At 37.3% G+C, this 68,812-nt stretch overlaps 11 protein-coding genes across 14 annotated transcripts; 6 read left to right on the top strand and 5 right to left on the bottom strand.

Moving 5' to 3' along the window:
• The first annotated feature begins 2,689 nt into the window (after window positions 1-2,689).
• On the top strand, window positions 2,690-7,382 carry LOC141432357 (very long chain fatty acid elongase 7-like). 2 transcript variants are annotated; one of them, XM_074093898.1, is made up of 4 exons: window positions 2,690-2,758; window positions 4,295-4,400; window positions 6,030-6,166; window positions 6,710-7,382. In XM_074093898.1, the coding sequence occupies exons 2-4, from the start codon at window positions 4,361-4,363 to the stop codon at window positions 6,878-6,880; spliced, it is 348 nt and encodes a 115-aa protein (XP_073949999.1). In that variant the 5' UTR covers window positions 2,690-2,758; window positions 4,295-4,360; the 3' UTR covers window positions 6,881-7,382. The 2 variants fall into 2 exon arrangements, with proteins under 2 accessions (XP_073949999.1, XP_073949998.1); XM_074093897.1 differs by lacking the exon at window positions 2,690-2,758 and having other exon boundaries at window positions 4,118-4,400.
• Window positions 7,383-8,615: 1,233 nt separating this feature from the next.
• Window positions 8,616-16,386, bottom strand: LOC141432735 (HSPB1-associated protein 1 homolog). Its single transcript, XM_074094478.1, is given in 7 exon segments — window positions 8,616-9,295; window positions 9,298-9,490; window positions 11,692-11,802; window positions 12,268-12,392; window positions 14,535-14,659; window positions 15,200-15,336; window positions 15,432-16,386. Coding segments are annotated over 7 exon segments (1,218 nt in total). The 5' UTR covers window positions 15,759-16,386; the 3' UTR covers window positions 8,616-9,095.
• Window positions 16,387-18,269: 1,883 nt separating this feature from the next.
• LOC141432738 (single-strand selective monofunctional uracil DNA glycosylase-like) lies at window positions 18,270-30,252 on the top strand. The gene is made up of 5 exons (XM_074094481.1): window positions 18,270-18,549; window positions 18,639-18,758; window positions 19,607-19,750; window positions 19,819-19,974; window positions 28,455-30,252. Exons 1-5 carry the CDS (start codon window positions 18,277-18,279, stop codon window positions 28,605-28,607), a joined length of 846 nt encoding a protein of 281 aa, XP_073950582.1. The 5' UTR covers window positions 18,270-18,276; the 3' UTR covers window positions 28,608-30,252.
• A 101-nt stretch (window positions 30,253-30,353) lies between these two features.
• LOC141432737 (tRNA-specific adenosine deaminase 2) lies at window positions 30,354-31,671 on the top strand. Its single transcript, XM_074094480.1, has one exon. The coding sequence runs from the start codon at window positions 30,852-30,854 to the stop codon at window positions 31,335-31,337; it is 486 nt and encodes a 161-aa protein (XP_073950581.1). The 5' UTR covers window positions 30,354-30,851; the 3' UTR covers window positions 31,338-31,671.
• A 194-nt stretch (window positions 31,672-31,865) lies between these two features.
• Window positions 31,866-34,148, bottom strand: Hexim (Hexamethylene bisacetamide inducible). The gene has a single exon (XM_074094479.1). The coding sequence runs from the start codon at window positions 33,745-33,747 to the stop codon at window positions 32,737-32,739; it is 1,011 nt and encodes a 336-aa protein (XP_073950580.1). The 5' UTR covers window positions 33,748-34,148; the 3' UTR covers window positions 31,866-32,736.
• A 799-nt stretch (window positions 34,149-34,947) lies between these two features.
• On the top strand, window positions 34,948-36,377 carry Trs33 (trafficking protein particle complex subunit Trs33). The gene is made up of 3 exons (XM_074094474.1): window positions 34,948-35,292; window positions 35,390-35,653; window positions 36,219-36,377. The coding sequence occupies exons 1-3, from the start codon at window positions 35,203-35,205 to the stop codon at window positions 36,342-36,344; spliced, it is 480 nt and encodes a 159-aa protein (XP_073950575.1). The 5' UTR covers window positions 34,948-35,202; the 3' UTR covers window positions 36,345-36,377.
• On the bottom strand, window positions 36,373-38,276 carry LOC141432734 (cytochrome c oxidase subunit 7A1, mitochondrial-like). 2 transcript variants are annotated; one of them, XM_074094477.1, is made up of 3 exons: window positions 37,151-37,186; window positions 36,692-36,790; window positions 36,373-36,605 (listed from the first exon to the last, which is right to left on the bottom strand). In XM_074094477.1, exons 1-3 carry the CDS (start codon window positions 37,169-37,171, stop codon window positions 36,447-36,449), a joined length of 279 nt encoding a protein of 92 aa, XP_073950578.1. In that variant the 5' UTR covers window positions 37,172-37,186; the 3' UTR covers window positions 36,373-36,446. The 2 variants fall into 2 exon arrangements, with proteins under 2 accessions (XP_073950578.1, XP_073950576.1); XM_074094475.1 differs by lacking the exon at window positions 37,151-37,186 and adding an exon at window positions 38,127-38,276 and having other exon boundaries at window positions 36,381-36,605.
• Window positions 38,277-38,461: 185 nt separating this feature from the next.
• PolA2 (DNA polymerase alpha subunit B) lies at window positions 38,462-49,075 on the top strand. Its single transcript, XM_074094471.1, has 12 exons — window positions 38,462-38,628; window positions 38,775-39,003; window positions 39,163-39,208; window positions 42,721-42,794; window positions 43,612-43,782; window positions 44,257-44,380; window positions 44,463-44,587; window positions 44,955-45,103; window positions 45,212-45,446; window positions 46,150-46,353; window positions 48,029-48,209; window positions 48,912-49,075. The coding sequence occupies exons 1-12, from the start codon at window positions 38,553-38,555 to the stop codon at window positions 49,041-49,043; spliced, it is 1,746 nt and encodes a 581-aa protein (XP_073950572.1). The 5' UTR covers window positions 38,462-38,552; the 3' UTR covers window positions 49,044-49,075.
• Window positions 49,072-57,776, bottom strand: Marc (Mitochondrial amidoxime reducing component). 2 transcript variants are annotated; one of them, XM_074094473.1, is made up of 8 exons: window positions 57,679-57,776; window positions 53,485-53,704; window positions 53,254-53,398; window positions 52,646-52,740; window positions 51,541-51,652; window positions 50,468-50,676; window positions 50,151-50,225; window positions 49,072-49,886 (listed from the first exon to the last, which is right to left on the bottom strand). In XM_074094473.1, exons 1-8 carry the CDS (start codon window positions 57,689-57,691, stop codon window positions 49,757-49,759), a joined length of 999 nt encoding a protein of 332 aa, XP_073950574.1. In that variant the 5' UTR covers window positions 57,692-57,776; the 3' UTR covers window positions 49,072-49,756. The 2 variants fall into 2 exon arrangements, with proteins under 2 accessions (XP_073950574.1, XP_073950573.1); XM_074094472.1 differs by lacking the exon at window positions 57,679-57,776 and adding an exon at window positions 57,020-57,185.
• Window positions 57,777-62,240: 4,464 nt separating this feature from the next.
• On the top strand, window positions 62,241-63,181 carry LOC141432728 (signal recognition particle 14 kDa protein-like). Its single transcript, XM_074094467.1, has 3 exons — window positions 62,241-62,431; window positions 62,525-62,597; window positions 62,673-63,181. The coding sequence occupies exons 1-3, from the start codon at window positions 62,408-62,410 to the stop codon at window positions 62,897-62,899; spliced, it is 324 nt and encodes a 107-aa protein (XP_073950568.1). The 5' UTR covers window positions 62,241-62,407; the 3' UTR covers window positions 62,900-63,181.
• Window positions 63,182-63,229: 48 nt separating this feature from the next.
• LOC141432727 (zinc finger FYVE domain-containing protein 26 homolog) lies at window positions 63,230-68,758 on the bottom strand. The gene is made up of 4 exons (XM_074094466.1): window positions 68,672-68,758; window positions 66,936-67,070; window positions 65,982-66,108; window positions 63,230-65,201 (listed from the first exon to the last, which is right to left on the bottom strand). The coding sequence occupies exons 2-4, from the start codon at window positions 67,040-67,042 to the stop codon at window positions 65,034-65,036; spliced, it is 402 nt and encodes a 133-aa protein (XP_073950567.1). The 5' UTR covers window positions 67,043-67,070; window positions 68,672-68,758; the 3' UTR covers window positions 63,230-65,033.
• Window positions 68,759-68,812: the final 54 nt, after the last annotated feature.

Genomic DNA, 68,812 nt, shown 5'->3' with positions numbered 1-68,812 from the left:
GAACATTTTCAGGCATTCCATCGATCATCTTTACTAGAGGAGCTGCAGCTTTTCCGTAGAGTTGGTCGTACTCAGGATTCTCATTCACACTTTTTCCTTGATACATTTCGAAGTCCACTAAGTAACCGCTCGGCGTATTCAAGCACCAAACCTTGAAGCCAAACCTTATTGGTTTACCGCGTATGTACTGTTTGCAACCATGTCTTCCAAAATACTCCACCATTGATTCATCATAGTTCAAAGTACCTGATGGCACATAGTTCTCGCAAAAAGAACGCCGAAGGATGTCAATTAGTGGTTTCAATTTCCACATTTTATCGGTGGTACTCATTTCAGTATTATCCGCCAGATGTAAAAACCGCATTATGGTTTTGAAGCGGTCACGTCTCATAGAGTAATAAATCATTTCATTTCGCATGTCATATCCCTGGTCCCAGTAATGATTCTTTGAAGGCACTGAGTTATATCCAGAAATGATCAAAATCGCAATAAAAGCTTTCATCTCCTCAGTTGTTATATTTGGGTTGGGACAATTGAGAAAGGCTGCGTATTTTGTAGACTGGTCAACTAACAATGCCATCACTTCCTCTCCCCAAAACAACTCAAAAAGTTCAAGTGGAGATTTATCGCGAAATGTAGAGTAATCTCCATCAGGAAAAGAAGGTAACTGTTTTTTAGAATCATGTTTGACCCAGGATCGAGTAATTTTTTTCTGTTTTTTTTGCGGCGGCTCGTCTATGGAACTGTCGGAATTATCGTCGGATGAAGGTGAACTTACTCTCTGATTGCTATTGCCACGTCCACGTCCTCGGCCTCGCCCCCGTCCTCGGCCCCGTCCACGACTACGTGATCTAACAGTACCTCTAGAAACGCTGTTGCTGCGTCCTCTTAGTTCCTTGTCTTCTCCATCTTCTTGGCTAGATACGGTATTCTTATTGCGGCATGACCGACGCGGTCGCGAGGACTGACGCAATACAACTTCGCATGGGGCGTTGAGTTGTCTGCCGCTCAAATTATTTATTAAAGCACCAGCATCTTCTTCGCCTGAATCTTCATCGGAAGCGATGGCGGGATCTGGAGGTTCAATATAAATTTTTTCAGCCTCAATGTCCTCATTATCCTCTAAAATTGCCAATGCCTCGTGTACACTGCACCTAAAATATGACAAAACTTTATAAAAAACGATAAAATATGATTATTAAATAATACTTCATTTTGATCTTTCGATAAAATGTCAAATCACTATCGTGTATTACTAAAAATAATAAAACTACTTAACAGATAAAAAACGAAAGGTTGATGAAAAAATCGCATGGGAATCGCCTAGCGATCCCGTACGGTACCAGTAACTTTAACACGCGGTAGTTATAATATTTATACCTACCGGCACTAGTTAAATAAATTAAACTAAAGCAATGTTACTAAATTAAACGATTTTGCAATAACATTCGTTATTTATCTGTTAGTAAACCAAATATTGTAACTTACTTGAACGGCGTAAACATTTTTCCGCGAAATTTGCGATGCACCTACTTTGACCTTCAATCACACGCAACTGATGTAAATAAGTACTGTTTTAGGTTAACAATCGGCAGCGTTATGTCTCCTAGATCAACTTTCGCCAATAAAAGCCCGTCTTACGCGTCGCAATTTGGCCAATCACGCGAAAATAAAAGTCGTAAATAAATGGTACCATATGGTACCGCTAGTCTATAATGGGTTAATGCTCGGTGTGAAAAGTTGTATGAGCCACTCGGGAACAAAATTATTTTTCATNTTAAACTTGGAAGATTCCGTATAAATACGAAATCCTTAGAAAATTATTACTTATTTTTTTCGTAATGGCTACGGAACCCTATTTGGGCGTGTCCGGCACGCTCTTGGCCGGTTTTAACTTTATTTTATTTTAGTACTAACTTGCCCCGCATCGCCCTCGTGTTTTATCGGATATCGCGCGCTGTTCCCTCGGGAACTGTGGATTTTTCCGGGATAAAAAGTAACCTAGTCACTCTCTGGTCCATAAACTATCTGTATGCCAAAATTACGACGATCCGTCGTCCGTTTCGACGTGAAAGACGGACAAACATACAAACACACACACTTTCGCATTTATCATATTAGTATGGATTTGTTGTTATAGCGGCCACAGTAATACAAAATCTATGAAAATTTCAAACGTCTGCTATTACGGCTCAAGAGATAGAGCCCTGGGTGACAGACGGACGCACAGACAGACAGACCTCGGAGTCTCAGTAATAGGGTTCCGTTGGCACGAAGCTTTCTCAATTATCAAAGGGTCGGCACGCATCCTTAACTCAGCTTATGTTAGGATGTCCATGGGCGCGGGGATTGCTTTTTATCAGGTGACCCGCTACTCGTTTGCCCTTATCATATAAAAAATAAAAGTGTGTTCCAATAAATGAATATGAGTGAAAGTCACGAAACTTTAAACATTATTACTTTTGTTTCTCTAGATTCTAGAACAAACTACTCGATCTATAGAATTCTCTAGGTGGCTTTTCTGAATTTTACAATTTCGGCGGAAAAAAAACCTGATAAATAAAATTATAACAAACATTACATTATGTAGTATGACTTTCAATTGGTTTCTTTGTGATTGGCAGAGCCTAACACTGGGTTGGTTCAGCCACTATCGGCTGTTCTGCCAGCCCGTGGACGAGGGCCTCACGGCGTCGAGTACGCCTGGCACGTGTGCTATGGATACTTCTACATCAAAATAATTGATCTGCTGGACACGGTACGGTCTGATATTTTAGATCTGTAAACAAATAGTTTTAGGGTTCCATAGTCAACTAGGAATCCTTATAGTTTCTTTCGCCATGTCTGTTCGTCTGTCTGTCTGTCCTTCCGCGGCTAAGCTCGGAGACCGTTGGTACTAGAAAGCTGTAATTTGGCTTGAATATACATATCATTCACGCCGGCAAAGTGGTTAAATAAAGAAAAACAAAAAAAAAATTTTTTGGTGCCTCCCGTACGTAAAGCGGGGGTGTTTTTTTTCTCGACTGATCCTATAGTGTGGGGTATCGTTGGTTAGGTATTTTAAAACCATTGGGAGGTTGCCCCGACTATTTTTCTATTCAGTTTGCGAAATATTCAACTTTATAGTGCTAAAATCTAAAGAATTAAAAAGTGCTAAAAAATTAAAAAAAAAAAAACAGAATGATAGTAACTATATCAAATTTACAAGGAAATGAGAACGGCTAAGATTGCTTGAGAATTATTAGTAATTTTACTCTTAAAAAGCAGCCTATGGTATAAAATATACCTAAACTTGGAAGATTCCGTATAAAATACGAAATCCTTAGAAAAATATTACTTGATTTTTTCGTAATGGCTACGGAACCCTATTTTGGGCGTGCCCGACACGCTCTTGGCCGGTTTTTTTTCTTGAAGAAATACCACAACATCGAAACTCAAATTAGCGTTTTTCTCATTTCGTCGTGTTTTCCACTGTTCTTGTAATCAGGTTCTTAAAAAAACATCGAATGACATGTAGGTAAAATAATTACTGTTGGTACCTATCTTACACTGCGACGGCCCCGGGGCTAACAAGTTACAAGTGATCGATCGAGAGCCGCAATTTCCGCGCTGAGCCCGCATGGAAACTACGGTCTAAGCCCTCTCATTTTGAGAGGAGGCCTGTGCCCAGCAGTGGAACGTATACAGGCTGGGATGATGATGATGACCTATCCTGGTAGCGTATTTGTATTTTAAACTCCGGTGTTTGCACGATCAGCGGATACGGATGCATTTGCATGTTAATGCAAATCCTACCATTCTATTTAAATCGAAACGCACTTTGTAATGAAATTATTATTGACACTAAAGGTGGGGCCACATGCAGTCGCTCGTCGCAAGTTTCCAACGTCAAATCTGGTCACGTGACATTTAGCGATAAAACTGAAAATATTGAGCTTTATCGCTGGAAAAGAAAAAAAAAACTTCTTCAATTTCGGCAAAAACATTGTTATTTATTTTTTTCATTCACTCCAATTTATTTTATTTGTACTACTGCTATGACTGCTACTAAATGAGATTAAGAAATCAGCTTCCGACCAAGACCATTTCTGCAAAAAGCCATCTCGTCGCTGCTGTTTGACGCGGCCACGCTACTTTTTTGAGTCGCGGGAAATTCAAAATCAAATTCAAAATGGGGTCACGTTACCAAATTTATCGCTGCAAACGAGCGACTAGCAACTGCATGTGGGGGCACCCTAAATACCCTAATGAATATAGAAGAATAAAGGTAGGTAAATCGAATTTTGCTGTCCAGGTGTTCTTCCTGTTGAGAAAGAAACAAAACCAAGTAACTTTTCTTCACGTCTACCATCATTTTGGAATGATAGCAGTTGCGTGGGGCATCGTCAAATGGGTTCCAGGTAAGACGCTATGGCAACAGCACAGTATAACAAGTTTCCCTACAGTAATCCGTCGAAGACGTCTAGACAGAGCAATCGTGCGGGGCGTGAGTGGTGAGACGCGGGTGGGAGGAGCCTTCTAGGGCTATCGTGTTTTTTTAACATTTAAATTTATAATAAAATTCATTATTGTGCATACGACATGTACTGTGAGTGCGTGCAAATCTTCATCGCGCATGAATAAGGAACTAAGATTTCATATATTTATATAATAATATTTATTTATTTTTTACATATTTAAATTAAATAACAGGAACTTTAAGTGCGTTAAGTCTAGAAACCGAAAGTATTTGTCGGTTACTAATCTATGAAAGTATATTTTGTAGAAGAAAAAAAGTTTTAAATTTCAAAAATAGTATATTTTGATACTTCTTACCCCTAGTAAGTATGCCACACCTAATTCATTTTGTTTTATATAATTTCGCAATACCAATATGTACCGATTAGTAAAAGACATTTTAAATTTGTGACAACCCTTCCTTACTTGCCTAAATACCTATACGGGTGCGGTATCGCTCCACTTCAAAGGCGTTGGCCTACTGTAGGGAAAACTTGTTATACTGTGACAACAATCGTCAGAGAAAATTACCAAAGATAACGTAATCGAAATGCCGTCAGTTCCTCTATTTAACCCTTAGTTAGGGGCTGTTTCACCATCCATTGATTAGTGTTAACTGGCGGTTAGGTGTGATGCCGTCTCTATTTGTTTTGTTCGAATACACGGAGACGGCATCACATTTAACCGTCGGTTAACGCTAATCAATGGATGGTGAAATAACAGCCCCTTAATAAGGTAGAGGCTATTTAGCGACCACTTGCATTGAGTTGCGAGTAGTAGGTTAGGGTTAGGTTGGAACTGCGGCTACAACAGCGCGCGAGCCGAGCGAGCGGAGCGAGCGTGCCGCGGCAGCGGCCGGCGAAGCGCCAGAAATGCCAGAATCCTACTGCTTCCAATAAGGGTTAGGCTAAATAATAACTGTGACTTAATTGCAAGTAATGTTTACTAAAAAATTATTCTGCTTTATCATTATGAAAACTAAATACTATGAGATATTTCTTTCTGTGTACTATTTATTCGGACATATTTAAATATTATTCTCATCGATATTATGCCATGTTAATATTCTGCTTTCCAAAATTATGAGAAATAGAGATAGTACTTATAGCGAAAAAATATATGCAAAAAGTAATTCGGTGATATGATGATTCTGCTCAAAGCTGTTATGTGAAACGAAATTATGACATTCGATTTTCCGCAACATATTAGTGAACCGTGTATAAGACACGTGCTACTAGCATGTGTGTATAAGACACGTGCTACTATTAACGAGCATGTGTAAGGCGGCCTTTAAATTTGAGTTTAATTGTACGTAAAGTCCGTTGTCGTTAGTACTCTTTTTATACTCGGCTGGGTTCGAAAGGTATAGTTTTTATCCCGGATAATTACATAGTTCCCGCGGGGTAGCGATAAACGAATTTTACGTGGATGGAGTCGCGGGCAACAGCTACTTGGCCATATAAATAGTTCTTTCCAGTCAAATAGAACTAATGGGATACACTAACTTTATACGCTTCGATGTTATTTGTCAGGCGGCCACATGACCATGCTAGTGACCATCAACTCGTTCGTCCACATGGTCATGTACACTTACTACCTGCTGACGTCGTGGGACGACTCCTTCAAGTACTCGCTGTGGTGGAAGAAATATGTCACTCAAATACAGATTGTAAGTTTACTACATTACCTGCAAGTTTTTAACCAAAAAGAGGGGTGTTACGAGTATGACCGCTATGTGTGTGTGTGTGTGTGTGTGTGTGTGTGTGTGTGTGTGTGTGTGTGTGTTTGTCTGTCTGTCTGTCTGTGGCACCGTAGCTCTTAAACGGGTGGACCGATTTGAATGCAGTTTATTTTTATTTTAAAGCAGATTTTCTAGCGATGGTTCTTAGACATGTTTTATCAAAATCAGTTCAGCCGTTTTTGAGATATTGAACTTTGAAGCGCCAAAGTCGGGGGTATTCCAACTTTTTGTTGGTAAGGTTATTACCTAAAGCGGACAAGCGATCCAGTTTAGCAATAGATTGCAACCAGAGATTTCAATCTGTGTGTGAGATTTCAATCAAGTGGCGGATTGAACATCATCATCATCATCCCAGCCTTTATACGTCCCACTGCTGGGCACAGGCCTCCTCTCAGAACAAGAGGGCTTGAACATACTTGTATTGTAATACAATAGAATTAAAATAATAGCAATAACGAGTCGATATAACAGTTACAGTTCTCATACCTGATGATCCACTTCGGCGCGCTGCTGGTGAAGCGCGAGTGCCGTTTCCCGCCGCAGCCCGCCTACATCATGTTCCCGCAAAATCTCTTCATGGTGCTCATGTTCGGGGACTTTTACTACAGGACTTACTTGAAGACTTCAGACAAGTCTGCTTAGACCGGATAACATATTTAACTCGCATAAAATTAGATTTATCAAAACTTTACTGTATATACTTACTTGTTTCTCTACTGTGAACTAAAAATACTACCTTAGATATTAAGTTTCTCATGTAAGTGACAATTTGTTTTCAATGAGAAATAAAAATTCTATAAACCGAATAATAGAAGGGTCACGTCTCTCGAATCATTTTAACTTATGCTGTCTGTATTTGTAATGTCATAAAACAACTGAATTAAACCGCTGGAAGTAAAAAAATCGATTTCCAATATTTGACCAACACAATTCTAACACCAAATTCAGGGAATACTAATATGTTCCGCTAAAAATACTATGTTTCAGGTAGGGCCTTTAGCAGGAGCCAATAATTAAAATATAGATCAACTCATTAAACTGAACGACATTAGTTCAGCGACTTTTAAAAATAACGCTCGTTCCCTTAAAACCATAATCGCAAAATACCAAATTGCCGACATACCTGCTCATCAAAATGTAAGATTCCCAGAATACCAGATTTTCTTTATGTTATGTTCGATTTTGTATCAGTTTTATAAAATACTATGTTCTCAATACATGTTCCCTAATAGACCAATAATATCAAATTTCGATAATCACAAGAATCTCAAAACACTGAAATACTTGACAAACCAGATTCGCAAAACACAATTTTCTCGAAATAACTTAATCTCACCAGATTTCCGATATACCAGATTTCAGAATACCCGATCTCCAAAATATCAAATATCAAACAAGTACGGTCAGGTATCCACGCGAACCGAAATTAGCTGAGTGTAAAAAAAACACCTGAAGTCATTTAATGGTTTCTTCTTAGCTCGCTGCGGACACTACACATTGGACTTGCTATTAAGCTAAGTAATTTGTTTTTTTTTAAACCTGGGGCTACCTCAATGACGCTGACTCGCGATTTTCTAACATTTTCTTCAAAATCTTTACAACGGAACACTGCGAAAAAAGCCTTGGGTCATTTTGTGGAGAATGCTATACTCGTATACTGGATATATTGCATATTTTTGTAAACTAAAAAGTAAATAATTTCGGAGGACACGCATAAAACCTCTGATTTGCAATTTTATTGAAAATCGCGAGTCAAGGTCATTGTGATAGGGTTAACTTATTTTATTTTTTTATTGAAACACTGTATTTGCCAACTGCTAATGGTAAAATAAAATACAATAAAAAAATATTTTTACAATCGGTTTTATTGTCTATCCGTACTTACGTAATCAACTAAAGTAAAAATCTGGTGTTTTAAGAATAAGGGTATTCGAAAATCAAGTATAATCAGCATCTTCTGAGTTGGGAATAAATGGCAGTCTGGTATTTAGATTATCTGGTAGATTAACAAAACTAGGTGTTTCAAGTACGTCGTATTTTGCGAGCCTGGTGTTTTCAAAATCTGGTATTATGGGAATTCGGTTTTAAATGGAACATAGTGTATTGAGAACACGTTGTTTTGGCAATCCGGTATAAAAAGAAACACAGTGACAAGAAAATCTGGTATTTTGGGTATTTAGTATTTCAGAAATCGGGTAAATTGGCAGTCTTGTATTTTGCAATTCTGGTATTTAGGGAACGAGCGAAAAATAATGGAGTTTAGATTTTCCCTTTAGCATACAAATTAAATAGCATTCTCAATGTATGCCATCCTCAGTAAAGCCTAAAATGCTGCTAAACAGCTTCATGTCAAATTAGTCTGAAATAAAAGAAAGTCTCTGTTTGTTAAGTTTATTTTATCTTTGACTACATATTACAAAATGTGGTTTGCCTTTTCTTTTACAAACATTTTACTCACGTGTAAACTAACAGATATAGCACCATTTAACTATAGGGGTAAAAAAGGCAATACTAAGAATGGGCAACATATAACTAAATATCACATAAACAGTACTTATTTACTGAGACAGTACTTTGTTTTTTTTTTTATTCTCGTGCACCTTTGGGCGAAAATTATGCGTCTTTCGTACGCTTAACGAATTTTAACAAGAAAGTCATCGCTCCTTACGAGGAGCGCTAGCGACGCACAAATACCGTTCAACAAAATAAATAATTTACCTAATTTATTCAGTCAACACGTAGTTTTCGAATTATCACAACTTGTCTTAGTTTTAATTTTAAATCTTAGTATTCCAACTTTACAAGACTCAAATTCTTGTAACAAGCGCTAATTACTGTTTGAATAACTGATTTTAGCTCAACTCAGTCGGGCAAAGAGATTCTGCTTCACAAGCTCAATGACATGACTGTCACTGAACGCGTCAATGACCGCTTTAGTCAAACAGAGGCTTCCGGCACCATCTATCTCATCCTCATCAAACGATACACCCGTGCTGGCAAACTCTTTGACATTCTTCTTTAATATACTAATGAGCTCCTCGTTCGTTATAATTGGGGTACTTCTAGCTCCTGTGGATGGTTTTTGAGGATGGTATTGAAGTCGAAGTCTTCGACATCGCGCGCAGTAGTGTCTTCCTCGCAGGTCCTTTGCCGTTTAGCTCGTCGCAGCTTGCGTCTGCTGTCTAAATAAGACTTGGTAACAGCTTCCAGTTGCAAGAATAGTACTGCTAGAGGCGTGTCTGACAAGTCATCCTGAAAGAGAATAAAATATTTTAATACAGAAGCCTCGCAAACCGCTTATAGAATATCATGCAATAATAAGTCAGTTCAGGTTCTTAGTCAATTATTGGAAAAAAAAAAACTTTTAGCAACATTTCTGGAGCAAAAGGCACTATAATATATTATTCGAACTGTTAAAACTGTCACGTATTTCTCATGTTACTATCAAATACAGAAGTAAAATAACATAGCAATGTTTTCATAGTGTGGCATTATGCCCCATTTTTTAATAAGATGTAATAACTCTAGTATTAGTAATAACATTATTTAGAGTGTGCTGCGACTGCTGCGCACCATAAAATTGTTAGTGTGATGTTTTCCTTATGTTCCTTAGTCACATGATTATGCTGTAATAAGGCTCTTAAATCGCCTGACCTTGATCTAAAAATATCAGCCACTTCAACAATTTCATGGAACATATGACTCATCCCTATGACATGCTGGCAATGTTGATGCAACCCATTAAATGCACAACCACGTATCATGCTACACTGGAATAAGATAACTTTGGTACAGCTAGTTAACTGATTGATAATTTGAAAATTAAAGTTAAAATTAGGAAACTCGTGCCTCGCGCAGTACGATTGGTTCATAAACTTGTGAGCAAAAATTTTATCAAAAATATCTGAACACGACTCTATTGTTTACAACGTAGAATTTGCTCAAATTTTTGGTCACAAGTTTATGACTTTACCTGGGCGTTTTCAAAAAAAAGTGTACCTTTCATTATTTTTGAAATTTTGCAAAAAGGTATCGTCTTGGGTCGTCCCATTCGTTTTTAGTCAAGTTCTTAACTCGTCTCATTCTGATTTCGTCATCCATTCTTCATTCGTCACTTTCGGTGGTAGTCTTTGTCGTCTTTGGTCATATTCGTTGTTTGTCTTTTTCTTATTACGGGCCATTCTGCTATTAGTCTTCATATTTTTTGGTCATGATCGGTGTTAGTATATCTCTTTTTTAGTCTCATTCGTTATTCGTCCTATCGTCTTTGGTCTTATTCTAAGTTCGTGTTTTTCTTATTTGGCCTCTTTAAAAATTGATATCAGTCTTTATTGGACACATTCATGTTAAGTGGCCAGTAACGTAATAGTGGAGGTTGTATAGTTGTGCTTTAGTTGAAGCGGGAATTGAGACGAAAACCGAACAAGACGAATTATGAATGGACCTAAAACGAAAGTGACTTACTGCTAATAGGACCAACAACGAACGTGTCGAAAAAAAATGTGACGAGTAACGAATGAGACTACAAAATAAAAAGACTAACACCGAACATGTCAAAAGAAGAAGAGACGAACATCGAATGAACCTGAATAAGAACAAGACAAACAACAACTATGACCAAAGACGACAATGACTAAGAGCGAAAGTGACGAATGGAGAATGGATGATGAAAGCAGAATGAGACGAATTAAGAACTTGACAAAAAACTAATGGGACGACCCTAGACGATACCGCAAAAAATATGGTTTTTCCTACTTAGAATCAACAGCACAATCGATTCCGATAGTTTAAAAAAATTACCCCAAAAAAATGAGTTTTGCGACGTTTTTTCATACATTTAGTATGGTCGTGACAATATTTTTCCCAAAAATTCAAATGGAGGAAAGGGTACACTTTAAAAAAAAAACGCTCACCTATTGGATTATAGTATGTAAAGTCAAGTGCAAAAATATGGACTTATCTAACCCTTCAAAAATATAAATTAATAATAAATTAATAAATTATTCCGGCGGAATAAGACGTGGTAACATAATTTTGAGTAGTTCAAATCGATACATATTTTTGCACTTGACTACGCGGTCAATATTTAACGTCTTGGTCGACTATCATTTCACTCATTATCTGGCATAGCCTACATTACTGTGTGTGATGCAGCTCCCTTAATTTTTGAGCTAATCGAAGACTGGCAGACAGATGGATATGAAATATTTACAAGGACTATTTTTTGTCTTTACTGTTTTTGAGTAAAATTAAAAAAAAAGCTGTAAGAAGTAATTTAGGTTAACTCTTAGATTGTACATGCAACCTTTTCACAAAAAATAGCGTAAAGAGTTAAGTGACCATGTCACACTGAATAGGTACGAGTATGTTTCTGCAGTCTTTTCTTAAAGTTACTTACTTAATTATTAATAAATTGGTGTTCAAAATTAGTTGATAGTTAGTTTAACCATTACCTCATTAGGATTGACAAGAAGTTTTGCTGTCTCTTGCGGCAGATCCTTGCATACTTGCGCCACCATTATTTTCGTAAGTGCTTCAGATACCCGGGTAGAGTTGTCTTTCTCCTACAGAAACAAAATGTGCAGTGTTGTATTTTAAGCCTAAGAGACAGCCAGCGCAACGTTTTTTTGCGAACAAGTAGAATGCACAACGCTAGTGCTGCGTAAGCCCAGCGTTCGGCAGCCGGCCAGCGCTTGCGTCGCGTCGCGCAGATGCTGGCACAACGACGACGCTCGAAAGACACTAGTGTACGGGGTCTCTAATTCAGCATTATATATTAATAAATACCATGGAGACCGCGAGATTCTGTAGAGTTCAACCCTCAATAGAAATTGATCTAGATGACATGTAATTTTTATATATGGATTTCTGCTCAAACATGTAGTGAAATTTACATGTACAGCAATGTTTAATGAGGCGTAATTTTAACGGCCGCACTTGGACGTTAGCAGAAATCCATCTATGCTATTTTTTTGTTCTAAAACGTGAGATATGACTGCACATAGAAATGTGGCTTGGTTCTCACTTACATGTGGCATCCAAACATTTAGAGATATATTCAAGGGGTCGACATTTAGCACGTGATGCCACCAGCCGCGCGGAACCAGCAGAGCGTCTCCGGCGCGCAGTTCCACCTGCCGCGCCCCCGTCAAGCCTGCAATATTCCCAACATTAGTTTTATTTTTATGTATGGAAAAGGCACAGGCCAGGGCACATCTGGCATTAAACAACTACTATAAGTACTATATTTTAGCGCAGGTAGACCTGACCTTGAGGCCCATCACAGTGATTGTAAATAACAATTATATCAATGTATGAAATAAATAATATTCATTCTGAACATGTCGAGCGAGACAATAAAGTCTCAAAGTGACACCCCTCATCACTCACCCCACCCCATACCACGAAACAGTACTACGAAGAAACGATATAAAAGTGTATGGAGAGTGATTAGCATCCTTTTTTAGGGTTCCGGAGCCAAAATAGCAAAACGGAACCCCTATAGTTTCGCCATGTCTGTCTGTCTGTCTGTCCGTCCGTCCGCGGCTTTGCTGAGGGACTATCAACGTTAGAAAGCTGTAATTTTCCACGGATATACATATATTTACCTATGTAAATTATGCCGAAAAAATGGAACAATAAAAAATAAAAATATTTTTTTTTGGTTCCTCCCATAGACGTAAAGTGGGGTATTTTTTTTCTCATCCAACCCTATAGTGTGGCGTATCGTTGAATAGGTCTTTTAAAACCATTAGGTGTTTACTAAGACGATTTTTCAATTCAGTGATATGTTTGCGAAATATTCAACTTTAAAGTGCAAATTTTCATTAAAATCGAGCGTCCCCCTCCCCCCTCTAAAATCTAAACCGGTGGGTGGAAAAATTTGAAAAAATTCAGGATGGTAGTAAGTATATCAAACTTTCAAGGAAAACTATAACGGCTAAGTTTGCTTGAGAATTATTAGTAGTTTCAGAGTAAATAGCAGCCTAAGGTATAAAATATACCTAAACTTGGAAGATTCCGTATAAAATACGAAATCCTTAGAAAAATATTACTTAATTTTTTCGTAATGGCTACGGAACCCTATTTCGGGCGTGTCCGACACGCTCTTGGCCGGTTTTTTGATGCTAACATAAATACGAGTAACATAGCGTCACTACTTAAAAAAAACTCGTACCTCAAAATAGATAATTTTATGAACATTACGTCAAGGTTCAATTTTGATGATATATTGATTTTAGATAAGAGATTTTTTCAAAGTAGTCAAGATAGGTAGAAAGAAAAGTAAAAGGCCTCTACTCTACTTGTACTATTACTTATTCTGTGCCTCTACCTAGACCTGTCTGTTTACGCAACTTGATTTCACTGATTGATATAATAGCCACAGAACATAATCTTCAATTTGCAGCATTGTGACAAGCACATACATAGAATGCTTAGCAATATTGTAGGTAGCTACCAACCAAGACTGATTAGAGACTCAAACCATAACCATGCATAATAGGGTGTCTAATTGAGAAAGATTAAATTTATTGTTCCATAGTGGTTCCATACTTTATGAGAAGATAATACTCTAATGGCAATGGCAGCCAGCCTTATAGTACAACGCCTTATTGTAACATTTATAGGATACATTTTCATTTTATTCCAGAAAATTTCCCATTTATTGTGGGAGATTATAAACATGTCTTTTTAAGCTGTTGTTAATAACCTAGTGTTGTTTACTATAACAATTTAATAATTAATGGTTAGACGAACTTTTCGCAAGCTTAGAATGAAACTGACACAAATTGAAATATTGAAATTTCAAAAATAAACTTTGCGCTAAGCAAAATCTAGTTTAGTTTTAAAATGAGAATATTTCAGATTGTGTCAGTTTACTTCTAAGTGTGTGTTTTGTCTCATTTAGAAATTAATGTTATTTCTCATTAGAATAATATGTAATTGAAATCGCCGAATACTGGTTAGCTACCATCAATTCTCTAAAAACCCAAATGTGCATAATCAAGGGCAGATCCATGGTGGGGGAGGGGGGTTATGAGGGTCATAACCCCCTTTGGACCCCAGGGCTTGGTCTACGACAACAGTAATATAATTCTGAACTATTTTATAAGAAAAAAAAAACTTTCTACAATAAGAGAGAATTTAACTTGTTATTGGATTAATGTTATTTTATAATTACCTAATAGGCTTCAATGCCTTATGTGCAAAAAAAAAACTAGAATTTGACCATGGGACCCTTCAACCCTGGCTATAAAGGTGGATCCAACCTTACTTAGGTAGTTAAAGGATTTACCACTAAAAACTTCCATATTACTTGGGCAGTAGAAATTAAGTTCACTGTAAATACTGGACTCCTCATAAGGTACTCTAGTCGGCTTCAAGCCTCCAGTCTCCGGTGGAAAAAGAATCCAATGTTTTCTGAAAAAAAAAATAGAGTACTTTAATTTTTTCACCGCCACATCAAATACAAAAGACATCACCCATACGCCAAGCATCTATATTGCAATATCTAAAATTGAACCTTAACACAATTGCATGAAAACCTTGTTGCATTGAAGTAATGGCCATATATATAGGTGTTTGGCGTGTAACCTGTCATGCGTATATGAGTTGTTGGCGTCAAAAAGGTTAAATGCAAATGCCCTTGGGAATGTTAATATCACACTGAAAATTTACTTTGAAATAATAGTGATTACTTAACTAAAAATTTACTAACATGTAGTACTTACTTAACACTTTTTTTGCAATGTTTGCAATGTTACCTATTTGGGAATGGTATTTTTTCTGATATACCTTAAAAAATCTGCCCTCTGGCAAATGGGTCATACTTTTTTACTTTGTTTAAGTGTGGTCTTATATAAAGATGGAAACATAGTAAGAGAGTGAGAGATCTAACAATGTAATAAATCATCTAACCTCTTGGGCACACAATACTAGTTGTGGCACACCTATACTTACTTTCCATACAGTTGGGCTACAATATTGTAGCCATAAGTGTCTTGATGAGCTGGAGTGTGTGCCCCACTGTTGCCAATCCATAATGTAGACTCTGTTGCTCCCTTATCAGGGTACCCAAACTTTTCCCAAGATATTTCCTACAAAATATGCACAACGCATGAATTACATTGTACTCTTTGTTGACCAACTAATCTACAATTATTAACCATGGTTTAGGTACTAAGGATTTTACCTTATAAAAGGTAGCATGCTCATCAAACCACTCAGGTAAATGTTTATAGTCGAAATACATCCATTCCTGACTAGACTCCGATTGAGCGACGAAGTCTTTAAAGGTCATCGTAATCCTCTTGCACTTTCTTTCCCAGCAGGGCTCGTCAGATACAAGATGTTTCGTCAAACATCGGAACGGTATTTCCTTATCACCAAAAGCCGCACACCATTTTTCTACGTCCCATTGACATAATGACCAATCATTCACAAATTTGCGAAATATAAGCGGAACCGACACTCTCTGAGTTATGTTGCGAACAACATCGCTGTTCAGTGTTTCAGTCATTTTCAAATTCAAAGTATGTTGTGAGTTCTGTCTGTCTGACTGATACGATCACTGGATACGATACTACTACTATATTATGCGGGGGCGGGGCTACACCGAAATTCGAAAATCGAAGTTCGTGTCCTACCGTCTCTCTGACGCTTACACTGTTTCATACGAGAGTAAGAGGGACGGTACGATACGAATTTCGAATTTCGGAGTAGGCCCTCTGTTTTTAGGGTTCCGTACCTGAAAACGAAAAAACGGAACCCTTATAGGATCACTTTTTGTCCGTCTGTCTGTCTGTCTGTCAAGACCGTTTTTATCGGGAACGCAACGTAAAATGTATCAAGCTGACAATTATATCGGTTATCTATTGTTGGCTCGAAAGTTATATGCCATAATTTCATTATCCCGAACTTCACATGCCCGAAACTTTATTTGCCCAATTGTTTCGTTTACTAGAAAATTTATTTGATATATTCTTATTTCCCCGAAAATTAGATGCCATAGTGATGCGAATGCAATACGTATTGTTTTCCAAATTATTAAGTGCAATAATATTATTTAATAGAATATTCAAACGCCATACTATAATAGTGTTTATTTTGATTATGATTGATTAAAATTGCTTTTTTCTATTACTAATCTATCTATTATCTTTATTATTCGGGCTACTATAAAAAAATACCTAACATCGAAGGCTAAGGCGGGAGCTACGCTCCGCTTCGCTCCCGCCTTAGCCTTCGGAACCTAACCTATCCGAGTCGCTTCAGCTCCGAACCGTCTTGCTCGCTCGCACAAATCCAATGTCGCAATTCTTACCAAACGTAATCTTTGTGATTAAAATTTACCTAATTCAAAGGCTTGTTTGACGTATGGGATTTATTAGTATATAGTGTCGATACTCACCATTTATATGGATGGCAAATGATATTATGGCATGTGATACTTATGGCTTACATTGATTATGAAAAATGAAATTATTGAAATTAATATTATGGGAAACAAAGATTCTGTCATTTGATTAATATGGTAAACAATGAGTAGTGAAAATGAATTTATAAGAAACAATATTATGACGGTTGAATATTATAGCAAATGAAATTCGGGCAAGTAAAGGTATACCATTTATATAAAATACTGAGGTCTACTGTCCCTTGGAGCTGTGAAAAAATCGAACTTCTAAGCCAACGCAATCAATAAATGCAGCCGTTTATGCTGCAAATTTCCGCAAATTTTCGAAACTCGCAATGGAATCAAAACCTACATAGCACTTCCCGTGAACTCAGAATCTTGAAATTTGGTATGAATGTGAAGTAAATAACACTGTATACAAGGTTTTATTCACTGAGATTCACGGTTGACCTTGCATCAGTCAGTATGGCTAAGCACTGCGGGCTCTCTGCCCTCTATCTCAATAACGGTTGGACGTACAAAAATTTTTAAACAATTTTTGTTCCAAATTTTATGCTCTACAATTTTGTACTAAATGTTAATAAGTTAATATCATCGCGAAAAACTGTCTTTTTTGACATTTGACCTTGAATAACTTACGACGTGGACACGAGATTAAATGTTACTTTTGACACAACATTTAGGACACCAAAATTTTCCAGCAAAGCACAAAAAGTTTCCAGCTTATTATCTCTCATTCCGAGATTGATCCCTTCTCATTCCTTAAATGACCGAATTATTAAGAGTATAGGGCTCTTCTGCATACTATGAATGTATTAAATCACTCGAAAAAAGCTAGAAAAATCTTCAAGACACGATTCCCGTTTACTAACACACCTATAAATGTGTACGGAATCCTCGGTGCGTGAGTCCGACTCGCACTTGCCCGGTTTTTTTATTTTCTAACATGATTCAAATGACAGATGGCAAACTGACACAGTGTTGCCACCTCAGATATTTTTAAGGCACATTTTTTTTACCCTAATTTTTTTTATGTAAAAACAGCAAATAAATCACCGTCCCGATATTTCGTGTACACGCCCATACGAACTGCAGGGCTACTACGAAACTCGAAGTTCGTGTCGTGCGGTCCCTCTGACACTTATACTGTTTAATACGAGAGCAAGAGGGACCGCACGACACGAACTTCGAGTTTCGAGTTTCATAGTAGCCCTGCAGGTGTCAAACCAAATCATGTCGGTTTTTTACGGCCGTAAAGGTTTACGATACTTGGATTTGGGCTTTTTGACAGCAGCAGGGCTACTATGAAACTTGAAACTCGAAGTTCGTGTCGTGCGGTCCCTCTGACACTTATGCTGTATAATACGAGAGCGAGAGGGATGGTACGATACGAACTTCAAGTTTCGTAGTAGCCCTGCAGCCGACAGCAATCTTGTTTTACAAAAAATTGTGTTTGTTATTTATTTGTTGGTTTTGTTTCGGTATAACAGTCATAATCATAACAGACCATCAACTTGTATGGTAACGAACAAAGAGTATATAATCACTACGAACGAATGTATGATGCTTAACGTTTAATTTAATTCATTATTTTTTTAAATCATAGCTTTCTTTAATTACTATGGAAAGTGAAGTGGTTTCGTCTTATTTCTCCCGTGAAAATGAAAATCAAAGGGCATCCAATGAGATAAGTGATGACTTCTTGCATCTTGTAGATGAATTAAACAACTCGTTGGAAAATATAAAACTTCCTAGGGCTATAGAATGCATTTACAACCCTACTTTATATGCTCGTCAAACTTTTGAAATATACATCAGAAAATATTGTAACACCAAAAAAGATATTATGTACTTTGGAATGAACCCTGGCCCTTGGGGTATGTCACAGACAGGAGTAAGTTAATATACCTAACAGGATCATTGCAGAATTTGTATTTAATTATCTCTTAAGAATTCAGTCTTTTCAGTTATTATTTCCTTCAGGTACCCTTTGGTGAAATAAAGTCTGTAAGGGACTGGCTGGGCATTGACGGGCCTGTTAATAAACCCCTTAATGAAATTAAAAACCGCCCAGTTCAAGGATTTCAGTGCACAAGAACAGAGGTGTGTGATTGAATTTTTATCTTTAATTTTAATGTTCAACCAGACAAATTTTAACATAAATTTATTAAGATTAATGTTAATAATCACTATTATAACATCAGTCAATTAATCTACATACTGCACCCGTGGTAAACAGTGAATAAAAAAGTTCTAGCTTGTTTGTTTGAATGTCGAAGGTAATCTCTAGAACTACTAAATTGACTTTAAAAATGCTTTTACTAATAGAAAGCAACACAATCCCTGTTAATGTTATGTTACCTTTTACCGTGGGAAAGTTAAGTTCAACAAAGTTGCTAGTAATAATGGCATGAGGGTAGGGTGCGGTGGGGCGACATTGAGCAAAGCCTGTACTTACTTACTAGGAAATAAGGTATTTGACTATTTTGTATATTGTTTTATAAATTAAAAGTACACAATGCCTGTTATCGAATAGAGAAACAATTATTAAGCTACAAATAACAAAGTTATAAAGGTTTGAAATTCAAGATTAGACAGAGAAAGACATACTGGCATGTGACGTCACACGCCAGTAGCGCCATACTTGCTGCATAGAGAAAAGCGTTTGAGAAAGAGACTGGTATAAAGATTTTTCAAAAAATCACTATAAATTCAATTTCAACCGATTTAAGTTTTCTATTCGCTAAATACTGTCTGTACATCATATTTTCATAATAATATTAAGATATGGCTAATACAGGAGTTGTCAAAGACCATATTACAAAAAGTTGGGGGCACAGTGGAAATCTCGCCCAGGGTGCTGGAAGTGCTAAAGCCGGCACTGGTTACTAGCAACAATACTAAAAGATCTTATAAAAAACAAAGTGAAATGTTATGAACCTTAATTACAGGTTAGTGGAAAAAGATTTTGGGGAGTGATTAAAGAAATTTGCGGGACACCAGATAACTTTTTCAAAACAAGTTTTGTTTACAATTATCTGCCCCAGCAGTGGATGAAAAATAGTGGCTGCAACCTAACCCCTGGTGATTTTAAAGTAGGTAAATAAAAAATGTTGTCTTTAGTTAAATTTATAAAACTGTTCAAATATTAATCATATGTTAGGTTTCAGAAATGCAGGGATTATTTAGTATTTGTGATGAAACTTTCATAAAAGTCCTTGAGCTTTATGAAGTAAAAATAATAGTAGCTATTGGGAAGTTCTGTGAAATAAGGGCACAAAAAGCAATAAAACAACATTGCACATCCAGGAATATTCAGGTAAATGCTATAGGCAGGTATAGTCGACCAAGTAAGTGTTTTATACAATTTTCCATGACAGGAAATAAAAATAAGGCTGATTGTTACAATAACTTATAAGTGCAATTAGTCAATGTTCTAATAGAAAAGATTTTCCTGCCAATAAAATCCGTATTGTGATCCAGAAGTCCTCTCCGGGTTGTAAGAGAGCGTTTATCGGATTTTTGATGAATATTTGCCTCAATAAGCCCATCTGTTGGCTGTTTGGCTAGTGACGTCATTTCCCTGTAACAAACAAGCACACAAGCGCAAGACTCCCACTCTTTTCCCTAATTCGACAGGGCTCGTAAGCATTCTCTCGTCATTGCGACTCACCAGGTAGGGCCTCAATAGGCCCGAGAGGACTTCTGGATCACAATACGGATTTTATTGGCAGGTAAAATCTTTTCATTGTGATCCTTTCGTCCTCTCCGGGTTGTGAGATGTGTTTGTTATCTCCTGGTGAATGGTATGAAAAATATTAAGACATTAGATGACCAAATTTATTTCTTCAAAATCAGTTTATAACAGAATAATCTAATCATCCCTAGTAACTTAATATATACTTATGCAGTTAAACAATTGGTTGAAACAGATTGGTTACAGACAAATCCTCATTTACAGTGCTATTTTTGTTAATGACCTCCCGCCTGTAAAAATTATGAAAAGTGTTTTCACTTCTCCAATTTCCCCTATTCAAAATCTCATCAATAGGAAAATTGTTGAGCCAATTCGTTGACGATACTGCTGATCTTGTACTACCTGCGGAGTTGTTGATACCTGCCTCGTTGAGAATAGACTTAATCCATGTACCAATGATAGTCCGTGTTGCTGCTTTAGGTTCACCCCGACAAGTCACAAACAATGAGGAAATAGACCGCCGTCGATCTGAAGAAAGCGTAAGCATTTGACGAATCCAGAAAACTGGGCTGATTCTTCGGTCAGGATGATCCAGAAGCTTCCATCCAGATTGACGATAGGATGCTGAATCAGTCTTTGATCCAAAGATTGGATAAAATACAATCTCTGTACCCTCATCAATCATATTCTCTGAACCTATATCTAGCAGCGTTAGATCATGAACCCTACGACCTGATGCGAGTAGCAATAAAGTAGCACATCTACGCGAAGCCTCGTATAAAGTGCAATTCTCCGAATAGTTTTCTCTTAGCCAGTTCACTACTTGGGAAGGATTCCATATCGGGGCTTTGTGGGTACGAGGTTTAAGGAGGGAAACCGCTTTTAGTACATGCTTAACCACTACATCATCGCTTAATCTCCTATTAAGAAAAGGTTCACAAAACGTAGATACGACCGATTTATGTAAAGCGATTGTATTATATGCTAATCCTTCCTTCGTACTTAAATTTGAAAGAAACCTAGCTAAATCTACTGGTTTTGGAGTATTAACTGAAATCTTATTTTCAGTACACCATTTTAACCACCTATTCCACGCTGGGCGATAAGATGCTAGCGTGGAATTACGCCAGCTTGATTTTAGCAAAGAACGTTCTTCCTCAGACCAAGCCGTTAGAAGGGACTCCCACCCCCAACTAGCCATGCTTCCAGCTCCAGATCCGCCACGTTCGGTGGAGGGTGACCTGTAGTCATGTCGATGAGGTGATGACGCAGGCCTGGGATTCTCATTGGATAACGGAGAGCTCGTGCGCGCAAGTCGCTTCTCCAAAAGGTCCGCTCCCACCTGGGGTTATTACTATGTATATCCCTCGTGACATATTCAGGTGCGCTAGGACTCGTGGCATTAGCGACGGTGGAGGAAATATCCAAGCCAGTCGATAAAACCATCGACGGCTGAACGCGTTGCAAAATTCTGCTTGGTGGTCTAGTGGATCCAGACTTACGTACCTTCGGACCACATGAGCTTGTCGCGAAGCGAATAGATCGATCTGAGGTATCCGAATTCGTGAAAGATTTTCTGGCATGCTTGGGGAGACAGATGCCACTGTGGCAGGCGTTTGCCCCTGGATAACCGATCTGCAACCGTGTTCAGCGTACCTGGTAGATGTTGAGTTACCAGCTTCAAATGAATGCCGTCTGCGAACAGTAGAATTTTTGCGAACTTCTTCTAGCAATTCCGTGGATCTGGTTCCACCCTCGTTCTTCAGATACGCTAGAGCTGTTCGATTGTCCGACTGAATGAGTAGTGTAGAGTTCCGTAACGCATACCTGCTCGCTCGAAGAGCTGCGTGAATGGCATGAAGTTCCTTTAGGTTCGAGTGCCACAACCTCTGTTCGCCCGTCCATGTCCCTGATAGGATCATGTCGTTCAGTTGTGCTCCCCAACCGTAGTTGGCTGCATCTGTCGTAAGAAAACTGGTGATTAGTTGCTGGTGAATGACTGAGCGCTTCCTGACATTCCTTAGCCACCATTTGACATCCTGAGCCACGGCTGCTGGCAACTGCCGGAGACAACAGGGACTTGACCGCTGAAGCTCCCGACTCAATATTTGGAGCCTGCGACAATGAAGCCGACCTAACGGCACCGCAAAGCTCGCGAAATTCAATCTCCCTAGAAGGGACTTTACCCATCTGAGAGAACGCACACCTTGTTGTAATAATCTCTTCACTTCTTGTATTATTTTTGTGACTTTTTGGTCTGGTAAATATTTTCTGTTTATTGTCGTATTCCAACAGACACCTAAAAATTCTAGTTCTCTTTGAGGAACGAGAACGGACTTTTTGAAGTTTATTCTCCAACCTAGGTACTGCAGGAAATTTATTACATAAGAAACCTGAGATTGTAAAACTACCCTGTCTTGATTGACAATTAAAAAATCGTCCAGGTAGACTATTAAGCGAATCCCTTTTTGTCGCAGCTTTTCTGCGACAAAATTGGTCAATGTGGCGAACAGTTTGGGGGCACAGGCCACCCCGAAGGGTAAAGAAGTCATTTGATAAATTTGACCTTGAAAAATCAACCTTAGAAAACGACGGTGTGATCTCTGGATGCTTACGTGAAAGTAAGCTTGATTCAAATCTATTTTTACTAGCCAATCGCCTAGCTGTAGGAAATTCGGAATCTCGAAGTGAGATATTAGGTTGAAACGGCCTACCCTCAAATAATCGTTTAAACTCCGAAGATTGAATACCGGACGACTGCCCCCGTCCCCTTTTTTTATCAAAAAAATTTTGGATAGGAAACTGGGTGATGGTAAAACGGGTTCTATCACGCCATCGGCTAACAACTTCCTCATTTCGGTGTTCATTTCTAACGACGGTTGGATTTCGAAAGTTTTCAACAGTTTTGGAGTAGGCCAAACAAGTGGTGGTTTTTTGTAAAATGGGAGACGCACACCTGTAATTATTTTTAATATTGTCGGAGTCGCTCCTATCTCTTCCCAGCGATGACGAAAATTTGTCAGACAACCGGCTCGGAACCTCTTCGAGTCAGAATTGCCGTGACCGTTTACTTTTGGCATTATAATTTGATTGTCTGGGCTGCCTACGCTTTGGTTCGTTTCTATCAAATCTGGAGTTTCCGGGCCGGCTGACATCGTATGCGGGGGAGCTAAAATTTTGTTTGTGAAAGTTAAATTTAAATGGATGAAAATAACTTTTGTTTGAACTTGTAAATTTGGAGCTCTTTTGATTTCTGTAAGTTTTCTGTTGCGGAAATACTTTTTGTAAACCACCTTCGTTTTTAACAAATTCTTTTAATTTCTCTGCATTAAAAAGATTTTCGTGAGATGGGGGTATCTTTCGAAATCCAGCTGCCGTCACTGGGTTAGTGACATTCTTAATAATCTCATTTCTACGATTTAAAATCACATCTGCGCGTTTGCCACACAGAATTTGCAAAATATCATTAGTTGTTTTGTTATATTTTTCGTCATCAATAAAGAATTCAGTCATTTTATCTTTTAAAGTTGCCGCTGAAACGTCATTACACTGAGAAGCCCATTTTAAAATATTTTGCAAACAGGTTTGTGTGCGGTCGCGATGGCAAAGGAAAGCATGAGCTAATGAAGCTAACGTCTTTTCGAAAGAAGCTAAATGTTTAGATTTGTCGTAATGACGCAATTCGTCATTTGTATCTAATTCTTTAAATCCTGGAACGGCTAAATAACTCTTTTGGATATCAAAGAAAGATATATCTGACCATTCGCGAGAATCAAAACGTTGCATGTTCTTGATTAGCTCAAACTTTGCATCATCAGTTTTGCCATAACCCTTATCTTTTAAAACCGTGTTAAAGTCTTTAAACACTACACTATCTATTGGGGCTTCATCGCTCGAAGAGTGATCACGATCAGAAATATTCTGTGCTTGAGAAGCATCTGTCTGCATTGATCGTTGAATAAAGTCAGTGATTGCATTCACCTGATACGAGAGTTGATCAAACCTCCTTTCGAAATCCTTACTCCGACGGTCCCGTCGCCGACGCAGTGCGCTGGTTCCACCGCTGCCGCGCTCGCTGCTGGAGCTAGACGAGCTGGAGCGCTCGCGCTGCCTCGACGCGCTCCGCTTTGACGATCGCCGGTGGCGAGAACGTGAAGACCGTTCTTGCCGGCGTGTCTTCTTTGGCGGCGGAGCTTCATCCTCTGCCGATGATGTCGATGACTTCCGTCTCTTTTTATCCTCTTGTGTTGGTACAGATGGGCCAGGCATGGCTGCAAAACCAAATTTAAACTAGTTCTGACCAAACTATTTTCCGTTAGTAAAATTTAAATTAAATAAGCATAATATAAATTTAATCACGCTAAGTGACCACTAATATATTATGAGGAAGTCCTTCATAAAAGTCCTTGAGCTTTATGAAGTAAAAATAATAGTAGCTATTGGGAAGTTCTGTGAAATAAGGGCACAAAAAGCAATAAAACAACATTGCACATCCAGGAATATTCAGGTAAATGCTATAGGCAGGTATAGTCGACCAAGTAAGTGTTTTATACAATTTTCCATGACAGGAAATAAAAATAAGGCTGATTGTTACAATAACTTATAAGTGCAATTAGTCAATGTTCTAATAGTCTAAGCTTCCGTTGCACGAAACTGAAACCCTCCCTCACAAGGTGGCAGATTAGAAATGTAATACAGTGATACTACTTAGGAACACTGTATTTTAGTTGGTTGCCATCGCATATCCTGGAAGAACTTATTTTTTTCGTCATCATACCGCTATTTTAATCGAAAATTACATCATAAGGTGGCAAATCGAAACGTTTACTAATCGAAAGAGACACATTGATAACAACCTGCATTAGTGGCCAGCCCAAACCCTGGCAGGTTTCAAGGTCATGTTTTATGAGCCCCAAAAATGGGGTCAATTACCTCATCAGGTGGCTCGAACCTGAACTTTTTCACGGGTATGCTCGATTTTAATGAAAATATGCAATTTGAAGTTAAATATTTCGTAAACAAATCACTGAATCGAAAAATCGTCTTAGGAAACCCCTAATGGTTTTAAAAGACACACTATAGGGTTGGATGAGAAAAAAAATTAGCCCCACTTTACGTCTATAGGAGGTACCCTATAATTTTTTTTTGAATTATTTTTTATTGTTCCATTTTGTCGGCATAATTTACATATATATATATATATATCCGTGGAATATTACAGCTTTCTAACATTGATAGTCCCTGAGCAAAGCCGCGACAGACAGACATGGCGAAACTATAAGGGTTCCGTTTTTACCATTTTGGCTCCGGAACCCTAAAAATGTTAAACGTACTGTTCTAGTGCGAATAGATAACTTTGAATCATCATCATCATCCCAGCCTATATACGTCCCACTGCTGGGCACAGGCCTCCTCTCAGAACAACTTTGAATAGTTATCATGAATTAAAATAGCTGCATGACGTTTCCCATATTTGAAACTAGCTTTTACCCGCAGCTTCGCTAGCGTGTACCAAAAACAGTTCAAAGAAGCAAGCAATTAAGCAAGCACGCGAGCAAACATGCAAGCAAGCATGCACGTAAGCATGCAAACAAACATCTAAGCAAGCTTGCAAGTGAGCATGTTCCATTTGCGTGAACCATTAACATTTTAAAGATTCAAGCAAGCATGTATTCACGCATGCAAGCATATTATGGGCATATACATAGGCAAACACATGCAAGCCAGAATGCAAACAAGCATGCACGCATGCAAGCATATAGGCAAACATGCATGCAAGCAAGCATATAGGCAAACATACATGCAAGCATAGGCATATAGGCTCCAGGACACGATGGCCTTAGTGTCGAGCACGTCTTCTACGGGAGTGATGAAGTGTGTCGTGTATTGGCAATGCTGTTCAACTTGTGCCTCATGTATGGTATCTTGCCAGATAAAATGATGAAGACTGTGGTGGTTCCAGTCGTCAAAAATCGTACAGGTGATCTATCAAGTCTGAACAACTATCGCCCGGTTTCACTTGGTAGTACTGTGGGAAAGATTTTAGAGGGGCTGCTGCGGCCCGTGCTTGCTGAGAGTTTGAAAATAGACGACGCGCAGTTTGGTTTCCGTCCCGGTCTTTCAACGGATTCCGCAATCCTTAGTCTTAAGTACCTATACTGTGGACTATTATGTTAATAGGGACACTACAGTATACGCTTGTTACCTCGATCTTAGTCGTGCTTTTGATTTAGTTAATTATAAGCTACTTTGGAGCAAACTGGAAAAGGTCGGGGCGAACAAAGATGTGGTAAATCTGTTGAGGTATTGGTACGGAGGCCAAACTAATAATGTTAGATGGGGTGACTCGATGTCTAATGATTGTAGATTAGACTGTGGAGTGCGCCGAGGTGGGTTGACGTCCCCGGACCTCTTCGGTCTTTATATGAACGATCTTATTGAGGAGCTGAGAAGCTCCCGTGTCGGCTGCCATATTGGCAAAGTGTGTGTTAACAATCTGAGTTACGCGGACGATATGGTCCTTCTCAGTCCCTCAATAAGTGGACTTACAAAACTTTTGGCAATTTGCGAAAAATATAGCAACGTACATGGTTTAATATATAATTTAAAAAAAAACAGAGATCTTGGTATTCAGGGCTGGAAGGGGTCCGGATAGGATCTTACCGGTATATTTGAAGGGGTTGCAAGTGCGGGTTGTAGAAAGCTTCAGATATCTGGGACATGTGTTAAATGACAGACGGACAGACGACGAAGACATAGGAAGGGAGCGCAGGGCCCTCGCGGTGCGGTGCAATATGCTCGCGCGTAGGTTCTCGCGCTGTTCGAACGCTGTAAAAGTGACTTTGTTCAAAGCATTTTGCCAATGCTTATACACTTGTCAGTTGTGGACAAAATACACTAAGCGTGCGATTAGCGCGCTGCGCGTGCAGTATAACGATGCTTTCCGCATACTGCTCAGGCTCCCGCGCTTTTGCAGCGCCAAGAGCATGTTTGCGGACGCGGAGAGTGCCAGACTTCTTTGCAATACTGCGTTCTAGATCTGCCTCCTTCCTAGATCGCCTGAGTGGTACCAAGAATGAGATTTTGAGGCTGGTGTATGACGATCTCAACGAGGGATTTAAAAGACACTGGGATATCGTGCATCGATCCAAAAATAGGAGCGTAACATGACAGGATGTGGATGTCGAGCTGGATCCTGTATATATCTATACAGGAATTTTATTTTTACTGTGTTCTTTTTATTTTATTGTAGTTTTACATTTATGATGTATTGGGTTATACCTGAAAAAAAAATATAAGTATATATATGCATGCAAGCATGCAAGCCAGAGTAGAAACAGGTCTGAGTTACAAGGGTGTTATCTCACTTGTGGTTCAAGCGTAGGCAAGGCATGAACACCTAAATACATAATTTACAGAAAAGAAAAACATTTGATGATGTCGAAAAGGAATTGACTCAGCATTATGCTGCAGTAAGTATATGCTACCTACTACAGCGCTGATTTTCAGCCAACACCATATCTTTGCACCTACTGTAATGTGTTGGTCCGGAATCAGCACAAATAAGTTTGTTTTGGAAAAGTGTACAATATATGGGTACTTAATAATAAATTTATAGATTTACGAAGAACAACAATAGCTTATAATCTGTGATTAAATATGTAGAAACCAAACGCAAGTCTGTTTAAAAGTCAAAATTAAGGTACTCGTGTTAGAGATTGAATAAGTAGCCTTCCCGCCTGCGATATGATGACGAATAAAATAAAAGTTCTTCCAGGATATGCCATAGCAACCAACTAAAATCCAGTGTTCCTAAGTAGTATCTATCACTGTATTACATTTTTGATCTGCCACCTTGTGAGGTACAGTTTCGTGCAATGGGAGCTTAGGCTATAAGCCAAACAAATCTAATTGAACTTGAGACATAAGGGTAGAAAAAGTATTCCTTGGTCAACTATACATCAAAGTGCTTATTAAATGATAACATGAGCTTTAGATTAATCAGTACATAATCTAAAGCTCTTCTACTAGCTTTAGCATTATGTATCAATATTTTTGTTTAAAGATAGATAACTTTATGACTATTTTTTATTTTATTTCAGGTTCTTTACATTCCACATCCAAGTCCTAGAGCTGTTAACAATAATAATTGGGAAACAAAAGCTGTAGAATGCATGAAAAATTTAAATCTCTTGCAATATTACCAGAATATTACAGATAGAGAACATAATCAAAAAAAAAGAAAAATTATATAACACTCTTAATCTCATATAAAAGAACTATGTACTTACAGTCAAGTGTAGAAAAATGAACTTATTCAAAGTTTCAAAAATATGTACCACAGACTCTTATTCCGACGCAATAAGGCTGTGGTAACATATTTTTAAGTGGTTCGAATAGATACTTATTTTTACACTTGACTGTACCTACCATATGTATAATTTTATTAACCATAAGGCTGATTTCTGATCTCATGTGTAAGTAAATGTCATTTTTTTATATAAGTAAATCTTGTTTTTAATGCTTTTAAGATAGTTCTTGTAGTACAGTCAACGTCATAAATAAGTGATCACTTATATGCCTACCTTGTCGCTTTCAGTCGGTACACAATTTCGTATACTTTTCACACATGACGTTAAAATTACAAAGTACAAAAGTGATCACTTATTTATGACGTTGACTGTACAACTAATAGTGACACTACAGTAGGGTTGTAACGGAACTTCGCCTGAATCCGTTACTGCGGAAGTTCCGCAAGAAATCGTATCTTCGCCTATGCCTCCGCCTCCGCAATTTTTTTGCGGAGTTATAACGGAGGTTTGTTTCTCATTTCACTATCTCGGCGCGCAGCGGGAACGCGGTCGGGGTGGGGGCGGGCGTATGACAAGACAAATAACACACGGCGTTTTTTTTTCAAGTGATTTTGTACAAAGTAATTGTTAATTTACGTCACATGCACGATGACACCGAAAACAAGTGAGATTTGGTAGTTTTTTTTAGAAATTTAGAGATTTTTGAGTTGAATAAAACATAAACTACTATTTTTTCCACATCCACTCTCAACTCCGCATCCGCTTCCGTTAACCTCCGCATCCGCGGAGGCGAAACTCGTCGCCTCCGCCTCCGCTAAGAAGGCCTCCGTTACAACCCTACACTACAGCTATAGTTTGTAAGTATGAATAAATGTCAAATGTAAAAAATAATATGATTATCTTAGCATAATGCGAATAGTGCTGCTCTCTGATTTTGGTTTTCGACATTAATGCAAAGAATCGGTAAAGCATAATATTTTATTGAAACAAAAATAAAATTAAAGCATTTAATATTCTACTTTCCATAAGCATTGAGCTTTTAGGCAGAACTTGCTTAGAATCAAATTAAATTTAAACATCAACATGTAACTAAAAGAAATCCAAATAACTCATAAACGGTGGCATTTTCATTAGACCCATTTTACCATTTTTAGGGTTCCGTACCCGAAAGGTCGGTTGAAGATGTCCACTTCAAAGGGCATAGCCGGGTAAGCATGGCGAAACTGCCCTTTGCGAAAAAATAAATAACCCAGTAAAAGGTAATTATTTTTTTCGCTAAGGGCAGTTTCGCCATGTTTACTCGGCTATAGGTACCCCTTTGAAGTGGATATCTTCAACCGATTGAGCTGAAATTTTACACGCATGTATAAATTCGATGACCATGCAATATTATTATTATAACATGGAGTTGATCTGATGATAAAGCCAGCGGGTGACCATAGGAACTATGATAAACGACACGACTGCATCGAGTTTGGACTCGTTTGTTTCGTATTGACAAGTACCTAAGTACTTTGGTAACCAGGGGTATAAAGTAGTCAGCAAAAAATACTTATATCATAAGAATTTTAAGAAAAACTTACTGAACGGTTTACGGAATCTTTCATGTACGAGTCCGACTCGCACTTGACCATTTTTTTAGAATGTCTTAAGTGCCCTACGTATGACATAGGTACTTACAGAAACTTTTCGGTGATTATCGGTTGTGGCACATCAGAGAATCTAAATCTCGATTTAATGTTAAGCTGTGTTATTTCAGTAGTGTCAAAATGTAAATATTATTTGAGTGATAATAAATGACTCGAACCGGATGGAAATGTTATTATCTTTAGTCAAGGGTTCCCAAACTTTTTCAGTTTTTAATAATTTGCCATATCAGGCTCGCTGCTGCACTTATGTACGTACAGTATAGACTTCGTTCCTTTTGCCTATTTCAAAACGAATGATATTAAAAGCTCAAGAGCTGTCAACGTCAAGCTATTTAAAAAATAATATTGCGACTATATTATAATTTGGGTTTTATGATGTGATTAAAAAAACGTGATATTCACGACGATATGTTTCATTTGGAATTTTACTGTTAACATTTGGAGTAAATCAACTGATGATTTATTACGAAAAACAAACAAATTAAACAAATGCGTACGCGATAAATAACCCGTAAAAATTTAGGTCACAAGCTATAACATGACAAATTTTATGGAAAAAGCACTTGAGCTAGCAAAAGAAGCCCTGATCGCCCAAGAAGTGCCAGTTGGCTGCGTTTTCACTGACGGAGAGAGAATCATCGCCGAATCTAGAAACAGCGTCAATGTTACTCGAAATCCGACGAGACACGCAGAAATTAACTGCATTGACGCAGTTGTCTGCTATTGCAAAACAAATAATATAGATTTCAGAGGCTATTTTCCAAAAATAATAGTTTATGTTACTGTTGAGCCTTGTATAATGTGTGCAGCTGCACTCAGTGAATTAAATGTGAGGGAAGTTGTCTATGGGTGTGCCAATGATAGGTTTGGAGGCAAAACAGTGTTAGATGTAAGCAATATCTGTACATACAGTTATTTATTGACAGGAAATGTATTAGCAGATGAGGCAATGGTGTTGTTAAAACAATTTTACAAGGGGACTAATCCAAACGCTCCAGAGTGTAAAGTAAAGAAGAAAAATTAAATTATTGTTTCCATTAAATAAAGTAATGGCAGTATTTTTTATACAATTAACTCACTTCAATCTAGTTCGTAAGCTTGAACTGGGTACTAAAGCTCATTTTTGTAGTTATATAATGGGAAATTGATAATGTTCTTGTTTCAGACAAAAGCTGTTAAATTATTTGACTTATGGTCTTCCATAACGTTTTATACATGTGTACAGTAAATGTTGCAATATGTTATTTCAACACATAGTGTAAGATCAAAAAACCAACTGCTAACATGTGTCTTGCTATCCCCTGTACGTACATCATACTATCACATGTAGAAGTATGATTAAACATTTGTAAAGTACCTATTTATTGTTTATTTGTTACTTATCAGTCCATCGCCACAAATGCAGTTATTGAATCAAATGTATTATAATACATAGGTATTGTGAATTATTTTGCAGTATTCATTATGAAATGCATATGAAACGGAAAAACCTGTTTGATCCTTCCTGGTAAACATTCATGAATGGTCAATTTACCTATTAATAAAAACCAACTTTCTTTATTAAAGTTATTTTATTTTTATAAACTTAATGAAACTAAAAAAAAAAACAAAGTTTACCTCAAGAGAAAGGAAGGTGTGACTGTCATACCTACATGCAATAAATGTTTTTTTTAAACATTCATAGCCAACGAGATCAGCATAAAGATTTTAAATCTTTATTCCTCTATTTCTACATTCTTTCACATGCTAGTTCCCTCTTTAGGGCAGGTACAAACTTTCTTCATATACTTAAATTTCTTAGGCTTCCCTTCTCTTGGTTTTACTGCAGCATAAAAAAGCATTTTCTGCTTAAGCATAAAATACATTATTGGTTTATTTCATAGTTTATCTACTCCATTTTACTGACTGCATGCAATTTGTCAGGAATATAAACAGAATAAAAAACGGGATACCTGTATTAAAATTAATATAACCAAGTTATGCATAAAATATACCTTACTAAGAATGGCTAATAAATTACAACTCTTCCTATATTATAATTCCTTAAAATTAACAATTCACTGTACCAACATAAAAGTGAGCCCTGTTGGAAATATCACTTGCATCTCATACTTTTTGACTGACAAAATATCCACATCATAACGGATATCACAGATTTGCTTTAGCCTAAACACAAGACCTCACAATTACATTCTTACAGTGTAAATATTAACACTTTATAGAACACCCACCCTAAATAGATTGTCACCTTGGCAAGTTAATAAATGCATATACATATATTAAATAATAATACATAAACTCTGCTCCTCATAAGAGCTAAATCAGGTATAAACAGGAAATGTAAAATAAAATCTTGAATGACATTAAAATTATTTACAGACTTAGATTTTAAACTAATTTATTGGTTGGTATAACACAAGTATTCATGGATCTTCATCAATCTCACTGTCATGTGGGTTGTGAAAGCCATTCACAAGAGGCTGCAGTGGATTGACTGTTCCATTTACCCCATTCGCTACGTCATGATTCTCTAATGTTCCATTGCCATTGACTGCTGTTGGTTCATCAACTGGACTTGAACTCCGACTGGAGCTGCTATCACTTGCTGAGGTGGAGCTGTCACTCTCGGAGTCCTCACTAGAAGAGCTCTGCCTCTGTCGCAAAAGCTCATTATCGAGACGAAGCTTTTCATTAGTAGCTTGAAGTTCACATATTTGCTCTTCCTGTTCCCTTAGGCGTTGTAAGACATCAATAGTAGGTTCATCAGTTACATTTGATTCCATGGATGTCCCCGAAGTGTCTTTTTCAGTAATCATACTGTCTTTGTCATTGATTGAGTTGTCTTGGTCTGCTGTTGCTTTATCCTCGTCCATACATTTAGGTTTTGAGCGATCATTCCTTTTAATAAGGTTATCATATTTAGCTTCAAGCAAAAGATATTCTTCAATGAGTTCACTCTTTGACATGTTTGATAAGCGCTCACTTTGTGCATCTTCATAGACACTCGAAAATTCTTTAGTCAAATACTCTTCTTCATCTTCAGGTAACGAGAAAAAATAATTGTCTTCAGAATCAACGCTGAAGCTGGAGTCTCGAGTGCGTGCAGAGGGAGTTTGAAAATTTTGAAAGTTGTTCTCTGGTTCTGGTTTATGGATTTCCATCAGGAACTGGTTGTTATTAAAAGGCGCATGAGTTTTCGCTAAAACCATTTTCCGGAAACGATAGTTCCTTTTGGATGAATCATATTTTCTTCTTTGTTGCCAAGGCATTTTCAAGAAAGGTTTCATGATTTTCCGTTTACTCTTCCCGCGCCGCCTTTTCTTCTTAGCTCCTTCAAGATTTTGGTTTGCCACATCCAATGTAGATGGCGCTTCTGGGGCGATGGGTCGCGTCGAATCGCCATCTTTAATTTCCGAAATGATATTTACATCCATCACAACTTATATTTCACTTTAAATGTATGATTTTCACAATTCAATCAGCAGTTCCGTATTCACAATAATGTTCACAAATTACATTCAGACTCTTAATGTACTCTGCAAACTACGTAACGCTTGTCTTTGCGGAGACCTGCACACGGATATTGCAATTTCGCCATCTTTATATATTTGTTTTGTACTTGTACGTTGTATGTAACTTATACGTACCTATACAGTCAACGCCAAGTATACAACCTATTATGTCAGTGTTGTACGACTTTACTTATCTTTTAGGTTTTAAAATGCTGATAATAAGGGCGATATTGTGCGGAATCGTTATTGTATTATTTTAATAGAGATAAGTTGCCTATGGTACATAAAACGAGACCTTCACTTCATTTTATGTTGTCCGTAAAAAAGAAGCTTCGTTTTGCTATTTCGTGATAGATAGATGTGACAAAAAAATGACTCAATATTATTATAAAAGAGAAAAGTTAATTGTCTGTACATAAAAATTGGCGTGAAGTAGATAAACTAATAATTTGAAAAATAATTTTAAGTGAATTTAAAAAAATCATTGATTTCAAAAACAGAAGTAAAAGGCCATATGACTGTATTGCTGGTCTTGTATATTATGATTATGCGTGGCATATCAATATTTATTTTTAAGTAAACGTTTCTATTTTTCTTCACAATGCTTTTTGAACTACGCAATAAGATTTTAAAATCAATGCCTTAAAGTTAAAGAGACGACATAACATCGGCCTTATTATAAAACGGCTCTATAGACTAAAGTTCTTTAGCCGATCCCAAAAGGGGATAAAAAAAAAATTGTGGTAGGTACGGTACGGTGGGGTGCAGTGATGTGACTCGAGTGAATTTTTTACTCGTAATTCGAGAGAAAAAAAATAACACGAGTTCGTTTGAAATCGATTTATCGAGTTAACTCGGCGTGCTTAATCAGTCGTAAGAAGTCATTATGTTTTTCTTTGTTGATTAATGACATAAATAAGGTAAATAATATTTTGTATTTTATTTATATTTTATATTACCAAATATTACTAATTTAATAAAGGTACTTAAAAATGCTTAATCTTAACTAGTCGAAACTCGGCTTGAGTGATAAATTACTCGAGCTGTAAGGAGTGTAAGTAGTTTACTCGAGTGACTCGAGTCACAAAATCCGACTAGAGTCGCATCACTATGTATAGGTGGGAGGTACCGTACCGTAGCGTAAAATAGCTTTCAGCTGTCAGTGTCATACTAATAAATAATGTAGTATATTATTTGGTTTTAATTTAATCGTGAAATCTGGTGAATATTAGAACCTAATTATTAAATTACTACGAGGCAATTTGCTATTAGAATATGATTTTTAATTAGTATTACAAAAAGAGAATCATAATAGCATTGTACTGTTTCACTTGGCCCAGCAAGCTAATTTAAAGATTTTATTCCTAACGTTAAACGATGGCCGATGATATTGTATTCGAGTTACTTCATTCAGAAATAATAAATTACGCTATAGAGCAGCAGTCCAAGGATAGTAAGGAAAATAAGGTATTATTCAATATTATATTGACTCGAATATCCAGCTAGTTAGTTAGAAAAGATAAAGATTGTTGTTAAAACCAATGATATTATTTTATTTTACTAGGAACCCGATTTGTCTATTGTGGAGTATATAGGATTTGCAGCTGGTTATAAAGTAATGGAGAGATTGACCAGGGAATGGTCAAGATTCAAGGACGAATTAGACACCATGAAGTTTGTATGTACAGATTTCTGGACCTGTATTTACAAGAAGCAGATCGATAATTTGCGGACAAACCATCAAGGGGTGTATGTGCTTCAAGATAATGCTTTCCGGTTTCTCACTAACTTCTCTAATGGACAACAGTACTTGGAATATGCTCCTCGGGTAATTTTTTCCTATTTTCAGTACCACAAAATTGCCAGTATTAAATAATTTATTGAATCAGGCGTTACTTTGCGGAGGTCCATATCAATGAACTAAATTAATTTCCTTGCTCACCCACGACCTTACAAGGACCTTGTAAGGTCGCGGGTGAGCAAGGAAATTATTTTAGTTCATTGCCAGTATTAAATAAATAAGTAAAAATAAAAATGGGCTTTATTCACTGAGGTATTCACATAATTAAAAAAAAAGTAATTGACACCAGCGACATTCACATCAAAATTTACAGTATACTAATAAAAATGGCCACTCAAAATGCTATGCTCATAACCATCAAGGGATAAAATGCAAATGAATTTGATTATTAAATTTTAATCCTAATACAATAGTATGCAGTACATTAGAGGAGCTTATTTGACTGGCATTACTACAGTTTTCCCTTACCATTGGTTTCAATACATGTTTTTATCCTGTTATTCAAGTTTGCCTCAGCCTTGTACCCATTTTCTTTCATATTTATGAGCAATGCAGATATATTTAGTTAAAAATATTATGTCTCTCATTACAGTATGTCGCATACACATGTGGGCTGATAAGAGGAGGTCTGGCCAACTTGTCAATCAACAGTATTGTCACAGCAGAGGTGCAGACCATGCCATCTTGTAAATTCCATATACATGTGCAAAGATCATAAACTAAGCAGATTAAATAAAATATTTATTGTTAATTATTTTTTTATTTTATCAAAATATTTAAAAAATTATATTTATATGGTATTTCAGAAGACTCAGTGCTTTCAACAAGTTTTTTTAGTTTTCCAGGATTCTGGCTTAGCATTGTCATAAACAGTCAGGCAAACCATTGCAAAGCCAAGAAAGCATCCTACTATGGTGCTAGTATAAAGAATTCTGTCACAGATACCACGCTTAAGCCAAATTGGTTTGCCATCATCAGCCTGAAAATATAAAGTTAGGTTTTTGGGTGTAACCAATTTAATAGATATGCAGGATGCCTATGGATTTGAAAAAGTGGTCTACATACTTGAAACTCTGCTTGAAGCCTTTTCATTTTTTCAAGAGTCCTGGCACCTCTCTGTACTGGTGTTGTTGATATCTCTCGTATCATTGACATTGAAACATACTGAAAAAAAAAAAAAAAACTTATCTTATCCAAGGAAACTAAGCTCTTCTTTGTCTAGGTACCTATACCCCGGGTAGCGGGGATTATTGTCGTTATAGATTCATAGTGACGCAATGCGTAAGTTTGTGAAGTCGTTTTCGTTTTCCTGTAGTCTGGACTGGATAAGAGTACAGTCGAGTTCGTAAACTTGTGAGCAAAAATTTGATCAAAAATATCTAAACACGCTTCCACGCCGTTAACAAAAAGAGTCGTGTTCACATATTTTTGATCAAATTTTGAGCTCGACTGTACCCTCTTAGCATAGCTACTAATCTAAAATATTCTTAATAAGTAAGTAGCCAGCACCTATTATAATTATACCCATAGGATGATTGAAGCCATTGAATAATGGTGAGTACACACCGGCCCAACGAAGGATATTCAACGTTGGCTTGGTTGCGTTGCGTTGGTTCAAAATACAGTGGTCAAGCAAACGATCGTTGGAACCTGGCCTTATACCACGAAGTGCAAAACTCGAACTTCGTATCTTGCCGTCCCGTTGATGCTTGTCATTTAACACGCGAGTGAAAGAGACGGTGCGTGCGATACGAACTTCGATTTGCGAGTTTCGTAGTAGCCCTTCTGATTCCGGCTTGCATTCCCAGTTTAAAAATGGACGACAACGATATGATTATAACTGATAGTTTTATATACTGCAATGAGCTCTCCATATTTAAGTGACGTAAACGGCGTGAAATATAGATGAGGTACACAAGAGGCAGAAATCAGAAGTCTGTAGGCTACCTATACTCCATTTATTTTAACATTTGAAACTTAACGGTAAAATTTGGACACTTTTTTAAATTAAACAAGGAAACTACCTATTTAAAATTGTGTTAACTTCTATGATAAAAACATAACAAATACAGCTAATAAATGTACATGTACGTATTTTTAGTACCTTTGTGTTCGAAATACCGAGAAAAGTGTGTTACAATTTGACCGTTAATTCAAACCTTACATTAAACGGGGTATACACTCTTTCGCTTCAACTTGAGCGTTCGTTCGTTGGCCTTCGGCTAGCGTCCACACTGAGTTCGATGTTGTAATGGTACAAATCCTTTGATGTTACCGCCATGCTACGGATCGCCGGCACATGCCAACGATCGATCGTTGGCGTTCGCTAAGCCGTCCAGACAGAACCAACGAAATTCGTTGGCTTTCGTTGGGCCGGTGTGTACACCCACCATAACGCAACTACTCAACGGAGCAATTATAATTACTAAATATTATTATTATAAACTAGCCCGGTATGCTGTATTTTTAGTAAATATAACAATATTTAATATATACTTACCCGAGGAATAATCGGTAAAAATAATTTATTCATAATATTCATGATGGGTAATCAATAATTTAAATCAATTTTAGCAGATGTTAGGTTCGGTATTATTTTTAATTTAAAAAGTGTCTGCGGGACGACACATTTATTTCAATCAAATTTTTTATTTTCTATAAAATGTAAAATAATTATTTCATGCCAGTATTTAAAGTTAATCAATCAACATTCGATTGTGATTCGATTATTTTGCAACTCTATATATTTCATTGCCAATCGGTAAATCCTACTCAAAGGTTCTTTCTACTCTAGTTCAACTCTAGATTGGCATTGGTTAGCTTGGTTAGGCTTGTCTATGGGTAAAAACTTTCTGACGCAAACTTTTTGATTGGCGGTCTTCTGCCTTGCTTGCTTCCTTCATTCACTCTCTCAAAATTACAGAAAATGGCTACCGAAGAGTTGCTGACCGAGCAATTTCAGTTTTTGGGTATAGAAGTACAGAAAGAAGTTTTATGTAAATGTAAGTAATCAATTAATTACCCATAATCGGTTAACTATTCGGTAACTAAGTCTAATACAAACCCACATTTTAGACTGTTTGTATGACTTGTAACGCTAAGAAAATGACTGTTCAAGGTTGTTTCATTATTCACTTGTATTTCAAAGGTGTGAGTTTGTGCAAAGAATACGATGTTGACGCGGAAACTTTGGTTGAACTATGGATGGCGTTCAGTTTGACAAACTTAAACGGCGCCCCTCCGAATTTGGATACCTTGAATTCTCTCGAGAGAAAGGAATTTTCCAAGCGGGCGGATCGCCTTAGCGCACCCGTTAAAGATGCTAGATCAAGTACCGGCATAAGTTTTACGGCGTACAGGGCGTCCGCAGCTTCTCAGTATCCTTTTATTCGCATCTTCCACGTGCTCTAACGATATTTTGTAACTTTATTGCTTACTTAACATAATGTATTATTGTTCAAGAGGCTGTTAAGTGAGGGTTATGTGTATTCAGTTTATGTTTATGGATATTGTTCTATATTTTCCTTCACATTCAGACCAGATAATGAAGTCCTATCTGAATACATGTCTACAACACCAAAGGTATGTCATTTTACTTAGTCTTTGTAATAACTTAACCTTGTGGAAGTAATTGAAATGTCATGCTATCCTTGTCTGCTTATTATGGGAACTGATTGTTAGAGGGAGAGAGAATTAGCAGTAGTCCTGTAGTAATTACAGGCACAGGAACAAAAAACTTAGTTGCAAATATGTTTTAAAATAAAAATATATTAATGTTTTTTTTTTAAAGCCTTGATGCATATTTATTTGATGTATGTTTTCATTTTATTTTCCTTATTTGTTAAAATCATCAGTATTGAGCTTATTTGTATTAATTTTGTGTTGACCAACAAGCAGAGGCTGTTGGAATTTAGATAGAAAGTAAATGTTAAAAACAAAAATCCAATATTTGTGTAAGCAAATACAAGGTGTCTTTAAATTATTCCTGAATATTTCAGCAGATGGCTGAGTTACTTTGATTAGATCCCCATAAAGGTTGGACTAAAGCAAAGGGGGTCCTGACTACATAGGTTAGGTTAAGTTAGAATGTTAAAGTTATATATGGGACCCCCTTTGATTTAGGCAGACCCCATGGGTATGTACAGTACTAATCCATACTTATACTTACTTACTAATATTATAAATGCGAAAGTGTGTTTGTATGTTTGTGATTTTGTCTTTCTTTCACACCGTAAGGAAGCGATGGATCAACGTGATTTTTGGCATAGAGATAGTTTATGGGCCCGAGAGTGACATAGGCTACTTTTTAATCCCAGAAAATGCACAGTTCCCGAGGGAACAGCGCACAATAACCAAATGCCATGCGGGCGGAGCTGCGGGCAAAAGCTAGTGTGTTTATAAGGCTGAAACAATGGGATATGAGTCTACTTGCACTGAATGGGTATGTATCTAGTGGCACAGTTTCCTTCTGTGACTAGATCTACACTCATTGAGTGCTCATAGACTGAGCATCGATGCGTGAATACATGAAGAGTCTTTTGGTATGGTGTTTTACTTAGATGACTTGATGATATTTGTGGGCAAGTATGTTTCTAGTTCATGTTGTACATACCATGACTAGATCCATACTCGTCTGCAGCCATCAACTCACTCTACATACTTAGGTTACAACAGTTGTAAATTATGTTCCTACTGGTTCTATAATTGTTTTCCTTTTTTTACAGTAGATTTAAAATATATCTTTGGCACATGTAAACATTGGAAATAGTGTGACTTTGTACTGTGTAAGTATTCTGCAAATCATTGCCCACTAAGGGTCTGCTTGTAAACGAAACACTTGAAATCTTGAAATAGGTACAAGTGTGCATTATTTAATTAGCTGGACCCAGTAAAAAAAAAAACTTGCAGATATCTAAAGCCTGATTGTTTGTAATGTCATATATTCTTGTATTAGACTTCTGGACTTCAACATTAACATGCAGTTACTTTTTTTGTGAAATAGCATGATAAATTAGCAAGAAGGTCACCTGATAAGTAAGCAACACCACCTGTGGACATTGCAAGACCAGACTTCCAGATGTGTTTCCACCTTAGAGAGTTATAGTCTTATGATCCTCATGTGCCAGTAGTTTCACTAGCACACACCGCTGTGTGGCAGCAGAATTAATGAGTAAGATAATGGTAGCAATCTGCATAGATTGCCCTGCATTTTGCAGGTGGTAGGACCTTGTGCAAGGTCCGCCCGGATTGCTACCACCATCTTGCTCGCTAATCCTGCCGTGAAGCAGCAGTGCTTGCAAGAGTAAGACAGCCGGTGAAATTACTTGAGGTATCCCATCTTAGTAGACCTTACACTAAGTCAAGGTCAACCACCTGCAAGAGTGCAAGACTTATTAGGTACCTAGTATAATTTTTACACAATAAAACAACACTAATTAATAAAAAAACAAGCTTACAACCCATTTGCTGTTGATTGACACTTCTGATCTTGGTGTCACAGACAGATAATTACCGAAAATTTACTATTAATGTTGTGTGATTTTAATTAACCGGCGCGGCAGCTACGGATTCTGCTTCTATGGTGCCTAAAATATTTTAATTAAGACTTAGTTAAAATTTCACTGTTAGTTTCCTTGTAGGTAGGTGAGTAGGGTGATTGTTAAAATTTACTTCAGATTATTTTTATGTATTAAAAGATTGTTTTTAGAATTATTTATTGCCTTTGTGTTAATGATATTATTAGTTTTGCCAGTGTAGTGATAAAAACATCAAGTGAAGGGTCCACGGAAAGAACGTGTCTAGTCTAGTCACCTAAGCAACTTTTTGAGTTACAGCGGTTTGAAAGTTAGTCATCACAAACAATTACTATGGTTACCATTTATTTAAAAGATAAAAAATAGATTTTATATTGTTTCTAGATTATTTAATTCAGTGGTAAGTCATAGTACTTTGTAAGCTCTACATTTTGAGATTAAAATCTCAATTTTAAAAAAAGGTGACTAGACATGTTTTTTCCGTGGACCCTTCAAGTAATTTCTAAATATTGTGAGCATTTTTCATGTTTTAACTTTAAAATGGAATGAATTAGTATTGACCAATGCTCTTCCATAAATCACACACTCACACTAGAGTACGAGTACGATAAGTACATCTCTTGTGAGCGTATAAAAACTTGAGAAAAATTCACTCTATTAAAAATAATCTACATATTTAGATATCATAGTACTGCCGTGTAGGGCGTAGTTAACTACATTTTGAAATCTGATTACATGTACTTAGTACAAGTAACCTTAACTACTTGTAGTTAAACTTATAAGTAGTTAAGTGACCTTAACTACAAATAGTAGGTAAATTAATCAGGTTAGGTACATAAGTTTCGCGTCTGTACTGTAAAGTATTGAGGAGTTTTCTCCTGCGGACACGATCCTTCTTGGCTGACCCACCAGGATGTCAATATTACATTATTGTGCAGTTACCAGATTTTCATAAATGTGCAAATTTTCAAGACATTGCACCCACTGAAAGTGGGTCTAATATAACTCAAGATTTGACCCATACATACACACATATATTGCAAATAAAAGCTTGTAAAAAAAAGTGACGGTTGGTTTTCATACAGATTGAGGAACTTGGCTTATTTAGGTAGATCTGTTTGGTCTTTTCATTTAATAGGTTTATGTTTTTTTGTACTTAACTAAGTATTTAGGTAGGTAGTTAGAAAATGTAATCAAGTAATCGTGATTGCGACTACAATTTGTAGTTAGTAACCGACATTTTTAACTACATTTTACGGTTACTATTTATCCGTTCCTGATATTACTAACTACAAAACGTAACCGCAATCAGTAATCTGTAGTTAGATTACATATTGCCCAATACTCAATGACTGCTTAAAATTCTTTATTTACCAATACAATTACATATGTATTTATTTCCACATCCGCCCATTGGTAACGCTAACAAAATGGCGCGTGGGGAATTTTGGAGATCGCGCGACTACGTGAGATGAGAAGATAGTGATAAATCTTGTTTGTTGAAACTCTTTGCATAAATAACATCCTACTGCCTAAGCTAATAAATAAGGACTGTTTCAGAGGGTGAAGGAGGAAAGTGATTCAGTTTCGATCCATGAAACTAAAATAGATCCTGGCATAAACTCTCCAAAAATGTAAGTACTAAATAAAAAACTGGGTGTATTGTAATTTACTTACTATCGTCCCTTTCTTTTAGTTTTATGTAAATTTATGAAAATTACCTAATCTAATAATTACCTATTTTAATGAAATTAACTTTTTGTTTTTATAGTCTGTTCTATTATACCTATGTAGAAGGGTAATTACCGAAACTACAAATAATAAAAAATACCTTTATCGAAAAAACAAACTAAAATATAGATGCACAGAAAAACCAGAAAAATAAGACCAGCGCTGGGAATCGAACCCAGGTACAGGTTTTTCTGTGCATCTATATTTCAGTTTGTATTATCGATATGGGTTTTACAGGATGACCGTATAAGTAACAAAAATTTGTAATTGAAATTAAAAATACACAAAGATTCCAAAAACCAATCTTAAAAAATACCTAGTTTATTATGCTTATTGGATACCCGTATATGATACACCTAACTAAATAATAAGGTAAAATTTGCTTGTATGTATCTAATCTACGTATGTAGATGTAGGGAGCTGGGGTAATCTTTGCGACTATAGAACCGATTTTGAAAATTCGTATGTAGATGGCCACACAGTTACTAATTACCATATGAAACTATTTAGATATATTTAACACAGGACGCAACGTACTGGTTGTTTTGTTTGCAGGTAAGTAAAGTAGGTAGTACCTAACTTCGTCACTTTCATTTTATTATAGGCTTTTAGGTATTTTACTATTTTTTCTCAAATAACACAATTACTAACTGATTATAAAATCGGCTCGGCACTTAATCAAAAGCCTAAACTCCTAATAAAAACGTGTGCCTGTTCCAGCGGCGTGTCTTCTAAATACAGCTCGAGAACGAACGCCGGCTCCGTATTACACAGTTACGGGGAAGATAAATTGTTGCAAGTCATCGCTAAGCATAATGGCCCTAATAATGACTTGAAACTCAATGTCACGCAAGTACCGAACGACGACGGAGATTTGTACACTAAAGCCGTGTGAGTATGGAGTAAAACAGATGTTATAAATAATTAGGATGCATTTAAAGTTGGAGTCTTTAGGTTTGGAGGTGGTTAGGTACCTATTCATTTTGATTCCGGACACAACTTGAACTGTTTGGTAAATTAAAATGAGATTGCGAGCCAGGGGTTCGCTGGCGCTAGCGTAACATACAGCAGGCGTTACAAGCCTACTAACACTGTGGGAAAGATAAGATCAAGTTTCACTGCTGTGCAATAAATAAACTAGGTAGTTCGAAAACATTGGGGTCGTCTCCACTAAAGCCGTGGATTGGCGTGCGGAGTAGTAGGTAACTGGTTTGCGGCGGAACTCTTACATTTTTCCCCGCTTAGCTTTCTCGTGCAACTCATGTGAAGAGCCACGTTATTATCTGCACTCCAGAAGATATTGGTATAATTAGGCGATCAGAAACATCAATTTTAACAACAACTCAAATTTTAAGTGTACCGTAGGTTTGGATTTGAACTGCTACACGAAAAGGCCAGTGTTTATGACAACCACATAAGTTACATTTCCCGCTGTATCTTGAAGAAAGCGGGCATTACAGAAACTAGCTCAGTTCGTCATAAAACGCAGGTTCGTAAGTATAACGAATAAATAATGTTCTGGGTTAAACGTTGCACTTGCGTGCCATTTCCATTGTTTGTAAATATTTCAGGTAGATGTCGCGGTGGCGGGTCGAATACAGTGTGACGCGGATGCGCGACTCAACTCCAAAAGTGTGGTGTTGCAGGGCACTTGGGAACAGTCACTCAGTCAAACAGTGCCCGTAGACTTGGATAAGTGAGTATGGGCCAGTTATTGGATGCCTTTTCCTATCTTGTCATAGTATGAACCCAGTAACATTACGCCGTATTTTCTCTTGCATAAATTGTCGATTTTCCAATAGGCCAAGTAGCCCATATATAGGTAGGCCTGGGGTAGGCAGGGTATTAAATCCACACCTACTACGTATGGCTACGTGTATTCTTGCTCGATCCAATCCGTGGGGTGAGAGCGCGGGAAGATCAAGCGTGCGATAGCGTTATAGCACAGAATAGATAATACGTTATAGTGCTAATTTGTGATTGTACCTACCATTACTACATGCTAGGTTTATGCTGTGATTTTGTTCTAGGTAGGTAATATTTTCGATATTTTCTTGCTTCAGTTTGAAACAGTACTCTCTGTTTCCCGGTCAAGTGGTGGTTATGCGAGGCTTTAATCCTCGAGGAGACAAATTTATAGCTCAAGAAGTTTTCTGTGACGGTTCTCTACCATTGCCAGATCATAGCGCAGATAAGACGAATGTTTTAGAAGGTAGGTGTTTCGAGAGATTCTATTTAACGTTGCTAGCATGTGCAAGCAAAGTTAAGCTCTTTAGGGGCGTTCATTGAAATAAAAGTTGTTTTACTTATTTTATTCTAGGTACTATGTCAATGGTCATCGTGGCCGGTCCATACACTACTTCAGACAATTTGCTTTATGAACCCTTGAAAGATTTAGTCTCTTATATAACGACCCACAAGCCGCACGTTGTAATTATGACGGGACCTTTTGTGGACTCTGATCACCCAAAAATAAAGGACAATTCCCTTACCGAGACTTATAAGTCTTTGTTTGATAGGCTAATGGACAGTTTAGCAGAAATCCATACAAGCAGGTGAGTTTGTGGCTTACGGAAGGCAAGTAAAATTACGTACCTACCTACTGTCGATTCAAAATAAGGCAACTACAAACTATGCATGCATGTGACTTGCAAGTTGGACAGAACTAGGTAGGTAACGTACATTTGAACTATTTTTTTCCTGACCCAACTGTAGAACGTTCTCATAGTAAGCGTCAACCCATAATTAATTTCCTTCGTCAAGCAATGCGATATGGCACTATTACTACTACGAAATGGTTCCACAGTGGGTCACGATTCAGTTTGATCGATAGTACACTAGTTAAAACTACCCCAATAATAAATGTTATGAAACAAATATGTTAATCGTTAATTTTAGCTGCATGAATTGTTGTTTCTTATAACTTATTATTTGAGTTGCGTATAGAGTTTTTGTCGTGAGCGATCATTTGCCAAAACCTAAATACTCTTGTGAATTGTAGGGTAATGATTATACTGCCCTCTAAAGGCCAAAGGCGGTATCTAAAAAAACACTTGGGTTATTTGTTATTTACTTATAAGTTAACTTATAACATTGTGTAGGTATCTTAGACATTCGGCATCAGATGGTAAAAATAACTCAAAAAGGATTTTTTTGAGATACTTAACGCCTTTTCTTTCAGAGGGCAGTATAACTTATTTATGCACTTTTAGAAACCTAAAAACAGGAATGTAATCTGAAATAAATATTTATTTCCAGTCCGTACACTAAACTTTACATAGTTTCAAGTTCCAAAGACGCATTTCACTTGAACATATACCCTACCTCGGCGTACTCGAGTCGCAGAAAGCTGCCTCACGTCCAGTTCATGCCTGATCCCTGCACCCTCAACATTAATGGAATCATCGTCGGAATTACCAGCACCGATGTCCTCATGCAGATCAGCCAGGAAGAAATATCTCTGTGAGTATACCTGCTTAAAATATTGACATAAGTTTCTTTTCTTTTTTATCCGTGGACCGTGACGCCCCGTCGCGCCCTCCAACTTCTATAGGTCTAGAAAGCCGTCCAACAGCACACGCACAACCTGTCTACCTGCGTTATTGACGATAGAATTCTAAATTGACCGAATCGGTTTTTAAACTCTGTTATCTTTATTCATCGGCGAGTGGGAACCCTGTGCTCTTGGCGCCAAACCGGTTTCGAGTCAACGGTGCCCAACGGAATACGAACGCTCGTGTAACATGATAAGTTTCAATTTCGCGTGCATGTCGTAAGAGTAGGCAACGATTTATACCTAAACTTGACTTTTGTTCGAGAGAGTCCCTTCTGTACGGTAGTACTATTAGTTATTCTGTGCCAATACACAGTAATAATAATGGAAACATTAAATATTAAGAAAAACAACTCTGTTTCCATACTTTTGGCCTTGGGTGTATGGTGGAATGATGATGATGACTTAAAGTTTGCCTTATTTGCGGATTTCCTGTTTGAAGTATAAGCTTACTGTCTGTTATGTTGCCGGCCTCTTCGCCTGATTACATTTTATTTGCCATACTCAATCAAGTAATTTACCAAAGTAAAAGTACCTACCAATGTGTTAATCCAAGTCCTAAAATATTCGAGCGTTATATTTCATCAAATCCCTTCTGTCGCTTTATATGATTGAGTAACAAATGTACAAACTTTCGCATAAATTGTATCTGCGTATTCTGCGTTTAATACGGCATTTGACAACTCCTGATTATGCCATATCTTAATATTATTATAAAAATATAGATAAATAGATAGTGTTAAGCGAAGAGAAAAATTAAATCGGTTGAAAATTGAATTTATAGTGATTTTTTGAAAAATCTATATACCTGTCTCATTCTCAAACGCTTTTCTCTATGCAGCAAGTATGGCGGTACTGGCGTGTGACGTCACATGCCAGTATGTCTTTCTCTGTCTAATCTTGAATTTCAAACCTTTATAACTTTGTTATTTGTAAAGGTAGCTTAAAAATTGTTTTTCTATTCGATAACAGGCATTGTGTAGTTTTAATTTATAAAACATATACAAAATAGTCAAATACCGTATTGTAAGTACTAAGCGTGAAAGCGTAATAAACAAACATACTCACTTTCGTAATTATAAAATTATTTAGTAAGGATTTAGATTAGTTGGAATTAGTTAAACTTCGGGGAGCTAACTACACGATTTTATGATTGGTGTTCATACGTTGCGACATACTTACTCTTCACAGTAATGTCACGCTATTTCATCGTGACGCCTTAGCTGCTACTTGACGAAGCCTAGGGGGTTTCTTGTTCTTTCGGCCGGATCACAACTATAAGGGTTGCTTGTAGGACTACGGAACCCTAAAAAGGCAGCAACCCTGTAGCCACCATGAAACCATTTCAAATGAAAAGCCATTACGATTTTCCTTGTTAATTAATGCGATGTCACTACGACGTTACTGTGAAATGGTTCCATGGTGACTCATGAATTAAACTCCTTGACCGTACCTACCTGATATTAATATTTTGTTATAGATAGCTCTGTGTCGCTTATACATATTCTGTGCATTCCATTCTACGGGGCTGCCATTGTCAACATGCGACAAAAGCCTGTACATACTAATCCGTGATTCATGCAGAGGCGCGGGCGGCGACAAGCTTGCTAGACTGGCGGGGCACGTGCTAGCCCAGCAGTGCTACAGCCCGCTGTGGCCGCCGCTGGCGCAGCCCGTGGACGCCGCGCTGTGGGCTGCGCACGCGCAACTGCCGCGAACGCCGCACCTGCTCGTCCTACCCTCCAACTTCAGATATTTTGTTAAGGTAAGAAATTAACCTCTTTCAAACCAATCTCGTAAGTCATTTTTCCAAACAACTCAGAAAATTAGCTTCTCCAGCCTACATACATCCCATTGAAGGGACCGGGCGTTGTCTAAAAAAATCAAACCAAAGTCTGGTCTATTTTGAATAGAGTAAGGAGAAAGCGGATTATGTATCAGAAAGTACGACTACTGAGCAGAGACTGAGCAGAGTGGCGGTTACCTACTTACCGACAACAGTGTAGTTCTAGTTAAATAGCCCTCGCCAAACATGAGCCCCCCTCCCCTACATGTCAAGCTAAACTCTATTTCAGACGTGAGTTATCCATTAATAATATAATCGTAACTAAGTTAAAAACGTTGAAAAATTTCTAAGTTCAATATCTCAAAAATGCTTAGAGGGGCTACAGCGCGGCGGAGCGAAGATAGGTAAATAAAGCGTTTCTATTTATTCATGACAAACGCATTCCTCGTATCGCATCTTCGTACATCTCTGGTGTAAACGCAGCATAGGGGCCTCGATAGACAGACGGATAATGAATTTGTTAATTTTGAGACGTGAAACAAGTACCCTTGGGTACACTAGTAAACTCAATAAAATACTTACTTTACTTCCATTTCTGTAAGCTTCTAAGTTCCAAATTAGTAACAGGCCTTAATTAGAACTACACTATTGACATGTAAAGTGGTTTTTTCTTGTTTGCAGGAGGTGAATGGGTCCATTGTAGTAAATCCTGAACGTCTCACAAAAGGCACAGGAGGCGGCACGTTCGCGCGGCTGCTTGTCAACGTGGACGCTGGCACTCGGAACGTGGCAGCACAGATTATGCGCATTTAATATCCTTACACAATAAAATTTTCAGTAAGTCAGTTTATTTCTTTATTTATAAAACAACCTAAAACGCCACTACCTTAAGTTTTGTTTTAGCTCTAGGCTAAAAGTCTACGAACAAATCTAAAAGTACATTAAGATTGAACTCCAGAATATAACGGAAAGAAGTATTATAGTAAAATTTTTCTAAAACTTATTAATGGCCATGAAGGTAAAATTACCGCTCATGGATGACATAAAAACCGGCCAAGAGCGTGTCGGACACGCCCAAAATAGGAATCTTCCAAGTTTAGGTATATTTTATACCTTAGGCTGCTATATTTACTCTTAAACTACTAATAATTCTCAGGCAAACTTAGCCGTTATAGTTTTCCTTAAAAGTTTGATATGTAGGTACTTACTACCATCTTGAATTTTTTCAAATTTTTCCACCCACCGGTTTACATTTTAGAGGGGGGGGGGGACGCTCGATTTTCATAATAATTTGCACTTTAAAGTTAAATATGTTTCCCCTAATGGTTTTAACCCTAAACTTGGAGAGGTGAGTCAAGTGTATTGAATTCAAGCCTCGTTGGATTCTTGTAGAGCTAACAAAAATAACTTTAAAAAAATACAATCTTAAATTATGTAAGTAAATGAGCCAGTCGCAAGCCACCTCGACGGACCTCTCGATCCTAACGCCATCTAGCGATATTTCGTCTGCGAAAAACTTTCATTGCTCAGGCAACATAAACAGGGTCGTTGAGTGAGACGATTCCGCCGGGCGGCGACCGCAGCGTCATCTGCAAACCCATGCGCGGTGCGTTGCCTGCTGACTTACGTAGAACCGGGTCCTCGATCTGACGGTATCTGGAAAATACAACAACTTATTTTAGGCACATAGATATAGTGAAGACACTAAAGCAGGGATAACGAACTTTTATTGGTGAACTTTTTTTTTTTTTTTTTTTTTTTTTTTTTGTTTTTTTTGTCAATCGTTCACCATACGATACGACCTGTAGTCAAAAATCTAATTTTCTCAACATACATGACCCTTATAAAATTATCAGCGACTAAACAAACGGAGGTTCTTAACAAAACGTCATGTCATAAAATTTAAATGCAAAAACTTACGTCTTCAAAGTTGCCAATGGTTCAGTCTTGGTATTGCGAACTCCAGTCTCCGGGTCAATCGTGGTCAGTATGCACCTACAATCAACAATTCGTTAAATTAATGCTCGAAATTCCTACTTAAATTGTAATTTTAATCTAATTATGAATCGGTTCGCAAACACCATGGTGAGGTGACAGTGCTATTGCTATTATATACGAGTACCTACATATATACATATAAAATGTTACTTGTGACTGAAAATAGTGAATGTTGAAGAAACAGGTTACAGTTTTTTTTCCGCTACCGTTTTTTCTTTGACGATGACCATTCCCCTCACCTTCCGCAAGGTTTGAGTATCTCGAACACGTTATCTCCAATCTTGATGAACCTCCATTTGTCCTCGTCGTAGGCTTGCGAGCCTTTGAGCAGGAAGTTGGGTCTGAAGGAGCGGTGCGTGACGCGACAGTCGGGAGCTAGGCGTGTGTTCAGATCATCCACGGAAGCGTCGTTTACCATGTTGAACGGAGTCTCGTCTGGCAGTGCACCCTAGAATATACCAAATCGAGACCGTAAGAAATAATTTATTGAATCAGGCGTAACTTTGCGGAGGTCCATTGTCATTGTCAATTATAAACAATTAGCACACCCGCGACCTTATGATAGCTATGTCTGTGCAACAAATGTGTGCTCACGCCGCTCCTCCACTTCCACATTGTAAGGACACACAAATTACGCAAACCCAACTATCACCACAGCCACACTGCACTGATGCGTTTCTAACTTAACCAGAGTTCATCGTCAGAGCAACAAAACCATTCACTATGCTACCAGATGTAGACCAGACTGACGCGTCAGTGTATTGTGGTGGTGGTGATAGTTGGGCTTGTGTGTGTTGTTACAGTGTGGAGGTGGAGGAGCTACATGAACACACATTTGTTGCGTAGACGTAGCTATCATAAGGTCGAGGTTGAGCAAAGTATTACTACCTAATCAAAAATGATATCCGCTGCGTACATTTATCTTAGGAGCAGGGCTCTGCACACTAGTGCACACTGCCTGACCAAGTAGCATTTATATCTGTACTAGCTTTTGCCCGCGGCTTCGTCCGCGTGGAATTCGGTTATCGCGCGCTGTTCCCTCGGGAACTGTGCATTTTTCCGGGATAAAAAGTAGCCTATGTCACTCTCTGGCCCATAAACTATCTCTATGCCAAAAATCACGTCGATCCGTCGCTCCGTTTCGACGTGAAAGACGGACAAACATACACACAAACACACACTTTTGCATTTATAATATTAGTATGGAGTAAGTATGGATAACGGTTGTACTAGAATATTCTTATATATTACTACAAATCGGTGCGCGAGTCCTACTCATTCGCATTTGGCTGTTTTTTTTTGTATATCTTACCGTATCATTCTTTGTGAATTTATAAGCTTTATTTGTGCTGTCTCTTAAAGTCCGCGGGTTTTGAGACGCGTAGTAGACCAAGCGGAAGTTGATAGACGAACGGTCCAATAGCCTGAAAATTGCGTCATTCTTATAGTTGATTTTAAGGTTGCCGTTTATCATTCTTCAACTGATAAGTAAAGTATATTATATAAGACAGGCCAATAAATGGGAAGGCTTGAATATTTGTTGCTGTTGGTTAATTAAATAACTGAAAACTAGAAAGTAGTTTGCTCAGAATCGAGAGTAGAATCGTTTACACTAAATTTTAAATTAGGTTGTGTTTGTGTTCATAAATGCCTTTTTAACTGTGGCCAGCCTAAAAGTTACGACTGCGACAGCCGCCAATTAAGTATTTTAGCGAGGTTGCATACTATTTCGATAGTTTAATACTGGCCGGTTTGCTATCACTGTGTGATTTAATGATTTTCAAGCAATTTTCAAGTGATTTTCTATGGATTTTCTTCTAAAAACGTCTATCATAAGGGCAATTGACAAATACAGATTATGATTGTAGAGTTAGAAATGAAGTAAAATTACGAGAATTAATAACTTAGCAAAACACAGGAATATCTTTTAAAATAATGAAGGTATTCAAAAATAAATGCAATCAATTAACTTAAAATGAAAAAATTTTTTTGGGGTGTCTGATTTTTTCAGTTATTTAATTAACACCTACAGTATGTGTACGTAAGACATTTGGTCTACTTTTTGATTTGATGTTGATTAATGACGAATAGGAAATATCGACGACCGGATGGCCAAGTGGTTAGGGAACCTGACTACGAAGCTTGAGGTCCCGGGTTTGATTCCCGGCCGGGGCAGATATTTGTACGAATAATACGAATGTTCTCGGCTCTGGGATGTTTAATATGTATTTAAGTATCTATTTATCTATATAAGTATGTTTATCCGTTGCCTAGTATCCATAGTACTTACAAGCTTTGCTTAGTTTAGGAGTGTCTCATGATATTTTTTTATTTTTTATTTATTTCATTTCGGTGAGAGTAAAAAGTTAATAAAATAAAAAAATATATAAGAAGCTAACAACAATGAAATATCCTACCTAGAAATCCATTCTGAGACCTCCCATCCGCAGTCCAATACTGGCACTGGAACACCCCAAACATAACCAGTTTTCGGGGTTTGCAATGCGATTACCTGCAATGATAATTTTAAGAATTTATTATTACATAGACTTTAAAAACTGCACCCAACCACATTACTATGACCCAACAGGCGTGTGGTGTAAGAGGTTTTATCGGTTTTGGTACCTACTCTAGTAATATTCAGAAATGTTCGTAAAATTTAATTTAGTCGAGGTTGAATGGAAATAATAACAATCGTTGACAACTTTTGATAAGATTGGTTTTATGGAATCTTTTTGTATTTTTTATTTCAATTCCAAATTTTTACTTTTACGGTCATCCCGTAAAACCTAAATTGAAAATACAAACTGAAATATAGATAACTTTTGATAACTCATTCGTGATCCGGGACGATATTGTGATGCATGGTACGGTTAAAATGTTTTTATTGATTGATACAGTTAAAAATCGGCAAAGTAAGATAAAATACTTAACTGCGCCAGAGACATAAAATTAAATAATCAATCTATTTTTATATCATGCGGTAGCAGCTGTCTGTAGTACAGGCTCTGTACACCGCACTCACCTCAGCCAAGTTGACATGTACGGGCTCCATGTCCCTGTGTTTTAACGTAAGAATAGAACTTCTTATCGTCGGTTCAACTAATAGGAGCTCCGGATAAGCTCTAGCAGTGATGAAATTGCTTTTTTCGTCTACTATCATCAGAAATCTGCAAAGATTAGTAGTAGATATTAACCATAAACTCTTAATGCTCCTAAAATATTTACAAATTTATCTAAATAGGCGATTTCTGACCTGTCTCTTAGCCAACCATCTTTCAGGCCTAGAGTCTCGCACGTTGCGCTGTTTAGTATTACAGGGGCGCATGACTTTATAGGATAAGTATAGATCTTGTCGAGAGTACCGACTTGCCTCCACTCGATCGGTATTCTCGTCTTGTTTTTGTAAATAGAGTAAGCGCAGTACGCGCTACCGAGCACCCCTGCAGTCACCGCTGCTGCCGTTGCGTAAGGAGCTGTAATGTGTCTAATGTTATTTTTAACAATATTAATTGAACCCGAATCCACAGTGTCAGTCGGTCAGTGGGTGTGACACCTATTAGTTTTAGCCTACGGCGGATCGAAGAGTTCAGAGGTATTAGTTATAATTTTCCCAGGCTGAAACTCGTGAATTTAGAAAGCTGTAATTTTGCAAAGAGTTTCTCTGTATGATGTAGACAAGGAATAAAGACCGATTATGCGTAAATCTCATGGGATAGCGGTTGAAACGGGGGTAATCTAAATGGAAATTATCACTCCTTTCTCTCAGGAACGCGTATAGTCAAACTAAAATTAATATCAAATAGGCACTCGGGGTCTGCTACCCTTTGTAGTAGTAAAAAAATCAAACTTCTAAGTCAAAGCAATCATAAGATACAGTGATTAAAAAGGCCTTTGTCTACAAATTGCCATAACCAACAAATCTATAGAGTACCAACATCCGGTTGATCTAGAAACTTAAGGTAGGCAGGTAGGAAGGAAAATCGTAACTTTTTAGTTCTGCCTGTCTATGTCCGTAACGATAATGACCAACCCATACTGCGTGCATTTTGTTTAGGAGAGGGAATCTGCTTACACTGGACACTCATACATACAAATTTGCATGGAACCCTCGGTGCGTGAATCCTATTCGCACTTAAGTAGCCGATTTTTTATTTGGTATATGCGCATACCTATTTTAGCATCTTAAAGTAATGTCATTTTATCACCGCCCCGCCCGCAGTAAATATAAATATTTATATCTACACTGGTGATATGTAGCTGATTATAGCTATAATAGGTACTTAATATAAGTTGTTTTCGTATGTATAAGTGCCTACAATACAAGCTGTAAGATAAACTCGCGGCTGGCTGCTATCAAATAGGTATTTTCTTTATAATAAAAATACTCCTCGCATCGCAATCATTATTATTCATTTGGCCTCTATTTATGAAAATACTACACAATATTAAAATTATACTTAGGTATTAACCTGTACACAATATTAAAATTATAATTAGGTATTAACCTAAGTATAATTTTAATATTGTGTAGTGCAGTAAATTACTGGCACTTGAGGTACTCCATCTTAGGCCTCTAGGTTGGCAACGCATCTGAAATACCCCTGATGTTGCAGATGTTTATGGGCGGCGGTGCTCACTGTCTCTTACCATCAAGAGACCCACTTGCTCGTTTTCCATCCAGTCGAATTAAAACAAAATTACATCGATCCCAGTAGGTCACCACTGTCTCGGACGGAATGTAAGACCTAATATTGCACGGCGTCGACGTGTAGTACTGTGTTTGTATACGAATTATAAAAGCAGGCATTTCTAGTTTAGATCATATATTCTGAGTCTACAATACCACTCCCTTTTGTAACCCGTGCCAAAAAACAGACCTTCATTTAAATATCATGGGACACTTAACACCAATTGACCTAGTACCAAACTAAGCAAAGCTTGTACTATGGATACTAGGCAACGGATAAACATACTTATATACATAAATACATACTTAAATATATATTAAACATCCAAGACCCGAGAGCAAACATTCGTATTATTCATACAAATATCCGCCCGACCGGGAATCGAACCCGGGACCTCAAGCTTCGTAGTCAGGTTATCTAACCACTTGGCCATCCGGTCGTCAAATTCATCATTTGCGCACTAATTTCTCGTTCCTTAATTATGTGCTGTGTGAATACATAATATATTAAAAAATAAACGAAAATGAGGATATGATATGACTTTAATTCAGCATTCCGGTTTTGTCTTGAATACCTACTTACTGAATACTTTATTAACTTTATTAGGTGTTGAATATCATACTACCTAATCGGAAAAGATGACTGACGAACTGAACCTTACTAAGTTATGAAATTTTTGTTAATGTTACCCAACTTCCTAGTAAATACATGTTGTACTGAAGTGACTACTGACCGAACGTTGTAATTGTAACATAACAAGCTTTTACATTTAGGTAGATAGGTATTTTTGTTTTATTATCCGACGTGTTGTGATAAACTTGATGTTGTTACCTGCAATTACCTAGGGTCAAGTGTCCAACAATGAAACTTAGGTACCTACACAGTGAAATATTGCGATATTTCTAAAGTGCCAATTTTGCCAGATCGTGCACCGTTGATCGCGTAAGGACACCCTTGAAAACTCGGCACTGTACCCCTGTTTGCATTGGCGTTACGTGGAGGAACACGTGTCTACGGAGCTTTTTCAGTATTATTGACACAAAAGTTCAATATCTCAAAAACGGCTAAACCGATTTTGATAAAACATGTTCTTAGACATCACACCATGGCTAGAAAACATGCTTCCAATTAAAAAAAAAGCGCATTCAAATCGGTCCACCCGTTTAAGAGCTACAGTGCCACAGGCAGACAGACAGACACACAGAAATACAGAGACACAGACACACATAGCGGTCAAGCATAACACCCCTCTTTTTACGTCAAGGGTTAGGAATTTAAGCATTTTTTGTAGATTTTTCACTAAATTATGGTTATAAATTCTATATATTTGATACCTTTTTATGTTAAACGTATTTCGTAGATTATCGTGGACTAGATCACGTGTTAAAGTGGCACAATTTAGTAGGCAAAAATTCGAGGTTGATATAAAATACCTTAGGTGTTCAACAATGAAACATTTACGCATGGGACACGCCTAATAAGACTGATTGAAGTTAAAGTAATTAGAACTGTTTGATTATATTCGTGCATTTTTTTATTAACCTATTACATAAATACGTCCCAAAATTATGAAACAAATTGTATTAGTTTTCACGTTTCATTGTTAAATATGCAAATTGTATTAGCTTTTACGTTTCATTGTTAAATATGTAGTGTTTTATTCTGTACACCACTATGGACACAGTGAAAAATTGGCATTTTTTTACTTTTTATTTTTTTGATGACTTAAAACGCATTCTAGAATACTGTATATGTCACGCGATAGCGATACCCAATAAAATTACCTAAGTACAGTAAAAAATTCAGACTTCTATCTGTCAAAACAAAAGATTAATGAGATTTTGAATTTTATGTGTTTCATTGGTGGACAACTTGACCCTACCTATTAATACCGATAATTGTAAAAGTTAGATTTTTGTGATAGATAACTTTTCAACCAAGACGATATAGCTCTCTCTAGGTCTAAAAATCCCACAGAAAATAGTTTATACACACAAACGCTGTTAGCTTAGCTAACCTTTTAAAAATCATAATGAAACACCATGGATACCTACATCTTAAAAGAAGCATAATTAAATAAACATTGAAATGAAAACCTACCGTAGTTAGACATGACGTGTATCCGAACTCGTAAACACTATACAAGTAATTAATTAACATTAAAGTTTTTTATCACTCTTGCGGCGCGGCGCTCGCCTGTGTTGCTATACCTCGCTGGGTTTCTATGTCGAATGAAACGTTTACCGTGTTTACGCTTCGCTAGTCCCAGACAAAATAGTTAATATGTATAACCAAACCTTTGATATTTACTTAGTTGAAGGAAAAAATGGAGACGGAACATCTGACTTCTATCAGTCTGCATTCATTCCTTACCGATAATTTATTTATTATTGTATATATACCTAGGTACCATTTAGAGCGGTACAGGTGTCCGACCGCTAGTTTGCCAGGCGCAGAACACCTTGCAAGTGGTTAATAACATGTATTTTCTTTCTTTCTAGTTTTACGTACTTTTTCTCCTTAAATATGTGCCTATCTACAACATGCTGATAACGTTTTCGCAACCAATAAAGTATTATAGTATACTCGTAAGTAGTCATATTAGCGAGGATATTCCAATGGAAGAGAACCGCCCGACCCCAACTCCTGCCTAATCCCTCCTCTCCGCATCCCCCATCAAAAACATTTTGGCCCTTGCTACCCTAACGAGTATTGATCGTTTCGAATTAATAGAAAAAAGAAAAGAAACTATTACGTACCGTAGTTATGCATGCCGTTATCTTGAGCGGGAATCGTCAATTAAATAAATGTAAGACGTTCTGTTTTTGTTTTAAACTGTGTGCGTCCACAGTTCACACGGTCCACACACTCGTTCGCTAGCTGATTTGATCTAGTCTACGAGGAGATTCGTTGTATGGAGACTTCCGAATATTTCTCCCGCCTATGAAACTTGGCACATGATGAAAATAGGTAATACAGATTATTGATATACAATAGTCCAACATTTTTTCTTACGAGAAGTTAGGTATTTTTACCTAAACATGAAAATCGTTTATAGCTCTCTGCGAATAAATCCTCAGACTTAAATTCATTCTGTATACATACGTACCTGTGCACTACTTAGAATTAGAATATGTCTGTAAAACTATCCAATTATTTTTCGATTTCAGAGATACCGCAAATTTAACTTTTAACATTTTGCACTATAACTTCTACTGAAAAATTGCTCTGCTGATTTTTTATTTTTTAATATGCTCAATTTATATGTTCAAATACATAGCTTTTCTTAGTTATCCAAAAGTTTTTCATTTTGAAACATATATTTTATTTATTTTTGCTTAATTACGTAATGTAAAATAGCTCCGTCCATTCTTATACATCTATTGGTCATTTGATTATATATTATAATAGTTTTATCAATTATCCAACAAATTTTCGAACGATATACTTTTAAGGATATTCTAAACGCAGACGAGATATACTTAGTTCGCGGGCTAAAGTCAGCGATACGTGGCGATACGTTTTATTACCACTCACGTAAGGTTGAAATTGTAACAAAAGCTAGTCGCATGTCAGTAGCAAGCTTTTTATTACCCTATGTAACAAGAAAGTAGGTAGGTATATTTCGAAATAAAACACGGCATTTCAGATCATCTCTTCAAACTTTTTGTTTTTGACAATCACCGAGAAGAGTACCAACTTATTATTATTATTTTCGTACGGCCTTTCAAAAATACAAGTCCTGCGTTTCTTATAAAACTAAATCTAAATTATTTAGCCAGTCTATAGCCTCCCCAGAGCATCTGTTAAGCCCCCTGAAGCCGCCAGCAAAACGTCGGTTAGGGCACTCCTCCACGATGTGGTAGGCTGTTTGGTGCGGAGCGCTGCAGTCACACGCTGGCCAGTCTTTAAGGCCCCAATCCCACTTGTGCATGCAGTAGTTGCAGCGGGCGACACTCGAGCGGATGCGGTTCAGCGTCGTCCAGTTCTTACGACTGGCTTTGAAGCCAGGTAGCCGGGCGAACGGGTTCTCCACAAGGTCACCCGCTGATTCCTGGGACTGCCAGTCGGCTGACCAGGCAGACCGGATATTGAGAGGTTGGCGGATGACGGGATCTGACCAGAGCGGCTTACGCGAGGAGAGTCGCTGCGGTATATATCTGTCCAGGGTTATAGTAATCGGCAATCTGTGAGTACCAAGTTGTCAGTGATCGTTTCATCTCTTTCATTTGGAGCTTGACGGCTTTTTTCGCATGTTTTTTTACACTGTCAGAATTCCGGATTAACGGATTTCTTTTTAAATATGGCTCAAAATTGCCAGTATTATTACATTAATAAAGTTTTTATTACTTAAAAAAAGCAATGACATGTGCATTTTGCACCAAGAGACTGATAATGGAACATCGTTCACATTGTATTAAAAGAGGACTAGCGAACTGGATGATTCGACCTTATAGGTGTGTAATAAAGTCAATTTTCCTGTGGTGTCCCATACTTTTGGATACTTTGGCTGCTACGGTACTACCTAAATGCCCCTGCAGCGCAGCCCTCTGCACTCCCGCGCGCCCGGTTGCTGCTAAGTGGCGGCACTTTGTATTAGCAATTATTTAGCAATTATTGATATTTATAAAACTTGGTATAAATAGTTGAATTTCAATTGGATTATTGAAAAATCTATTACAATAGAGCGACCCCTGAACCTAATAAATTTACCTGAGCAATTATTCACACGACGTAATTAATAATAATTATAATATCGGAAAGGAAAATCTTTTAAATAAGTAACTTATAAAAGCTATTTATTTTAGTAAATAAAATCATATTAAAAAATAAAAATCAGCAGAGCAATTTTTCAGTAAGTAGAAGTTATATATAGTGCAAAATGTTCAAAGTTAAATTTGCGGTATCTCTGAAATCGAAAAATAATTGGATAATTTTACATATAATATATACAATGTGTGGCCCGGGACCGTGGATAATATTAAAAACAGAGGCTCTAGTGGTTACCGGTAATTGGTTCATCATGATGGTCCCACTTAATTAAAATCAAAACTTAACTTTTTTTTTCTAACAAACTTAATCGTAAATTCAATGTACGCCATCCTAGAACCCAGCTGACGTCGCCTGTCACGCTATAAATACCAAACATTTTGCTTTACATTGCTCCTTCGAATAAACTTTACAGTGTAATCAAAATTAAAATACTAATTATTTTTAAAAGTTGCTGAAGTAATGTTGTTCAGTTTGACGAGTACGATCTACTTATGTTTTAATTATTTACCCGTGTTACAGGCCACACCCGGTATTCTAAGTAGTACATAAGTAGGTACGTATACAGAAAGAATTTCAGTCTGAGGATTTTTTCGCAGTGCTATACACGATTTTCATGTTTAGGTAAAAATACCTAACTTCTCGTAAGAAAAGTTGTTGGATCTATAATCTGTATTACCTATTTTCATCATGTGCCCAGTTTCATAGGCGGGAGAATTATTCGGGTTGCAAAAGCCTCGTGCGTCGGACAATTTCGTTGCTATATCGAGTTGAGCGTGCTTGTGAATTTGAATATATAGCCATCAATGAAACTAGAGATGTACCTACCCCTTTCGGATCGAGATTAAAAATTCAGACAGCTCTCTTTACCTTTACCACGCTATTATTATAGTTAGAGATAAAGTTAATACAATGGCCTGTAAAACATTTTGATCTAAGATCCCAGCGAACTGGAAGATACCCCTTTAAGGGATAAGTTCGCCTTTGTACATCTTAGATTAGATTTTTAGAAAAATATGGCTCTGTCCATTTGTACATTTTATTATCTGTTAATTTCATGTGTCTTTATGTACAATAAAGAGTAATACATACAATACAATACAGATTTTATCTCTGTTTTTTAACCCCCGATGCAAAAAGAGGGGTGTTTTAAGTTTGACCGCTATGTGTCTGTCTGTCTGTGGCACCGTAGCTCTTTAACGGGTGGACCGGGTGGTTTAAATGCGTTTTTTTTTTAATTTGAAACCAGGTTTTCTAGCGATGGTTCTTAGGCATGTTTAATCAAAATCGGTTAAGCCGTTTTTGAGATATTGAACTTTGAAGTGACAAAACTCGGGGTTTTCCAACTTTTTGTTGGCTAGGTTATTTACTTACGCGAATGTAGGTGATGCTCGACTCATGGACGTTGGTATCCAGCAATTGGTGTAAGGTAGGATTGCGTAGACCAGGGTTGGCGATAGAACTCAAGTTAACTGTTAACCCAGGGTTAATAATGTCAAAATAGTAACTGTTATTCCTAACCTTGGGTTAACGATTTATTTTTTTATAACTCTAGACCGCGCAAGTGGCCTTAAATCGTTTTTTAGGGCTCCGTAGCCAAAATGACGTTATCCCCAGTACAGACGATGGACGGACGGCCCTCGCGGTGTTCGTCTTTAGTTGATGTCCTACCCAAGTTAAACTCCTTGCACCAGCGTGCAACTGTAGAATACGGAGGAGCAGAATCCCTGAATAATCATCAAAATTACTGAGTACCTAATCATCAAAATTGCTCCAGCCGTTCAAGAGACGCTTCTTAGCTAAACTTTATATAAAGTAGTAGAAGAAGAAAAAAATAAAGTAGTATCATACAATCTCAACAAATTTCCCATGGTGTCGCAACCTTTACCAGTAATTATTATACCCGCTACTTAAACGCAATAATAATAAGTGAGTAGGTAGGTAATTGCTAAAAACTATAACTTGTGACCACGGCCGTTGCAATGAGGTCGAAACGTCAAGGTAATTTTTGGCTATTATTATTATCATGTGTAAGTCCCAGATATAATAATATAACCAAAAAAAGTTAATAAAATAAATTGTCATCACCACTTGCTAGCATAGTACCAGAGTACGGTCAGTCTGTCCAGCATGGGAATGGAATAGAAAAAACTTTTCTGTTCCATTATGCTATCCACCATACTATATTCGCGATTCGATCCAGCATGCGAATGCGATGTTGCCATAAAAACATTGTTCCGAGATAAAAACCGTCAATTTTGACAATCTACGATCACAGTTCCGTTCCACGTAAAATTTAACCATATATTTATAAAGGAATTATTAGTTTCCGATGATAGAATTGTCGGCCCTTTAAAAAAACATATTTTAGATTATAATAGAAAAGTGGGATATCACCACGGACTTATATGATGTCTGTCGATATCACAATCAGTCTTATTATTCTAGTTACAGCTTTCTTGTTTTGAGTTCATTTAGTCTTATGACGAAACGAAACGTAACATGGAATTAAAGTGAAAATAACCATAACCAACAACGTCAACGTGTAACATGTCAATCTTCTTGTTCTTGACTTCTTGTCATTTTCTTGGTGTAAAGTGCGTGCGGTCCGATAATTCATATTTTCGTTAAAAATGTGTATTTCGTGTCTTGTTTGAACACAAATCTTTGAATTACAAGATTATTGGATATTTCAGACATCTTCATTATCCCCTCAATATGGTGTTACTCGGAAATGACGAGGTAAAAAATAAGTTCAAGTTTCAGCCTAACACGCCACATTCAGCAAATTTTAATGTACTTATTTTGACTAATGAAGTAATTATTGCTTTCCAGTTTTTAACAGAACTCACAAAACTGTTTCAAAAGGCACGCACATCTGGATCCATTACTATGACTATGAAAAGATGTAAGCGCAAAATTAATTCTTAATTTGGTTAAAAATTCATGTTCTACACGAATAAATAATGTTCATTGGTTTTAGATGACGGCCGAACAAAGCCTGAACCGCGGGACGGAACTCCAGTAGTTAAGAATCCCGAGTACAAATGTTTAATAAGGGCACAATCTAGCAACAAGAAAATATCTACAGTCATTGAGCAGAGAGAAGTAGAGAAGTTCAGTACAGCATACTCGAACCTACTAAAGACAAGTGTGAATGGTCTGAAGCGTTTGAAAAAACCTAAGAAAAAGGCAGTAGCAACCCAGTAATGGCATCAAATGCCAAGGCAATGTGTCAAGAGACTGAAAAATATAGTGCGCGATTATGTGTTCTACAAAGTAAACTGTTTGTGTACCACCGTGATGTCCTAGCTTGTATGTAGGGGAGGTCCATTGAACTGTGCTCTTCTCTCATTTGAGATCTGAAGAGTTGGGTCCGCTGCTGCGCTAGAGACGAAGGCGCTGCTTACTCATTGACCATCTGTCCAATGTCACCTTATTTATACAATCTAACTTTAAAACATTTTTCAAATAAATATTTAAAAATTGAAATAGCACATAACTTTTTATTTTCTGTTCAATCAGGTACAAAAACTCGAGTGAATTAAAATATTGCATTTATTATAAACAACAAGCATCAATATAATCAATAACAGTAATGCTCAATATAGAATTTAGATATCACATTAAAATGAGACCAATGCAGGTTAAAATAGTCCTTAATCTAGGAGTACAAATAAGTATTTCATTTTCTAATTCATCAGTATCAAGCACCAACTTCATAATTTTATATAACTATTTTGAGCCTTGCCAATTAAATTTTACTTTTATTCAATTATATTCGTATGTACTATTATTATACATATTCTTTTATGCATATAAGCAAGTGTAAAAATATCTCCAGTGGCTCTTTACAAAACTTTGGTAAAAAAGAGAATTCTGCTCAAGCTCAGCTTGTGTTTGGCTAGTAATGAGCTTTCACTAGGAAGAAAGTAAAGCTTCTTATTAATTTGCAAGTTTTGATAGCATAGCCAACTTGTTCACTTATTTGAATAAAGTTTTTTTTTAATATTTTGCGTCTAGTACAGATGTAAAAGGTAAACTAATAAAAAAACTTTGGCTTTTTGGCATCATAGCATATGAACTAGAAAATTAATGTTATTCTGATGTTACAATGAGTATAAACATGCAATATTGATATTGTTAATACAATTATGATAATACTTCAATCACAATGATTTAGGTCAACAAACAATACTATAAAGTTTTAATATAAAGCAGAAGATTCCTTATAAAGCCGATGTCAAAAACAGCATTGCTTATCTTTAACCTACATTTGACTTACTGCTAAGAGCCGGTATTAGAAAATTAGGATAAAAAAACGTGTACAAGATCCAATTCATTGTTACAGTCGCCATCAGATGGCACATGCACTCTATAATTAATGTATTAGAGTTCATGTTTCGATATTTTTGATCAGGGCTGCTCCGAAATATCTGATGGCGACTGTACTTATTTTTATGATAACCACAAGTACTATGATCAAGAATAGTGAACATAAATTGAAGATACTATGATTTTAGTACTATGACTATAGATTGTAACAATCACTTTGATTTCAGAGCCAGGTACAATCTCACATACCTTCATACCATATCAGGGATGTGGTTGTTGAAACACTTTATAACAAGTTTTGACAAATACAGCAGTTTTGATTTGCTAACATTTTGAGTATTTTTCAGTTTTCCAGACTTCAAAAGACGGTTTTTATTTTGTCAGCAAGTAAATGTTAAAATAATTTCAACATACTTTTCTGGCCCTAATCGAGTTTCTACAGTTTCAAATGAGTATAATTACACATCATAAAATTTTCTCGAGATGTGAATTTTTATGTTATTACTTTCTAATCCATCAGAATATAGAAGTAAAAACAGAGAGAACATGTCGGTTTTAGAAAGGGATACTTATTCACAAAGGCTTATTAAGCTTCTGTTATATATATTTATATTATATAACTTAACATTCGCTTGCCACAATCTGCCACATTGAAATTTTTGTCAGGGAAAGATTTTATTAACAGGACTATTGTTTTATGAATAAAGGCTAAATTAGATGAAAGACTTAACTCCAACGTTTAGCTCAGTCATTCAAAACCAATCTTTTCTGCAAGGGAAAAAAGTATGTTTATCGTCATCCACAACTTGTAATAAAATAGAATAAACTATAAATCAGGAACAGTCTGACAGTTCCTCTTTTCGGTCGGCTTTCCTTGTTGCGTGTTGGCGCGCTGCATCCTCGCATTGACGAGAGTGGAGATGGTCTTTCGAAAACTTAAACCATGTGAGCAATTTAATTTTTAGTACACCATGTCTTATGACAGCATCTGCAGCAGTCTATATTCCGGTTATAGAACGTTTCTGGAGGTGAGTCGTTTGAGGCAAGCATTTCGTATCTGGTCGTGTCCGAGCCGCTCGGCTTCGTGCAGCACTCTGCGCAGTTCGTTGGCGCGCTCGTGACGTGCGGCGAGGATGTACGCGCTGCTCACGTTACGGCAAGCCAGGTAGCACGATATCTGACGGACAAACACTTCAAATAGGGCGTGTAGCTTTAATGGGCCGGGGTGGCATGAGGCGTGGAGGGCAAAGATAGTAGGCGATCAACACGGAGTAGACAGGAATTGCAGGTGTAATTTAGTTCTATGAATACGCAGCAGACTGATATTTGCGGGAGGAGAGGCAGTAGCGAGCGCTGTGATTAGCTAGCGGTCTGACGACGTGATTTTGTTCTATTCGGGAAATGGTGGAGGCAGATGGCACTAGGAATCTTTAGAAGTTTAAATGGTAAGGTAAGGGCCTGGCCACATCACCACAGCGCAGCGTCGTAACTTAAAACGACGCAGCGCCGTAACGAAAAAGGCGCGGTGGAGTGCGGCACGTTGCCGCGTCGTGCAGATATTCTCGTATAGTGAGCATTCGATACACCCTATAATCTACAACGGCAATGTGCTGCATTCTAGTGCCGTGATAATTCACGTTACGGCGCCACGTTTAACCGTGTCGTGGTCACGCTGCGCCGTGGCCGTGGTGTTGTGGCCAATCCCTATTTTTCATAAAATATGGATACGTTAATTTGTGATTCAGAGCTTCGAGGGACCCTGTAGCGCGCTTTAATTGGGCTTTATAATATCAGCATAAGAGCACTTGCACGATACTTGTCAGCGACATGCGCCGCATGTTAATTCATTATTAAGCCTATGTTGCTAGAAACCTAATGCGATTGTTCGATAAATACAGGTTAGAAGGGGTAGTTTTTGTTATGCTTAGTAGAGGGCCTGGAAGATATGGAACAATACCTTAATAGTAAGACTGGTGACGTGATGGATGAGCAGCTCGGCTTGCTCGTCGTGAAGCTGCCCGCGCGCCTCGCAGCGCGCCACCACCGCACCGACGCCCCACTCCAGTACTTGGTCGCTCATCAAGCTGCCACACACAATAACATCAGAGATAAATGATAAAGTTTTTGCTGACAAACACGATAACAGATCATTTTGGTACAAATGTCTAAATATACAATGGTTCGAAATGCCTCATTATCAAAATGTACAACGGTCAATAAGTATGTAAATGTAAATATGTTATAATAAACAAAAGACAAATCAATTGGATGCCACAAAAACCTAAGAGCCTAAATACATGATAGAAAAAACGAGTAGAAGATAAATGGTCAAGATCTCAAGATGTCAACATGTTTGTAGGGACGAACGACAAAACATTTAGTCAATAGCGTTTTGTACATTTTGGCCCCAGAGTATTCTTTGCTGAAAACTTCCAGACACAAAGACATCTGGACCATAGTGAAAGCTGCCTTGGAAACATTTTGAGTAAAAGTGCATGTTGGCCATACCATGTTTTGTCCCTAAAATATTCAGACAAATTGACCTGGTGACAAACATTTTTTACTTTTTGGCATTCGTACCAAAATTGCTGTTACCACAAACACATGTGCGTTAAAGTGATACCGACAAGTGCCGCTAGAGCCGCCAATTTACCCGTAGTAATCAGACACAGACGCATTCGAGACGTTTTTATGTATAAAAAAAAACTTACGGCCTGTTTTCACTCCCAACAAAATGTACATGATTGGGTGCGTAGAACTGTACAGTAGGTACAATGTATAGTGTCCTAGAGAAAACAGGCTCTTGCAATGGACGCTCAGCGTTAGTAGATGAATGATATCGCGAGAGTAAAGAAGTACAAAATTTAGAAAAAGTGTTAATAATTTATTTCTTGATGAGGGCTTTATTTACCTGGATGCAGTCTCCTTGGATTCCCGTATGCATTTGGCAAGAGTCTTCACTTCCATGAAGCGATCGGTATTCACCAAATACTTAGCCACGTGGGTGTAAATGTTCATAGAGTCCAATCTGTGTTCTTTTATGATCCTAAAAATAAGTTTCAATGGCATTCACATTTTCAACAAAGGTTAAAGAAAACAAAAGTAGCTTGTTTATGGTACGGTCAAGGACTTTAATTCATGAGCTACTAGGAACCTCTTCAAACGAGAAGTCATTACGATTTTCCTTGTTAATTAATGCGATGTCACTATGACGTTTACTGTGAAATGGTTCCATAGTGGCCAATGAATTAAAGTCCTTGATCGTACAGGTCAAGTTAAATTTAGAGGTGAACGAAACAAATGGGAAAACAATGTAAATATGACTAGCGAAAGGCTCTACGTACGCTTTTACGTTTTTTTAGTTGTGGTTTTCAAATTTGCAAACTATTTTTCGAGTTCTTGTAAACCGACTGTAATGAAATTGTACTTTCTTGTGTATTGGTGTTGTTTGGCGTTCGTAAGTCTAGTGACATTGCGATAATTTGGCATTCAGGATCTGGTGATCCGGCCAGCACCTTTTCCGCAAGATGGAATTTACGGATAATGTAGTTTGTATAACAGTACAAGTATAATCAGCAAAAAAAGTTTGTACTAAAATTAAATTTGTTACAAATACATAGGTACTTATTAATTCTCAAGCAAAGTTTAGAGTCTTTTGAATTTAGTTCTTTCAATCTCCAATTTAATGCATTGCACGATTTTTACAAGCTTTAATTTCAGCCTGTCCCGTTTTCTGTCTGTCTGTCTGTAATCCATGTCTTCAGTTTGTATTTTCAGTATGGTTCATGGGATACCCGTAAAAGTACAAACTTGGAGTTGAAATAAAAAATACAAAAAGACTCCAAATAACCAATCATTAATTTGATTGCTTAGTAGCGACATCTCTGTCTGGTGAGGCGGTTGGTTCAATAGAAGTGACGTCTCTCGATGAGAGCGAAATGTAGATGTCGCTAGTGCTGCTGCATAAGTAGCGTAGTAGAAATAAGCAACCTGAGATATGTATGCATAGGAAAAAATTCGTGTCTAATTCCTGTCCAGCAGCGGTGGTGTAGGGGTAAGCACGCGCAGGATTGCTGAGGACGTCGGGTTGATTCCAGCGCTGGTCTCTTTTTCTGTTTCTGTGCATCATGTCATCAGTTTTGTATTTTCGATACTTACTTATTCTCAAGCAAAGTTAAGAGCTTGTTATCGAATTTTAGTTCTGGTCAATCGAATACCGCGCTTTAATGCAAATTGCATGGATTTTAACAAGTCTTTAATTTAGTTTCACCTGTCCCGTTTTCGTATGTCTGTCTGTAATAAATTCTTGCAAGTTAAACTCGACCAACTTCTCAGTAATTGCAGTAGTTTGGAATGACTTGAAATTGGTATACTTAGTGTAAACTCGCGTGACAATACAATACCTTTGGTAGTGCATCCTGGAGTCGGTAAGGATCGTCTACACAGGGCACGGTAACTCTCAACGGTTAGTGGCATCGACTTGAAATTTGGTATGCAAATGTGTTTGGGTGACAAGCAATGTCAATTAAAAAAACTACGGTAGCAAAAACAAACTTGTATTATAATGAAAATTTTTACCAAAACTTTTTATTTGCAGTGTCTTAACGACAGGTCAGGTCGCGTTGAGAAAAAGTAATATAAACTTACTTGAAAGCAAAATCGAAGCCATCCTTAACGGACTGCCCAGTAGCGAGGACCAAAGCAACCAGCCGGATTTTGTCCGTATTCGACCCGAACAGGGTAACGGCCCCCACTCTGTAGCGTCGGGGTCACGGGTATAACCTCGTC

Source organism: Choristoneura fumiferana, chromosome 11 (genome assembly GCF_025370935.1).
Source record: "Choristoneura fumiferana chromosome 11, NRCan_CFum_1, whole genome shotgun sequence".
In the NCBI taxonomy this organism is placed as follows: domain Eukaryota; kingdom Metazoa; phylum Arthropoda; class Insecta; order Lepidoptera; family Tortricidae; genus Choristoneura; species Choristoneura fumiferana.
The sequence above is the reverse complement of the archived record's forward strand: the minus strand, read 5'-3'. Positions and strand labels throughout refer to the sequence as shown.

Bases quoted from the DNA above. Each gene is read 5' to 3' on its own strand.
- Marc (XM_074094473.1), bottom strand. The intron at 51,653-52,645 runs GTAGGATATTTC...CGCAATTTTCAG, and splicing joins GTCTCAGAATGGATTTCTAG to GCTATTGGACCGTTCGTCTA. The intron at 50,226-50,467 runs GTGAGGGGAATG...TGTTGATTGTAG, and splicing joins ATACTCAAACCTTGCGGAAG to GTGCATACTGACCACGATTG.
- LOC141432737 (XM_074094480.1), top strand. From the start codon at position 30,852: ATGACAAATTTTATGGAAAAAGCACTTGAGCTAGCAAAAGAAGCCCTG.
- Trs33 (XM_074094474.1), top strand. From the start codon at position 35,203: ATGGCCGATGATATTGTATTCGAGTTACTTCATTCAGAAATAATAAAT. The intron at 35,293-35,389 runs GTATTATTCAAT...TTATTTTACTAG, and splicing joins AGGATAGTAAGGAAAATAAG to GAACCCGATTTGTCTATTGT. The intron at 35,654-36,218 runs GTAATTTTTTCC...CTCTCATTACAG, and splicing joins ACTTGGAATATGCTCCTCGG to TATGTCGCATACACATGTGG.
- LOC141432728 (XM_074094467.1), top strand. From the start codon at position 62,408: ATGGTGTTACTCGGAAATGACGAG. The intron at 62,432-62,524 runs GTAAAAAATAAG...ATTGCTTTCCAG, and splicing joins TGTTACTCGGAAATGACGAG to TTTTTAACAGAACTCACAAA. The intron at 62,598-62,672 runs GTAAGCGCAAAA...CATTGGTTTTAG, and splicing joins TACTATGACTATGAAAAGAT to ATGACGGCCGAACAAAGCCT.
- LOC141432738 (XM_074094481.1), top strand. From the start codon at position 18,277: ATGGAAAGTGAAGTGGTTTCGTCTTATTTCTCCCGTGAAAATGAAAAT. The intron at 18,550-18,638 runs GTAAGTTAATAT...TATTTCCTTCAG, and splicing joins GGGGTATGTCACAGACAGGA to GTACCCTTTGGTGAAATAAA. The intron at 18,759-19,606 runs GTGTGTGATTGA...CCTTAATTACAG, and splicing joins TTCAGTGCACAAGAACAGAG to GTTAGTGGAAAAAGATTTTG.
- Hexim (XM_074094479.1), bottom strand. From the start codon at position 33,747: ATGGATGTAAATATCATTTCGGAAATTAAAGATGGCGATTCGACGCGA.
- PolA2 (XM_074094471.1), top strand. From the start codon at position 38,553: ATGGCTACCGAAGAGTTGCTGACCGAGCAATTTCAGTTTTTGGGTATA. The intron at 39,004-39,162 runs GTATCCTTTTAT...CTTCACATTCAG, and splicing joins AGGGCGTCCGCAGCTTCTCA to ACCAGATAATGAAGTCCTAT. The intron at 46,354-48,028 runs GTGAGTATACCT...TGATTCATGCAG, and splicing joins AGCCAGGAAGAAATATCTCT to AGGCGCGGGCGGCGACAAGC.
- LOC141432727 (XM_074094466.1), bottom strand. From the start codon at position 67,042: ATGAACATTTACACCCACGTGGCTAAGTATTTGGTGAATACCGATCGC. The intron at 66,109-66,935 runs GTAAATAAAGCC...TGTGTGTGGCAG, and splicing joins TCCAAGGAGACTGCATCCAG to CTTGATGAGCGACCAAGTAC. The intron at 65,202-65,981 runs GTATTGTTCCAT...TTTGTCCGTCAG, and splicing joins TCACCAGTCTTACTATTAAG to ATATCGTGCTACCTGGCTTG.
- LOC141432734 (XM_074094475.1), bottom strand. From the start codon at position 38,168: ATGAATATTATGAATAAATTATTTTTACCGATTATTCCTCGG. The intron at 36,791-38,126 runs GTAAGTATATAT...TTTTTTTTTCAG, and splicing joins TTTTACCGATTATTCCTCGG to TATGTTTCAATGTCAATGAT. The intron at 36,606-36,691 runs GTATGTAGACCA...TTATATTTTCAG, and splicing joins GGCTTCAAGCAGAGTTTCAA to GCTGATGATGGCAAACCAAT.
- LOC141432357 (XM_074093897.1), top strand. From the start codon at position 4,172: ATGGGGTCACGTTACCAAATTTATCGCTGCAAACGAGCGACTAGCAAC. The intron at 4,401-6,029 runs GTAAGACGCTAT...GTTATTTGTCAG, and splicing joins CATCGTCAAATGGGTTCCAG to GCGGCCACATGACCATGCTA. The intron at 6,167-6,709 runs GTAAGTTTACTA...TCGATATAACAG, and splicing joins ATGTCACTCAAATACAGATT to TTACAGTTCTCATACCTGAT.